This window comes from Bos indicus, chromosome 7 (genome assembly GCF_029378745.1).
Source record: "Bos indicus isolate NIAB-ARS_2022 breed Sahiwal x Tharparkar chromosome 7, NIAB-ARS_B.indTharparkar_mat_pri_1.0, whole genome shotgun sequence".
Taxonomy (NCBI): Eukaryota; Metazoa; Chordata; class Mammalia; order Artiodactyla; family Bovidae; genus Bos; species Bos indicus.
Window position 1 is genome coordinate 13,394,519 of NC_091766.1, and position 72,089 is coordinate 13,466,607.

General features: G+C 41.4%; 1 protein-coding gene and 4 pseudogenes across 1 annotated transcript; 2 read left to right on the forward strand and 3 right to left on the reverse strand.

The window, feature by feature from the left end:
- Nucleotides 1-9,804: 9,804 nt before the first annotated feature.
- LOC139183975 (olfactory receptor 7D4-like) lies at nucleotides 9,805-12,376 on the forward strand (annotated as a pseudogene).
- A 6,653-nt stretch (nucleotides 12,377-19,029) lies between these two features.
- LOC139183976 (high mobility group nucleosome-binding domain-containing protein 3 pseudogene) lies at nucleotides 19,030-23,391 on the reverse strand (annotated as a pseudogene).
- An 11,879-nt stretch (nucleotides 23,392-35,270) lies between these two features.
- LOC139184074 (olfactory receptor 7C1-like) lies at nucleotides 35,271-38,655 on the forward strand (annotated as a pseudogene).
- Nucleotides 38,656-53,884: 15,229 nt separating this feature from the next.
- Nucleotides 53,885-54,814, reverse strand: LOC139183895 (olfactory receptor 7E24-like; annotated as a pseudogene).
- A 14,709-nt stretch (nucleotides 54,815-69,523) lies between these two features.
- LOC109561191 (olfactory receptor 7E178-like) lies at nucleotides 69,524-70,450 on the reverse strand. Its single transcript, XM_019963586.2, has one exon. It carries the CDS (start codon nucleotides 70,448-70,450, stop codon nucleotides 69,524-69,526), a length of 927 nt encoding a protein of 308 aa, XP_019819145.2.
- Nucleotides 70,451-72,089: the final 1,639 nt, after the last annotated feature.

Below are 72,089 nucleotides of genomic sequence, written 5' to 3' on the forward strand. Positions count from 1 at the left end.
TTCAGCTTATTTCTTGCTGCTGCTAAGTCACTTTAGTCATGTCCGACTCTGTGCGACCCCATAGATGGCAGCCCACCAGGCTCCCCTGTCCCTGGGATTCTCCAGGCAAGAACACTGGAGTGGGTTGCCATTTCCTTCTCCAATGCACGAAAGTGAAAAGTGAAAGTGAAGTCACTCAGTCATGTCCGACTCTCAGAGACCCCATGGACTGCAGCCTACCAGGCTCCTCCGTCCATGGGATTTTCCAGGCGAGAGTACTGGAGTGGGTTGCCATTGCCTTCTCAGGGGATCTTCCCAAACCAGTGATAGAACCCACATCTCCTGCTTGGCAGGTGGATTCTGTATCATTGAATCATCTGGGAAGCCCATATATTCACCATTATTTTTAGTAAAACTGCTCAAGTTTTAATACTTGTGGAACTTTGGAATGTCCACTGATGGGAGGTGCAAGCCAGGGTGCTGGGCATCAGATCCCCAGTCTGTATCATACCAGGTGTGTGACCTTAGAGAATTCATCTGACCTCCTTGTACCTCAATTAAAGTAGAGGATAAAGTGGTACCTGCTGCCTAGAGCTGTGGTAAGGCTTAAATGAGGTACTATCAGGAAAGTGAATAAGAGTGCCTGATACTATTATATATTCAATAGCCATCGTTGTTGTCAGTCAAGAAGCAAGTTGTCCATTATTTAGAGACCAGAAGTGCTGAAATGCCAAGGGTACTGTGGTAGGGGGTTGGAACAGGGGAAAAAAGCATCTTACAGCATCCCTGAGGGGATACAGCCAAGAGGAAGCCTCAGGAGCTGTTTCCTGGCCACATAGAGGTGGCCCTGGAAGTGTAGCCTCCAAGCTTCCCTTTTCCTTCCATCTCTCCACTCACCACAGGGTGGTGAGGGAGGCAGAAGCACTCAGTGAGAAAGTGCTTCTCCTTTTGGGATCTATGGCCACCACTCTGCTTAGACCTGCCAAATACTCTCTATTAAGGCAGAACCTGAGAAGCAGGACTTTGAGGCATTCAACATGCTGGTGGTGATTTGGGATTTACACTGAGGAGTGCAAGAAAGCAAAGTGCCAAACTAAGAGAAGGTATGATATTCAACTAGTTAACAATGCGGCATGGACACAGGCTTACCCAAGATCTGAAGGCTGCAGGTAATAATCCTCTAGTTTCTGGATCATTGGGAATACATGGTGTACATCAGGCAGCTGCTATCTGCCAAAGATACGGAAGTGTTATGGTGCACAGGGACGCTGTGCTTTTCCACACCAGATGAATGTCACTCAGGTTTGTTTGTTTCTAATCCCTTATGGCAGGAAATGCCTAGTTAGAAAGAATAATCTAGAAATAAACTCACCAAAATGTTAACACTATTTACCAAATAGAAATGAGAGGAAAAGATGAGGTGGACACTTGACTTTTTTAAAAATGTGACTTGCAGGATCTTAGTTTCCCAAGCAGGGACTGTACATGATCCATGGCAGTTAATGGGCTTCCCAGGTGGCACTAGTGGTAAAGAACCCACCTCCCAGTGCAGAAGACATAAGAGATGTGTGTTCAATCCCTGGGTCTGGAAGATCCCCTGGAGAAGGAAATGGAAACCCACTTCAGTATTCTTGCCTGGAGAATCCCATGAATCCCATGAATGAACAGAGGAGCCTGCTGGGTCCTCTGGGCTGCAAAGAGTTGGACATGACTGAAGTGACTTAGTGCACAAGCTTGCATGACAGTTAAAGCACCGAGTCCTAGTCACTGGATTGCCAGGGAATTCCCTTGACTTTTACTTTAAAGTTTCTGTATTATTTGGAAAAAAAAAAGATTTTACCATATAGCATATAATATTTAATATTATATTGGTCAATGACAGCAAACTAATAAAAAGAGGTGAAGAGAAAACAATAAAAGCATTTCACTACTTGAAATCACTTTGGATTTGAACAGTTTATCACCTAGAACACACAAAAATTTGAAAGTTTGTTGAAACACATTTTTTGAACAGAGGAGGGTTTGGCTGAAGAGAAATGTTCTAAGCTTGGACCATTTTCTAAAAGAGGGAAAAGCATGAAGCAGTTATAAATCTGTAAATGGCTTCACTATGGTGATATGCATCTTCTGGTGATATGAAGCAAATGATAAAACATGTGAATCAATTCTTACATGAGAAAGTAATGACTGTTGAAAGCTTGTCTTAGCCCATGGAGAATGGAGTATTTTGAACTACTTTTATTTCCTTTCTTCATATCTTTATTAGACCCAATGGACTATAAGTCCATGGAATTCTCCAGGCCAGAATACTGAAGTGGGTAGCCTTTCTCTTCCCCGGGGGATCTTCCTGACCCAGGGATCAAACCCAGGTCTCCCGCATTGCAGGCAGATTTTTTTACCAGCTGAGCCACAAGGGAAGCCCAAGAATACTGGAGTGGGTAGCCTATCCTTTCTCCAGTGGATCTTCCTGACCCAGGAATTGAACCGGGGTCTCCTGCAATGCAGGCAGATTCTTTACCAATTGGGCTATCAGAGAAGCCCTTATTAGGCAAAACAGTGATTTATCTTTTTTTTTTTCTATTTCTAGCCACTATTTTTTTTTCTTTTTATTTTAATTGGAGGCTAATTACTTTACAATATTGTGGTGGTTTTTGCCATACATTCACATGAATCAGCCATGGATGTACATGTGTTCCCTATCCTGAACCCCCCTCCCACCTCCCTCTCCATCCCACCCCTCTGGGTTATCCCAGGCACCAGCCCAGAGCACTCTGCCTCATGCATCGAACCTGGAGTGGCGATCTATTTCACATATGTTAATATACACGTTTCAATGCTATTCTCTCAAATCATCCCACCCTCGCCTTCTCCCATAGAGTCCAACAGTCTGTTCTTTACATCTGTGTCTCTTTTGCTGTCTCGCATATAGGGTAGTGCCAAAGAATGCTCAAACTACTGCACAATTGCACTCATCTCACACGCTAGGAAAGTAAGTAATGCTTAAAATTCTCCAAGCCAGGCTTCAACAATACATGAACCGTGAACTTCCAGATGTTCGAGATGGTTTTAGAAAAGGCAGAGGAACCAGAGGTCAAATTGCCAACATCTGCTGGATCATCGAAAAAGCAAGAGAGAGTTTCAGAAAAACATCTATTTCTGCTTTATTGACTATGCCAAAACCTTGGACTGTGTGGATCACAATAAACTGTGGAAAAATCTGAAAGAGATGGGAATACCAGACCACCTGACCTGCCTCTTGAGAAACCTGTATGCAGGTCAGGAATCAACAGTTAGAACTAGACGTGGAAAAACAGACTGGTTCCAAATAGGAAAGGAGTACGTCAAGGCTGTATATTGTCATCCTGCTTATTTAACTTATATGCAGAGTACATCATGAGAAATGCTAGGCTGGAAAAAGCACAAGCTGAAATCAAGATTGGTGGGAGAAATATCAATAACCTCAGATATGCAGATGACACCACCCTTATGGCAAAAAGTGAAGAAGAACTAAAGAGCCTCTTGATGAAAGTGAAAGAGGAGAGTGAAAAAGTTGGCTTAAAGCTCAACATTCAGAAAATGAAGATCATGGCATCTGGTCCCATCACTTCATGGGAAATAGATGGGGAAACAGTGGAAACAGTGTCAGACTTTATTTTTCTGGGCTCCAAAATCACTGCAAATGGTGATTGCAGCCATGAAATTAAAAGATGCTTACTCCTTGGAAGGAAAGTTACGACCAAACTAGACAGCATATTAAAAAGCAGAGACATTACTTTGCCAACAAAGGTCCATCTAGTCAAGGCTATGGTTTTTCTAATGGTCATGTATGGATGTGAGAGTTGGACTGTGAAGAAAGCTGAGCACCGAAGAATTGATGCTTTTGAACTGTGGTGTTGGAGGAGACTTTTTTTTTTTTTTTTTTAAACTTTACAATATTGTATTAGTTTTGCCAAATATCGAAATGAATCCACCACAGGTATACATGTGTTCCCCATCCTGAACCCTCCTCCCTCCTCCCTCCTCCCTCCCCATACCATCCCTCTGGATTGTCCGAGTGCACCAGCCCCAAGCATCCAGTATCGTGCATTGAACCTGGACTGGCGACTCGTTTCATACATGATATTATACATATTTAGAGTCCCTTGGACTTCAAGGAGATCCAACCAGTCCATCCTAAAGATCAGTCCTGGGTGTTCATTGGAGGGACTGATGTTGAAGCTGAAACTCCAATACTTTGGCCACCTGATGTGAAGAGCTGACTTATTTGCAAAGACCCCAATGCTGGGAAAGATTGAGGGCAGGAGAAGGGGACGACAGAGGATGAGATGGTTGGATGGCATTACCGACTCGATGAACATGAGTTTGGGTGAACTCCGGGAGTTGGTGATGGACAGGGAGGCCTGGCGTGCTGCGGTTCATGGGGTCCCAAGGAGTTGGACACGACTGAGCGACTGAACTGATATAGGGTCATTGTTACCATCTTTCTAAATTCCATATATATGTGTTAGTATACTGTATTGGTGTTTTTCTTTCTGGCTTACTTCACTCTGTATAATAGGCTCCAGTTTCATCCACCTCATTAGAACTGATTAAAATGCATTCTTTTTAATAGCTGAGTAATATTCCATTGTGTATATGTACCACAGCTTTCTTATCAATTCCTCTGCTGGTGGACATCTAGGTTTCTTCCATGTCCTGGCTATTATAAACAGTGCTGCAATGAACTTTGGGGTACATGTGTCTCTTTCAATTCTGGTTTCCTTTTTTTTTTAATTAAGAATCAAACTTTAATATTTCAAGGACACCCCAAATGAGTTACTGGTGGGGTTACAGAAGCTTCCATTCAAGCCACCACAGAGAGAATATTAAAGTTGAAGCAATCATCTCTTTGGATACATAAAAGCTATATAGTAAAGCGTGTCACAAAGTGGAAAAAGGGAGGCATTCAGCAGAGCAAAAACAAGCAGCAGACTGATTGTCCTTACAAGAGGGCACGGAAACTCATTTTGGAGTTCACAGTGCCAGGAAATAGAGCTGATTCAGGCAAAAAAAAAAAATTTTTTTTTTCATCAATTCTTATTACAGCTAGCAAAGGCAAGCTCAAAGAAAATCAAGGTTCAGATTTCTCATGACTGTAGTTGGATTTGCAACAAAGAGAGCCTTTGGTCACTTCTCATATGTAGGCTGAAAAAGAAGCAGTGAGATTTTAGCCAGTGATTCTGACCCCAGGCTGACACCTCAGTGCCCAAGGTCTGAGCTCCTCAGGGAGGACGGCCTGGAATTGCTCCTGCACCAGCATCTCCACAAGCTTCTCCTTCATGTGAATATCAGGTCGCAGCCACTGTCCAGAAAGCTGCTGGAGATGTCTCAGGATACCCCTGGGCCCAGCTGCATCTTCATAGTGGAACTCCCGGAACCTCTGCCTGGAGGCTGCAGGGTTGAGAGGACTCCTTCGGGGCACGGTCTCTAGGTCATCTTCATCCAGGCTCTCTGGTGGAACCTGGACCTGGGGCGGTGCTATCAGGATGTCTTCTGGCTCCTCAGCCATCCTCTCATTTGGTGGTGACCTTATTTCATCATTCTGGACTTCTCCATCTCTTTGCATCTCTGGATACCCTTCAGTCTCCATCATAGAACTCTGCAAAAGGATTTTTCAGACGCCTGTGCAGGTGCCCCTTGGAAGGCCGGGTGAACAGGGGAAGGAGAGAAGCGAGACGCCAAGCCCCACCACTGGCTCCGGGAAAAAGGTCAGTTCTGGTTTCCTCTGTGTGTATGCCCAGCAGTGAGATTGCTGGGTCGTATGGCAGTCCCATTTCCAGCTTTTTGAGGAATCTTTACACTGTTGTCCATAGTGGCTGTACTAGTTTGCATTCCCACCAATAGTGTAAGAGGGTTCCTTTTTCTCTGCACCCTCTCCAGCATTTATTGTTTGTAGACTTTTTGATAGCACCCATTCTGCCTGGCATGAGATGGTACCTCATTGTGGTTTTGATTTGCATTTCTCTGATAATGAGTGATGTTGAGCATCCTTTCATGTGTTTGTTAGCCATTTGTATGTCTTCTTTGGAGAATTGTCTGTTTAGTCCTTTGGCCCATTTTTTTGATTGGGTTGTTTATTTTTATGGAATTGAGCTGCAGGAGCTGCTTGTATATTTTTGAGATTAATTCTTATTTGTCTTTATACCACAGAGTCTTGACAAAACCTCTCTTTTTTTCCCCTGATTTTTTTCTTTTTTAAAAAAACTTTTAATTTTTTTCTCATTTTTCTTTTTTAAAAAATATTATTATTATTATTTACTTTACAATATTGTATTGGATTTGCCATACATCAACATGCATCTGCCACGTGTGTACACGGGTTCGATCCCTGGGTTGGGAAGTTCCCTGGAGAAGGAAAAGGCAACACACTCCAGTACTCGCCTAGAAAATCCCATGGATGGAGGAGCCTGGTGTCCATGGGGTCGCAAAACTTTTAATTTTATATTGAGCTATTGGGCTTCCCAGGTGGCGTTAGTGCTAAAGAACCTGCCTGCCAATCCAGGAGACAAAAGAGATGCAGGTTTGATCCCTGGGTCAGGAAGATCCCCTGAAGTAGGAAATGGCATCCTATGCCAGTACCCTTCCCTGGGAAATCCTATGGACAGAGGATACTGGTGGGCTACAGTCTAGAGGGTTGCAAAGAGTCAGACATGACTGAAGCAACTTGATATGCATAGCCAATTAACAATGTTTGTAAAATTTCAGATAAACGGTGAAGGGACTCGGTTTAGTTCAGTTAAGTAGCTTAGCTGTATCTGACCATTTGTGACCCCATGGACTGTAGCACGCCAGGCTTCCCTGTCCATCACCAACTCCCAGAGCTTGCTCAAACTGATGTCCATCGGGTTGGTGATGCCATCCAATCGTCTCATCCTCTGTCATCCCCTTTTCCTCCTGCCTTCAATCTTTCCCAGCATCAGAGTCTTTTCCAATGAGTCAATTCTTTGCATCAGATGGCCAAAGGATTGGAGCTTCAGCTGCAGCATCAGTCCTTCAAATGAATATTCAGGACTGATTTCCTTTAGGATTGATTGGTTTGATCTCCTTGCAGTCCAAGGGATTCTCAAGAGTCTTCTCCAACACCACAGTTCAAAAGCATCAATTCTTCAGTGCTCAGCTTCTTTATAGTCCAACTCTCACATCAACACATGACTACTGGAAAAGCCATAGCTTTGACTAGATGGACCTTTGTTGGCAAAGTAATGTCTCTGCTTTTGAATATGCTGTCTGGGTTGGTCATAGCTTTTCTTCCAAGGAGCAAGCGTCTTAATTTCATGGCTGCTGTCACCATCTCCAGTGATTTGGGAGCCCTCTCAAAATAAAGTCTATCACTGTTTCCCCATCTATTTGCCATGAACTGATGGGACCGGATGCGACAATCTTAGTTTTTTGAATGTTGAGTTTTACGCCAATTTTTTTCATTCTCCTCTTTTACTTTCACCAAGAGACTCTTTAGTTCTTCTTTGCTTTCTGCCATGAGGGTGGAGTCATTTGCCTATTTGATATTTCTCCCTGCAATCTCGATTCCGCTTGTGCTTCATCCAGCTTGGCATTTTGCATGATATACTCTGCATGTAAGTTAAATAAGCAGGGTGACAATACACTGCCTTGATGTACTCCTTTTCCTATTTGGAAACAGTCTGTTGTTCCATGTCCGGTTCTAACTGTTGCTTCTTGATCTGCATACAGATTCCTCAGGAGGCAGGTCAGGTAGACTGGTATTCCCATCTCTTTTAGAATTTTCCACAGTTTATTGTGATCCACACAATCAAAGGCTTTAGCATAGTCAATGAAGCAGAAGTGGATTTTCTAGAATTCTCTTGCTTTTTCTATAATTCAACGGATGTTGACAACTTGATCTCTAGTTCCTCTGCCTTTTCTAAATCCAGCTTGAACATCTGGAAATTCATGCTGAAGCCTGGCTTGGAGAATTTTGAGCATTACTTTGCTAGCATGTGAGATGAGTACAATTCTGCCGTAGTTTGAACATTCTTTGGCATTGCCTTTCTTTGGAAAGGGCCTCAGCCATACATATACATGTATCCATTCTCCCCCAAACTCCCTCCCCTCCAGGTTGCCACATAACATTGAGCAGAGTTCCATGTGCTCTACCTTAGGTCCTTGCTGGCTATCCATTTTAAATACAGCAGTGTGTACATGTCCATCTCAAACTCCCTAACTATTCTTCCCCCTCAGCCTTCCACCCTAGCAACCACAAGTTCATTCTCTAAGTCTTTGAATCTCTTCCTGTTGACAAAGATCTCATTTTATTTCTGTTCACGAAGGTGGAGAAACCTGGGGGAGGTTCAAAGCTTCTGGGCCACTGTGAGTAGTTGTGTGAAGAGCTTGTCCATTAATAATGTTAGTTGGGTTTGAAATGTTAGTTGGGTTTGAAATATGTCAGTAGTAGCTTCATTAACAGAAACCCTATGTGGGAAAACAAAGGAGGTAATGTACCCTTTCTGATCTGTAATGATCAGATCAATTGTGTTTTTCTTTAGTCCTTTTGTTTTCCTCAAAGTAAGAGGGAGATCAGGGAAGAATACTGAATCTGGAGATGAGAGATGGGCTGCTAAATTAAAAACTCTGTCATTAGAAAGTGAAGTCAAGTGAAAGTGAATTCGCTCTCCGACTCTTTGCGACCCCATGGGCTGTAGCCTACTAGGCTCCTCTGTCCATGGGATTTTCCAGGCAAAAATACTGGAGTGGGTTGCTAGAGAAGTAGGTAAATCATAATAGTAATATCTTTTATTGGACACTTACCACGTGCCAGTCTTTTTACATTCATTATGGCATTGCATCGTTATAACCCTCTTAACTAAGAGCTCAGATGGATCATATAGCCCTTCAGTCACACAGCTAAGAAGACATAGATGTGCTCAGTTGTGTCCGACTCCTTGAGAGCCCATGGACATAGCCTACCAGGCTCCTCTGTCCATGGGATTCTCCAGGCAAGAATACTGGACTGAGTTGCCTTTTCCTTCTCCAGGGGATCTTCCCGACTCAGGGATCAAACCTGGCTCTCCTGCATTGCAAGCAGATTCTTAACCATATAAGCTACAGGAAAATTACAAAAACTCAAATCTATGTCTGTCTGCCTCATAAAACAGTCATCTTAACTGCAGTGTCAACCTTGTCTCCCTGGAGGAATATTTTAAAATAACTACCAATGAGGATGCTACGTCAATAGGAAGAGGGTGCATTTCCTATAGAAATACATGTGAATGTTCTCTTCAATACAAGTTTTATAAACACAGTTAAACCAACTTCCATAGAAAAGGGAAGATTATCAGAAAATCCATGCATATTTAAACAGAATGCAGGCCAAGAAGGTAACCAGAAGTGTTGAAGGGCTGGTCTCCAACCCAGAAAGCCTCAGAACCAATGTCATCATCTCTATCTCTTTCCTTTTTTTTTCTCCTTCCCATATTCTCTCATGCCAAGTGATCTGATGTCTCATTCTAAGTACTTGCCTTACTGCCTTCATCTCTGCAAACTATATTTCCTAACTTTTAAAGTTTATTGAGCCATGATTTCTTTAGGTTTCCACAGCATGTCAGGAACTCTTCTTTAAACTCGTTTACCCTGTCAACAGTCCTATGGAATAAATACCATTAATAATCCCCTTTTATGCCAGTGCACTGAGACAACCCAGAGGGATAGGATGGGAAGGGAGGTGGGAGGGGGGTTCAGGATGGGGGACATATGTACACCCATGGCTGGTTCATGTCAATGTGTGGCAAAACCCACCACAGTATTGTAAAGTAATTAACCTCCAATTAATTACTTCACACTCCCATGTACTTCTTCCTCTCCTACCTGTCCTTTGTTGACATCTGTTTTGTCTACACCACTGTCCCAAGGATGCTAGTGAATATTCAGACAGAGAGAAAAGACATCTCCTACACAGGCTGCTTCACTCAGGTGTATTTCTTTATGGTTTTTGCTGGAACGGACAATTTCCTCCTGACTGTGATGGCCTATGACTGGTTTGTGACCATCTGCCACCCCCTGCACTACATGATCATCAGGAACCCCCGCTTCTATCGTCTCCTGGTTCTCATGTGTTTATCATTTTATTCAGCTCCCTCTTTCATGTGCTACTGATGATGCAGCTGACTTTCTGTATTGGAACTGAAATTCCACATTTCTTCTGTGAACTGACTCAGACTCTCAAGGCAGTATGCTCAGACACCCTCTCAATAACATCTCTTTGTATGTGGCCACTGCCCTGCTGTTTATGTTTCCTCTGATTGGGATCCTCTCTTCTTACTCTCAGATTGTCTCTTCATTAATAAAGATGGCCTCCACTGAAGGCAAGTACAAAGCATTTCCCCCCTGTGGTTCTCACTGCACTGTGGTCTCCTTGTGCTATGGGACAGGCCTGGGGCTTTACCTTACTTCTGCTGTGACCCAGTCTTCCCAGAGAAGCTCCATTGCCTCAGTGAGGTACACTGTGATCACCCTGATGCAGAACCCCTTCATCTATAGCCTGAGGAACAAGGATGTGAAGGCAGCCCTGGCAAGGCTCCTGAGTCTAGGCACCCCTTGTCTGTGATGAGTCACTGACCTCAGAACTAAGTGGACATTGTGAACCCCAGAGACAAATGTTGTAGATTTAAATCTCCTGGTTCCTTTTCTCCCTTAAAAGACATGTTCATTTCTTCTATTCCTAAAGCACCTGTGACTTCACTTTTTTGGGATTGTCTTTTAAGGGTTTTTTTTTTTTTTTTTTTTTTTTTATGTAGGCCATTTTTTAAAGTCTTTATTGAATTTGTTACAACATTGCTTCTACTTTTATGTTTAGGGTTTTTGGCCACAAGGCATGTGGGATCTTAGCTCCCTGACCAGGTAACAAAGAAGCACGCCCTGCACTGGAAGGGCAAGTCTTACCACTGGGCTGCCAGAGAAGTCCCCACTTCTGTTTTTGTATTAGTTTCTCTACTGTTGTCAGTAAATTTTTTTGACATTTTCATTATATGCTGTCCATAAAATTTCATGGTTTTACATGCTTTCTTATAGCCATTCTAACAGTTTCTAACTTCAGATTTAGAGCACTTTATCAAGTGCTGACCTGGTAGTCCCCAAATTAGCCTCTCAAACCCTGGTCGTCTTCACATTCATTTGGTTGTGGGCTTGTTATCTCCAAAAGAATTGGGATAGAAATCATACAATAGATATAACAAAGAGTTTCTCATATCAGGATTGTGTTTGTTTCCTCACATGTGTGACTTTATATCTTCTTGAAGACACTTCTTTGAGATATTTTCTCTTTTTCACCCCACTTTTCAAAAGAAGTGGCTTCCCTGCTGGTTCAGACAGTAAAGAATCAGCCTGCATTGGCAGGAGACTTGGGTTCCATCCCTGGGTCAGGAAGATCCCTTGGAGAAGGAAATGGCAACCTACTCCAGTATTCTTGCCTTGGGAATCCCTTGGACAGAGGAGCCTGGCAGGCTACAGTCCATGGGGTTGCAAAGAGTGAGATATGACTTAGGATGAAGCAACAACAACAACAATTTTCTGATTACAGGAAATAGGCTGCATTCAGCTTCCAAGATCTTCCCTGGATTCCAAGGGCAGGTTCAAACAGTTGTTAATTAGGAAAGGGAGGGGATGCAGAGACAAAAGAGGAACAGTCAAGAAGCAATAGTGCAATTCTTAAATCATCCAACATGTACATTACCATTGTAAAATAGGGGATTCCCTGGTGGCTCATATGGTAGAGAATCTGCCTGCAATGTGGGAGACCTGGGTTTGGTCCCTGGGTTGGGAAGATCCCCTGAAGGAGGGCAGGGCAACCCGCTCCAATATTCTTGCCTGGAGAACCTCCATGGACAGAGGATCCTAGTGGGCTACAACACATGGGGTCGTAAAGAGTTGGACACACCTGAGTGACTAAGCACAGCGCTGCACATGTAAATAGATGACCAGTGTGAGTTTGATGCATGAAGCAGGGCACCCAAAGCCAGTGTCTGATACAACTTAGAGGGATAGGGTGAGGAGGGAGTGGGAGCAGCCAGGATTTAGAATGGGTGGGAAATGCATGTATACTTATGGCCAATTCATGTTGATGTTTGGCAAAAACCATCACAATATTGCAAAGTAATTATCATCCAATTAAAATAAATGAATAAAAATTTTAAAATAACTGGAAGAAAAAAAAAAAAGACCCAATAGTACAGTGTTGGTGCAGGGATATAGGTGAAGATAGTAAATGACTTAGACCAGTGGTATCTGGGGAAAGAGTGCTCCAGGCTGAGGTTAAGGTTAATACAAAGCCCCTGCGGTAGGAGATTGCATGGGGGTGGGGGTGGGGGTTAGCTGGAGCAGAGTGAGTGAGGGGGAGCACAGTAGAACAGGAGGACAGGTATCAGGGCTGATCCTGTGAGCCTTTCTCTGCCGCTGAATGACTCACACTTTCATTTACTCTGAATGAGATGGGGAGTTGTTGCAGGGATTTGAGCAGACATGTAACATGATCTGACAAGATTTTAAAGATCATTCTGGCTGCTGGGTTGAGCATGGGCTGTAGGGTGTAAGTAAGGTAGCCTGTTTGGACTACCTGCAGGCAAGCCTGGTGAGATATAGGTACCTCAGGCCAAGGGGAGGATAGCAGTGTAAGTATTGGGAAGCAGTCAGTTGAGTTGTATTTTGAAGGCAGAACTAAAAGGATCTACTTCCAGGAAGGATACATGTGTGAGAGAAAGAGAAAAGACGAGAATGACTCCAGCATTGGGGCCTGAACAACTGAAAAAATAGAACTGAATTCATTAAGATGGGTTTCCCAGGTGGCGCAGTGATAAAGAATCCACCTGCAATGCAGGAGACAAGGGTTTGATCCCTGTGTCAGGAAGATCCCTTGGAGAAGAAGTGGCAACTCACTCCAGTATTCTTGCCTGGCAAATCCCATCAACGGGGGAGCTGGGATGATTATAGACCAGTCTGCAAAGAGTCAGACACGACTGAGCCACTGAGCACAACAGCACACATCCATTGAGTCATAGAGGGTGAGAATGGAGCAAATTTGAGAACGAAAGAGGATATAAGAGATTCAGAGACATCTCAAAAGTGAGATATTTCAAATGGATATATATTCTATGAGTCCACATATAAGAAGTACGAAGAGTAGTCAAATTCATAGAGACAAAATAGAATGGTGGTTTCCAGGGGATAGAGGAAGGGAGGAAATATGATTAGTGTTTACCAGGTCCAGAGTTTCAAGTTGGGAAAGGTGAAAAAGATTTGGAGATGGATAATGGCAATTATTGTCCAACAATATGAATATACTTAATGCCAAGTGTATAGAACTGTACACATAAAAATGATTATGATGGAGAGATGGATCCAAAAAAATATTGCTGTGATGTATTTCAAACAGTATTCTGCCTTTGTTTCCCTCTGGGCTTCCCTGATAGCTTAGTTGGTAAAGAATCTGCGTGCAATCCAGGAGACCCTGGTTCAATTCCTAGGTCTGAAAGATCCACTGGGGAAGGGATAGGCTAATCACTCCAGTATTCTTGGGCTTCCCTTGTGGCTTAGCTGGTACAGAATCTGCCTACAGCATGGGAGACCTGGGTTTGATGGGAAAGGCTACCCACTCCAGTACTCTGGCCTGGAGAATTTCATGGATTGTACAGCCCATGGGGTCAAAGAGTTGGACATGACTAAGTGACTTTCACTTCACTTCACTTCTACGTTTCCCTCTAACAGTTTTATAGTATTCAATCTTACATTTAGGTCTTTAATCTATTTTGAATTTATTTTTGTATATGGTGTTAAAGAATGTTCTACTTTCATTCTTTTACATGTATGTTATGTAAATGTAATCACAATAAAAGCATTAAGTAGCACAAAATAATGGAGAAAGATTGAGGCTGATAATATTTTCAACATCATTATAAAATAATAGAGCTTAGTTAGGATTTTTTGGATAAAAATTTTATTTTTATTTATTTTTTGACCACACCAGACAGTTTGCAAGATCTTAGTTCCCCAACTGGAGGTCAGACCTATGCCACCTGCAGTGAAAGTGTGGTCTTAACCACTGGACAATTAGGGAAGTTCCAAGATAAAAATTTTAATATTTTTCCTCAACAACATAGACGAGGGTTCTCAACCTCAATAACAGTGACATTTGCCCAGGAGAACCAACCCCAAGTCCAAGGAGCCATGGCTGCATGGGTGCAGGAGGGCCTAGAGGAGCTATCCCACATTGAAGGTCAGGAAGAGTGGCGGTGAGGAGATACCCCTCATCCAAGGTAAGGAGCAATGGCTGTGCTTTGCTGGAGCAGCCGTGAAGAGATACCCCACGCCTAAGGTAAGAGAAACCCAAGTAAGACGGTAGGTGTTGCAAGAGGGCATCAGAGGGCAAACACACTGAAACCATACTCACAGAAAACTAGTCAATCTAATCACACTAGGATCACAGCCTTGTCTAACTCAATGAAACTAAGCCATGCCCGTGGGGCAACCCAAGATGGGCGGGTCATGGTGGAGAGATCTGACAGAATGTGGTCCACTGGAGAAGGGAATGGCAAACTACTTCAGTATTCTTGCCTTGAGAACCCCATGAACAGTATGAAAAGGCAAAATGATAGGATACTGAAAGAGAAACTCCCCAGGTCAGTAGGTGCCCAATATGCTGCTGGAGATCAGTGGAGAAATAACTCCAGAAAGAATGAAGGGATGGAGCCAAAGCAAAAAGAATACCCAGCTGTGGATTTGACTGGTGATAGAAGCAAGGTCCGATGCTGTAAAGAGCAATATTGCATAGGAACCTGGAATGTCAGGTCCATGAGTCAAGGCAAATTGGAAGTGGTCAAACAAGAGATGGCAACAGTGAATGTCAACATTCTAGGAATCAGCAAAATGAAATGGACTGGAATGGGTGAATTTAACTCAGATGACCATTAAATCTACTACTGTGGACAGGAATCCCTCAGAAGAAATGGAGTGGCCATCATGGTCAACAAAAGAGTCTGAAATGCAGTACTTGGATGCAATCTCAAAAATGACAGAATGATCTATGTTCATTTCCAAGGCAAACCATTCAATATCACACTAATCCAAGTCTATGCCCCAACCAGTAACACTGAAGAAGCTGAAGTTAAATGGTTCTATGAAGACCTACAAGACCTTTTAGAACTAACACCCAAAAAAGATGTCCTTTTCATTATAGGGGACTGGAATGCAGAAGTAGGAAGTCAAAAAACACCTGGAGTAACAGGCAAATTTGGCCTTGGAATATGGAATGAAGCAGGGCAAAGGCTAATAGAGTTTTGCCAAGAAAATGCACTGGTCATAACAAACACCCTCTTCCAACAACACAAGAGAAGACTCTATACATGGACATCACAAGATGGTCAACATCAAAATCAGATTGATTATATTCTTTGCAGCCAAAGATGGAGAAGCTCTATACAGTCAGCAAAAACAAGACCAGGAGCTGACCGTGGCTCAGACCATGAACTCCTTATTGCCAAATTCAGACTTAAGTTGAAGAAAGTAGGGAAAACCACTAGACCACTCAGGTATGACCTAAATCAAATCCCTTATGATTATACAGTGGAAGTGAGAAATAGATTTAAGGGCCTAGATCTGATAGATAGAGTGCCTGATGAACTATGGAATGAGGTTCGTGACATTGTACAGGAGACAGGGATCAAGACCATCCCCATGGAAAAGAAATGCAAAAAAGCAAGATGGCTGTCTGGGGAGGCCTTACAAATAGCTGTGATAAGAAGAGAAGTGAGGAAAGGAAAGATATAAACATCCGAATGCAGAGTTCCAAAGAATAGCAAGAAGAGATAAGAAAGCCTTCTTCAGCGATCAACGCAGGAAAATAGAGGAAAACAACAGAATGGGAAAGACTAGAGATCTCTTCAAGAAAATCAGAGATACTAAGGGAACATTTCATGCAAAGATGGGCTCGATAAAGGACAGAAATGGTATGGACCTAACAGAAGCAGAAGATATTAAGAAGAGGTGGCAAGAATACACAGAAGAACTGTACAAAAAAGATCTTCACGAGCCAGATAATCACGATGGTGTGATCACTGACCTAGAGCCAGACATCCTGGAATGTGAAGTCAAGTGGGCCTTGGAAAGCATCACTATGAACAAAGCTAGTGGAGGTGATGGAATTCCAGTTGAGCTATTTCAAATCCTGAAAGATGATGCTGTGAAAGTGCTGCACTCAATATGCCAGCAAATTTGGAAAACTCAGCAGTGGCCACAGGACTGGAAAAGGGCAGTTTTCATTCCAATCCCGAAGAAAGGCAATGCCAAAGAATGCTTAAACTACCGCACAATTGCACTCATCTCACACGCTACCAAAGTAATGCTCAAAATTCTCCAAGCCAGGCTTCAGCAATATGTGAACTGTGAACTTCCTGATGTTCAAGCTGGTTTTAGAAAAGGCAGAGGAACCAGAGGTCAAATTGCCAACATCTGCTGGATCATGGAAAAAGCAAGAGAGTTCCAGAAAAACATCTCTTTCTGCTTTATTGACTATGCCAAAGCCTTTGACTGTGTGGATCACAATAAACTGTGGAAAATTCCGAAAGAGATGGGAATACCAGACCACCTGATCTGCCTCTTGAGAAATTTGTATGCAGGTCAGGAAGCAACGGTTAGAACTGGACATGGAACAACAGACTGGTTCCAAATAGGAAAAGGGTACATCAAAGCTGTATATTGTCACCCTGCTTATTTAACTTATATGCAGAGTACATCATGAGAAATGCTGGACTGGAAGAAACACAAGCTGGAATCAAGATTGCTGGGAGAAATATCAATAACCTCAGATATGCAGATGAGACCACCCTTATGGCAGAAAGTGAAGAGGAACTCAAAAGCCTCTTGATGAAAGTGAAAGTGGAGAGTGAAAAAGTTGGCTTAAAGCTCAACATTCAGAAAACGAAGATCATGGCATCCGGTCCCATCACTTCATGGGAAATAGATGGGGAAACAGTGGAAACAGTCTCAGACTTTGTTTTTGTTGGGCTGCAAAATCACTGCAGATGGTGACTGCAGCCATGAAATTAAATGACGCTTACTCCTTGGAAGGAAAGTTCTGACCAACCTAGATAGCATATTCAAAAGCAGAGACATTACTTTGCCAACAAAGGTTCATCTAGTCAAGGCTATGGTTTTTCCTGTGGTCATGTATGGATGTGAGAGTTGGACTGTGAAGAAGGCTGAATGCGGAAGAATTGAAGCTTTTGAACTGTGGTGTTGGAGAAGACTCTTGAGAGTCCCTTGGACTGCAAGGAGATCCAACCAGTCCATTCTGAAGGAGATCAGCTCTGGAATTTCTTTGGAAGGAATGATGCTAAAGCTGAAACTCCAGTACTTTGGCCACCTCGTGCAAAGAGTTGACTCATTGGAAAAGACTCTGATGCTGGGACGGATTGAGGGCAAGAGGAGAGGGGAAGACAGAGGATGAGATGGCTGGATGGCATCACTGACTCGATGGACGTGAGTCTGGGTGAACTCTGGGAGTTGGTGATGGAGAGGGAGGCCTGGCGTGCTGCGATTCATGGGGTCGCAAAGAGTCGGACATGACTGAGCGACTGATCTGATCTGATCTGATTAATATTTGTCATAGAGTCTATCTTGTATATTGTCTGATGTTTATCAGGATCCCTGGTCTCTACTCGTGAGATACCAGCACTGAGTTGTGATAAGCAGAAACTGGTTATTCCAGTGTTCTCAACCAGACTGATTTTGCCAGTTGTTCCAGAGAGGGCAAATTCAGTCTGGTTGAGAACACTGGAATAAAATAAAATTCTGTGGGTACCAGAATTGATGGTGTATGCTTTCAAAGAGATGGGATCATAGAAAAAGCAACATTTTGGGGAGGATAAAATGTCAGGTTATCTTGGGAAGGTTGAGTTGATGGCCTTCAGAACACCCCACTATTATCTGAGAGGTAAGTGGTATTGGTTTGGATATCATTAATCTGCATAAGTGACAGTATAAGTTAATTAATCATACAGACAGACGAAGTTCCTGCTGAGAGATTCAGGAGTTATTAATAGAAAAAGAAGCCCATGCTTGAATGAATCCTACACATGATGCTTCAGTTCTCAGTTGTAGAGCCTCATTTGGATATCTGATCTCATTTGACCCGTTATAACATCCAATCATTCACATTCCCATTTCTTTCAAGGGAAATAAAACACTCACAGACCCATACTCCCCTTTGGGTATCGCTCCAAACTTCTAAAGAATTTGGTCAGTATCTGTTACTTCCATTTTCATAACATTCACTCTCTTCTCAACCAACTCATCAGGAGTATTTCTACCTCCATCACAACTGCCTTCCCTAAGGTCTGCAGTGACCTCACATGCCAAATAAGTTGTTTTTTTCTTTTTTTTTTAATTTAAATTTATTTATTTTAACTGGAGGCCAATCACTTTACAATATTGTATTGGTTTTGCCATACATCAACATGAATCCACCATGGATGTATGCGTGTTCCCAATCCTGAACCCCCCTCCCACCTCCCTCCCCATACCATCCCTCTGGGTCATCCCATTACACCAGCCCCAAGCATCCGGTATCCTGCATCAAACCTAGACTGGTGATTCATTTCTTATATGATATTATACATGTTTCAATGCTATTCTCCCAAATCATCCCACCCTCTCCCTCTCCCACAGAGTCCAAAAGACTGTTCTATACATCTGTGTCTCTTTTGCTGTCTTGCATACAGGGTTATCATTACTATCTTTCTAAATTCCATATATATGCATTAGTATACTGTATTGGTGTTTTTCTTTTTGGCTTACTTCACTCTGTATAATAGGCTCCAGTTTCATCCATCTCATTAGAACTGATTCAAATGTATTCTTTTTAATGGCTGAGTAAATACGTTTTAAGGGATATTTTCCTTTTGTCAAAATGCTTGATGTCTCAGTAGCAATATCACTAATGGCTGCATTCCCTTTCTTGAAATAGGAAACTTTCTAAAGCATTTTGTTTCTGTTACAATGGGATTCCCAGATTCAAGTCCACTGGGCAACTTGCAGCATTAACGCATCCCTGAGGGAGAAACTTCTAACTTTGAAATCAAATCCTATAAAGGGGAAGAAAGAATTAGGGCAGAATCTTACAGAGCCCTGGGAGACTTCTTCATGAAGAAAGCTTTTTAATCTCCAGGGGAATAATCTGGACTGTAAATGTTTGAGCATAGCCAGATAAATTAAGAATAATTGGAACAAAGAAATTTGCCTCTCTTTACTACGATCTTCAGGGAAACAGCAGTGGCAGAAAGTTTCTTTTCTATTATTCTCCTTCTACCCCAAGGGAGCTTAATTGTTTAAAGAGTAGAGTGACAACAGGCCAATTTATTTAATGAGACAGCCTGAGAATTCAGCTACCAAAGTTCTCGAAACTTTTGAAATAAGCTTTCTGTGTCCCCAAGGCAAAGCATCTTGGGCTTCCCAGACATATGGTGTGAATTCCCTTCTTGGATGATCTCCCTGTACTTTCTGGAAGAAAATGTGTGCTATAGGAAAACAATCAAGACAACTAGGGGTTTCCATGATGTCATCTGAAAGAGGCAGCGTACCAAAGTAAAGGTTGGGGGTGGTATAGAGGAGGGAGATGTAAGCAATGGAGGGAAAACTTATTAGACAGAGTCCTAGGGACACAAAGAAGAGTAGTGTTTCTCATAGTTTTGTCTCCAGACCAGCAGCATCAGCATCACCTGGGAGCTTGTTAGACATGCACATTTTTCCTTCATCTTAGATCTATTGATGCTAAGTCAGAAACTCCAGAGTCAGCCCTAGTTACTTGTGTTTAACAGGCCACCCAAGTGGATCCTATGGGTGACTAAAATTTGAAAACAACTGCCTTAAGGGATTTGTTGAAGTGAGTGATGAAGGACCCTCACAAAGCTGCATCTTCAGAGATTTGAAAGATCTTCACCTCCAACATCTGATCAACAAATGATGATACATTTGTTGTCACTTTAAAATGTTTATCTCCCTTTCTTGTTTTCATTTTATGCATTTGTTTGAATTCTCAAAATAATATTAAATACTGTGGTTTATAGCAGTTGATTTTTGCTAATTGCCATTTCTTAAAGCTTCCACATGGCACCCCACTCTAGTACTCTTGCCTGGAAAATCCCATGGCAAAACCCCATGGAGCCTAGAAGGCTGCAGTCCATGGGGTCGCTGAGGGTCAGACATGACTGAGCGACTTCACTTTCACTTTTCACTTTCATGCATTGGAGAAGGACATGGCAACCCACTCCAGTGTTCATGCCTGAAGAATCCCAGGGACAGCGGAGCCTGGTGGGCTGCCGTCTGTTGGGTTGCACAGAGTCGGACACGACTGAAGCGACTTAGCAGCAGCAGCAGCAAAGCTTCCACATGCCATGGAATGTTACCTCTCATTTGAAGATCAAAATTTATTATTTTAAAGATATATCTTTATTTTTCTAGCTTGAGATCCTGCAACCTTCCCTTCCACATATTCATGTACACATTGTCCTTTGCAGCAACGGCTGTTAAAAATGAACAAATACATTTTTAAAAATTAATTTTTATTGGAGTATAGTTGCTTTGCAATGTGTTAGTTTTCACTATATAGCAAAGTGAATCAGATATAGAATCTGACATATATATATACATATATATATATGTATACATATATCATCTTTTTTTAATTCCCTTCCCATTTGAAAAAGTGAAAGTGTTAGTCCCTCAGTTGTGTCTGATTCTTTGTGACCTCATGGACTGTAACCTCTGTCCATGCACTTCTTCAGTCAAGAACACTGGCTTAGGTAGCCGTTTCCTTCTCCAGGGGATCTTCCTGACCCAGGGATAAAACTTGGGTCTTCTGCATAGGCAGTTTCAGATTCTCTAAATAGGCAGATTCTCTACTGTCTGAGTCACTAGGGAAGCCCTGACTCTAGTTAGATCTCCAGAATTTATTCATCTTCTATCTGGAAGTTTGGATCCTTTGACCAGTATCTCCCCATTTGCCCCACCCTTAGTCCCTGGAGAAACTGCTTGCATGAAATAAAAATTAAATTGGGTAGAGTCAACAGAGATAAGGAAAGAGATTTATACCTGTGCCATTGAATGTAGGAGCATGTGAGAATACATAGCTGGGATCTTTGATTCTTGATTCTAAAAATATTATGGAAAATTGTAATTCTTACTGGCCCTATTTTAAAACTAAGAAACTGACATTTCAATAGACTGAGCAACAAACTCTTTAGAGACAGTAGATATTAATAGTTTCAACTACAATTCATACTTAGAATTACAAGTTGATTCAAGAGAAGGGTTATGGACTTCACTTTCACGTGTGCTTAGACGCTTTAGTCATGTCCAACTCTTTGTGATCCTATGGACTGTAGCCCACCAGACTCCTCTGTCCATGGAATTCCCCAGGCATGAATACTGGAGTGTGTTGCTATTTCCTCCTCCAGGGGATCTTTGACCCAGGGATTGAAGTGAGACCTCCCTCACTGCTGAGCCACCAGGGAGAGGAATATAAAAGAATTTGCAAACCATGTCTTAAAACTGCCACAAATTGTGTCAAATATGGGTTTACTGAAGGAGCTACATGGAGAATAGCAGAGTTCCTGCAAAGCTCTTAAATCAGTAAGACATGGAAAGAGACAGAGAGAAAGAAGGTGGTAAACTGTTCACCTCTTTTGCAAGGCACTCACCCAGTTCCACTCTCCTTATTTGCAATCCATGAAGCAGATGGTGTTCCATGTTTCTGTGCATTATGGCACTTGAGGCTCCCCTGAACATGCATTCCATCCCTTCCAAGTGTGACTGCAACTGTCTCCAAGACCACGGGGCCTGATTTTATTCTTGTCCCAACTGGCATCAAGTTACTCCAATTGAAGGTCCTGCCATTTTGAAGGCATTGACTTAGAGAAAGATACAATCTCCATGACTCAAGATATTCAGTTCCCTTATGGTTGTCAGGAGGAGGGCATGGCAGTATTCTTGCCTGGAGAATCCTATGGACAGAGGAACCTGGTGGACTGCTGTCCATAGAGTGGCAAAGAGTCAGACACAACTGAAACCAGTCATGCATGGTTGCCAGAGAAGAAGGGAAGGGATACTTTGGGAGTTTGGTATAGACATGTACACAGTGCTATATTTAAAAGGGTTACCAACAAGGACTTACTGTATAGTACATGGAACTCTGCTCAATGTTATGTGGCATCCTAGGAGAGTTTGGGGGGAGAATGAATACATGTATGTGTATGGCTAAATCCCTTCTCTGTTCACCTTTCAGGATCCCAACATTTGTAATTGGCTACACCCCAGTACTAAATTAAAAAAAAAAAAAGATATTTAGTTACCCCTTCTCTCTGCCAAGTCCTAAGAGATTAAACTCTTGGAGAGAGATAGGAAATGGATGGCCCATCAGTCTCATAAGTTAGATAAGCAGGGTGACAATATACAGCCTTGATGTACTCCTTTTTCTATTTGGAACCAGTCTGTTGTTCCATGTGCAGTTCTAGCTGTTATTCTTAACTTACATACAGATCTCTCAGTAGTAGATATAACAGTGTTCAGGGTAGCCATCCTGTTACTGAACCAAACCAGGGTTCTCTTGCCTGCATCCAGAAAAGCCAATCTACTAACTTCAGGTTCAGGTAAAGGAAAGTGCAGACTTTATTTGCAAGGCCAAACAAAGAGTATAGGCAGCTAATGCTCAAATGGCTCAGACCTCCCTGATGGCTTTCCAGGAAATGTTTCTAAAGACAGGGTGAGGAAGAGGATTGTGGAGTGCATGATCAGCTGGTGCACAATTCTCTGATTGGTTGGTGATGGAGTAATCGAGGGTCAGTATCATCAACCTTCTGGTTCCAACCAGTCTTCTGGGCTCTTTGTGCTTGTAGTCAGCATGCATTTAAATTCTACCATCTGGTGGGGATTCAAATATGTTCAAAACAACTCAAGCATATGGCTCAGGTTATAGCCAGCATTGGGTTGCCCAGGTGGCTCAGTGGTCAATAATCTGCCTGCCAATGCAGGAGACTCAGGTTCAATCCCTGGGTCAGGAAGATCGCCTGAAGAAGGAAATGGCAACCTACTCCAGTATTATTGCCTGGGAAATCCCATGGGCAGAGGAGCCTGATGGGCTACAGTCCATGGGGTTGCAAAAGACTCAGACATGACTTAGCAACTAAACAACAACAATCAGCCCCTATATTACTCTTCGTTCCAGGTTCTTTCTTTGCAGATTTTTTTTCTTGGTTTAGGTTCAGGGTTTGAAGAAGCAGGTTTTGCTGAAAACCTGGCAAACTGTCTGGTAGGCCCCTATTCAGTTACTTTGGATCCATCCTTCCCCTATGTATTCTCTGGGGATTTTCTCTTTGGCATAATAACTATGTTCCTATGCTCATGCAGCTAAAAAGTAAAGCAGTGGGCTGGAACTGATGGCATTGCTGCTAAATAATGTTGCCCCCACAGCTGCTCAGGCCCCTTGAAATCCTTTTAAAGGTATATTTTCAGGATTCATCAATTCTGTGTATGTATATGCCCCAAAGTATTGAAGGCAGGAATTCAAACAGATTCTTGCACACCAATGTTCAGAGCAGCATTAATCACAGGAGCCAAAAGATAAAAACAAGCCATGTGTCCATCAATAATGTAAGAATAAACAAAATGGGATATATACACACAATGGAATATTATTCAATCTTAAAACAGAATGAAATTTCGATAGGTGTTGCAGCATGGTTGAATTTCGAAAACATTTTACTAAGTGAAATGTTTACCATTAAGTATTTTAATGTCAGACATAAAAGGATAAATGTTATATGATTTCATTTACATGATATATCTAGAATAGGCAAATTCATAGAGACAAAAGGTAGAAAGGAGGTTTTCAGGGTCTGATCAGAGAGAAGAATGGGGAGTTGCTGTTTAATGGATTTAAAGCTTCTGTTTGGATGATGAAAATGTTATGGAAATAGATGGAGGTAATGGTTGCACAACATTGTGAATGTACTCAATGCCACAAAACTTTTATACATAAAAGTGGTTAAAATGATGAATTTCATTATATATACACATATACAATATAAAATATACAACATGAATATTGTATATATTGTATGTTGTTGTTCAGTCACTAAGTGGTGTCTGACTGCAACCCCATGAACTGCAGCATTCCAGGCTTCCCTATCCTTCACTATCTCTCAGGGTTTCCTCAAACTCATATCCATTGAATTTGTGATGCCATCCAACCATCTCATCCTCTGTTGGCCTCTTCTCCTGCCCTTACTCTTTCCCAGCATCAGGGTCTTTTCCAATGAGTTGGCTGTTCCCTTCAGGTGGCCAAAGTATTGAAGCTTCAGCATAAGTTCTTCCAGTGAATATTCAGGATTGATTTCTTTTTGGATGGACTGATTTGATCTCCTTGTTGTCCAACGGACTCTCAAGAGTCTTCTCCAGCACCACACTCCAGCACTACAGTTCAAAAGCATCAATTTTTCAGCTCTCAGTCTTCTTTATGGTCCAAATCTCACATCTGTACATGACTACTGGAAAAACCATAGCTTTGACTGTATGGACATTTGCTGGCTAAGTGATGTCTCCTCTTTTTAATACACTGTCTAGGTTTGTCATTGCTTTCCTACCAAGAAGCAAGTGTATTTTAATTTCATGTCTGCAGTCACTATCCACAGTCATTTTGGAGCCCAAGAAAATAAAATCTGCAACTGTTTCCACTTTCCCCCCATCTATTTGCCATAAAGTGATGGGACTGGATGCCATGATCCCAGTTTTTTGAATATTGAGTTTTGAGCCAGCTTTTTTACTCTTCTCTTTCACCATCATCAAGAGGCTCTTTAGTTCTTGTTCACTTTCTACCACAAAAGTGGTATCATCTGCATATCTGAGGTTGTTGATATTTCTCCTGGCAATCTTGATCCAGCTTGTGAGCCTATATGCAATAAACATAAAATAAAGTAAAACTGTTGTTGCTCAGTCACTAAATAGTGTTTGACTCTTTGCGACACCATAGACTGTAGCACGCCAGGCTTTCCTTTCCTTCACTATCTCCTGGCGTTTACTCAAACTTATGTCCACTGATTCAGTGATACCATCCAACCATCTCATCCTCTGTCATCCTCTTCTCCTCCTGCCCTCAATCTTTCCCAGCATCAGGATCTTTTCCAATGAGTCAGTTCTTCCCATCAGGTGGCCAAATTATTGGAGCTCCAGCTTCAACATCAGTCCTTCCAGGGAATATTCAGGGTTGATTTCCTTTAGGATTGACTGATTTGATATCCTTCCTGTCCAAGGGACTCTCAAGAGTCTTATCCAGCACCACAGTTCAAAAGCATCAATTCTTTGGCACTCAGCCTTCTTTGCCATTCAACTCTCACATGTATTGTAATTTTCTTTCAAAAGTAACCCCTCAGTTAGGACTTCTCTGGTGGTTCAATGATTAAGAATCTACTTTGCAATTCAGGGAATACAGGATGTATCCCTGGAAGGGGAACTATGATGCATGTGTCATGTGGGTGCAACTAAGCCCCCATGCCACAACTGCTGAGCCCTTGAGGTCCGGAGCCCTCTCACTACAACTAGAGCATCTGTAGGCTGCAACGAAGATCCTGTGTGCCACAGCTAAGACTCTATGCAAGCAAATAAATAAACATTTTTAAAAAGTAAATTCTCAAACTCTTCTCCTGGAGATGTTGAGTAGGTAAGTCTGGGATAAGATGGGAAGCTATATATTAACAAAAACCTCAGTCAATTGGATTATTTTTCACTGTCAACACTTCATTTCATTTTCTACCAGTCTCTTCTCTATACATACACATTTTTTACACACACACACACACACACACACAAACATACCCACAATTAGTATAATTTTGTGCCTATGTTTGTGTAAGTTTTCTTCTTTTCCATTAGTTTTATGGTAGTTTGGATAATACTCAAATTATTTGACTGTGTGGATCACAATAAACTGTGGAAAATTCTGAAAGAGATGGAAATACCAGACCACTCGACCTGCCTCTTGAGAAATCTGTATGTGGGTCAGGAAGCAACAGTTAGAACTGGATATGGAACAACAGACTGGTCCCAAATAGAAAAGGAGTACATCAAGGCTGTATATTGTCACCCTGCTTATTTAACTTATATGCAGAGTACATCATGAGAAACGCTGGGCTGGATGAAGCATAAGCTGGAATCAAGATTGCCAGGAGAAATATCAATAACCTCAGATATGCAGATGACACCACCCTTATGGCAGAAAGTGAAGAACTAAAGAGCCTCTTGATGAAGGTGAAAGAGGAGAGTGAAAAAGTTGGTGTAAAGCTCAACATTCAGAAAACGAAGATCATAGCATCTGGTCCCATCACTTCATGGCAAATACATGGGGAAACAGTGGAAACAGTGTCAGACTTTATTTTTCTGGGCTCCAAAGTCACTGCAGATGGTGATTGCAGCCATGAAATTAAAAGACACTTACTCCTTGGATGGAAAATTATGACTAACCTAGACAGCATATTAGAAAGCAGAGATGTGACTTTGCCAACAAAGGTCCATGTAGTCAAGGCTATGGTTTTTCCTGTGGTCATGTATGGATGTGAGAGTTGGACTATAAAGAAAGCTGAGCACTGAAGAATTGATGCTTTTGAACTGTGGTGTTGGAGAAGACTCTTGAGAGTCCCTTGGACAGCAAGGAGATCCATCCTAAAGAATATCAGTCCTGGGTGTTCATTGAAAGGACTGATGTTGAAGCTGAAACTCCAATACTTTGGCCAACTGATGTGAAGAGCTGACACATTGGAAAAGACTCTGATGCTGGGAAAGATTGAGGGTAGGGGGAGAAGGGGACGACAGAGGATGATATGGTTGGATGGCATCACCGACTCAATGGACATGAGTTTGAGTGGACTCCGGGAGTTGGTGATGGACAGGGAGGCCTGGCGTGCTGGAGGTTCATGGGGTCACAAAGTGTCAGACACGACTGAGTGACTGAACTGAACTGAACCCCAGGACAGTGGTTCTCAAAAGATTGTCGTGGGGACTGGCAAAATTTGGAAACTTAAGAAAAATCTAAACTACTAGAGCTAAGCCCCAAACGTTGTTGTTGTTTAGTCACTAAGTTGTGTCCAACTCTCATGTAACTCCATGGACTTTAGCCCACCAGGCTTCTCTGTCCATGGGATTTCCCAGGAAACAGTACTGGAGTGGATTGGCATTTCCTTCTCCAGTGGCTCTTCCTGATCCAGGGACTGAACTCGAGTCTCCTGTGTTGGCAGGTGGATACTTTATCACTAAGTACCACCCAAAAAACTCAACCCCAAATCTACTGAGGCAGAAATTTCAGGTAGGACTCAGCAGTGTGTGATGTAACACATTCTCAAGATAATGTTGATGCAGGCTTAAGTTTGAGAACTGCCCTAGTGAATCCTGGGGCCCTTTGGTACTCTGCAATCTTTCTAATGTGGAAACGACAAATCCAAAATGCTGACACTTGTCTCAAAGAGGAGATTGAAGGGAGACCAGAGTGATTCTTCACAGAGTAAACAGACCCCAAATAGAGGAATCACAGGTAGACCCTCTGTAAGTCTCACAGGGACAAGGAACTGGGCAGGTCAGAGATCCTTTCCTGTGTGCTCTTTGTCCTTAAGGAGTCAGACTGAACAGGGAATTGAAGATCCATTGATCAATTTGTCTAACAAGCTTCAGAAGGCATTCAGTCTCTAGGGGCACAAAAGCTGTAACACATCAACTTATAGTCACCAAGGCCTCCATGTGCGAGACCAAAGACACTCAGTGCCTTCTCCAGGAGAAATCAACAGACTCCAAACCATGTGTCTGGGCCTATATCCTTGTTTTCTGGTGGGACAGACCTTCTTCCTTCATCACCCACACTCCATGAGAGAACAGGGTTCAGGGAAGCTGGCCCCTGTGGTGATCCCATATTGGCAAGCCTGCATATCCCAGTAAGTGTTGTGGGAAGTAGAAAAAACAGGTGATTGAGTGAAAAAGGCATCGACTTATTAAGCACAAGGCAAAGAAAACCCTATGATGTCTATGGAGAAAAAGCTCTAAAGGATAATTGCTTGGGAAGGTGAATGGCTACACTACTTGTGTGAAGTTGCCACAACAGAGTGAGATTTCACCTCAGTTATTTATATATATGGAGTTTATATATATTTATATACAGTTATATATACAACCTGCCAGGTTCCTCTGTCCATGGGATTCTCTAGGCAAGAATACTAGAGTGGATTCCACGCCCTCCTCCAGGGGATCTTCCCAACCCAGGGATCGAACCCACATTTCATTGGCATGCAGGTTGTTTACCACTAGCATTACCTGGGAAAGTACTATCCTCCCTGGTGTTCATAAATACTTATAAGAAGAGAAAAATTGCACCAGGATGTTTGTGTATGATCCTGAAAGGATGAGGGTCACCCATGAGGTGATGCTGAGAAGATGGAGAGAGGGGGCATTTGTCTAGTGTCTGCCTACTCCCTGACTCTTTCCTTTCCAGTTTCTTAGGCCCTGTAACCAGAGGTAAAGGAATGAGGGTCTTTATCCTCTTACCTGCCATTGCTCAGATGGCTTAGTGGTCAAGAATCCACCTGTAATGCAGGAAACACAGGAGATGAGGGATCGATCCCTGAGTTGGCAAGATCCCCTGGAGGAGGAAACAGCAAGCCACTTCAGTATTCTTGCTGGGAAAACATCCCATTTGCAGAGAAGCCTGGAAGGCTACAGTCCATGGGGTCACAAATAGTCAAAAGACTAAGCTCGCACACACACCCCATTGCTCTGTCCTGGAAGGAGGTCTTCAAGTGTTTGAGGGGAGAGCACAAAAAAGGAAGGATGTCCTCATTCAGAGATTAAAGGTATTTAGCAGAAGTGAAAGAAATTGAAGTTGAAGAAATTCCAGAAAGGGAAATCAGAAGATGATGAGTATCTTTACTTATCATCACAGAAAAATAACTGTGTGATAATTCATCCTTTGTGAAATTTCTTGCAAATGTGGAATTTCCCTATTTAGTCTCTCAGTTACCTTAAGTTTGTACCTTTAGATAATTAGGACAGGAAGTCAGAGACACGTATGATGGCATTTCAGAGAAGGACTAGAAGAGCAATTACTGATACTTTCCTGGGTAAAGACCCCAGGTGACAGAATGGACAAACCACAAGGTCCTACTGTATAGCACAGAGAACTATATTCAACATCCTGTGATAAACCATAATGGAGAAGGATATAGAAAACAATGTATATGTGTAAATGAATCATTTCACTCTTCAGCAGAGATTACACATTTTAAATCAACTCTACTTCAATAAAAAATTAAAACTGAAAAGAAGAAAGATCCTAAGTGAAAGAATTAGTAAATATCATGGCCAGAGCAAATAGGCTAAATTGTTGGAACTAGGGAAGGTTCAACATTGGGAGTGAGCATGTTGCCCGTTTAATTTATTTTTAGCTACGTGGGTCTTTGTTGCTGTGCAGGCTTTTTTCTCTGATTGCAAAGAGCAGCGGGTATTCTCTAGTTGTGGTGCCTGGGTTTCTTAATGTGGTGGCTTCTTCTGTTGCGGAACATGAGCTCTAGGTGCTCAGTAGTTGCTATTTCCAGGTTCTACAGTGTGGGCTCTGTAGTTGTGGTGCATGGGCTTAGTTGCTCCACTGCATGTGGAATCTTCCCAGACCAGGGATAGAACTCTTGTCTCTTGCATTGGCAGGCAGATTGATTACAACTGAGCCGCAGGGAAGTCTGGACTTGGTTATTTAATGTGCAGAAAGTTGATATTCCTTTTCTGCCTCTCTTTCTATCTCTCTTCTATTAATATTAACATCTTATTTCTTTTATCTTCTTTCCACATAGTAACTTCCTTGAGGACAAGAGTTGCTGAAGGTTTGGGAGTCATAGACACCCAGAGATTTTGGAGAAATACTGGTTTGTACACTCATCTACTTATTAATTCACTCATTGTAGTCATTTGAAGGGTTTCTGTGTGCCAAGAACTCTGCGATAGATCTGCGATCCCCACCCAGGGATCGAACCCTGGTCTCTTACATATACTGTGTTGGCAGGCAGGTTCTTTATCACCAGTGCCACCTGGGAAGCCCACAACAGATCAGTAGGAGACAAAATTACTTTCCTCTCTTTCAAGGCAGTTGATCCATTAACTTACACAGCACACTCCAGGGAATACCTAGAATCTCAGACATTCTCATATACCCTCTACTACTTTGCTGAATAAAGCAAATTGGAACGCAAGAGAACAATCTACATTTATTAAAAATCATGGGAATCTTTTACAAACTATCATACTTCAAATATGAGTCATGGAAATTGGACTGCCTTTCAAGTGATCAGAAGCCCTTATAGACAATTACAAACTGCCCATCTTCCCCAAAGTCAGATAGAATGAAGATACTCATGTGCAGTTAAACAATTTGCATATGATATGGTCATTTTTATCTTTCCAAAGACACTATCTGCCTTGAGTTATTTTAAATTATTGACTGACAATGGACATATAACACTCTATTATTTTCAGATGTATACCAGATGATTCAATATTTGAAGACATTCAATACTCAATATTTCAAAATGGTTGCAACAAGCCAGTTAAGACCAAGTCACAAGATCACAAATTCAAGAAAAAGATTACAAAGTTTTTTCTTGTGATGAGAACTTTTAAATTCTACTCTCTTAGCAGCTTTCAAATATGCAAATAGTCCCCATGTTATACAGTAGAACCCCATGGCTTATTTACTTCATAACTGGAGGTTTGCGCATTTGGACCCCCCTTCACCCATTTGACCCATCCTTCATCCTCCTAAGGAAACTTAGGGGACTTGGATTTTAATACCAAAGGAGACTGACAGTGATGACAGCCAATGGTAGTCTTTCTCCTTTGTAATTAGGTGCATTACAGAATAGCAAGTGTGCAGAAAGACTTGTAAAAGGCAAACAGAACACTGACAGTCATTGTATTGTTCAGTCACTGTTGTGTCAGACTCTTGTGATCACATGGACTGCAGAATGCCAGGCTTCCTTGTCCTTCAGTATCAATCATTGTATGATCTTATGTTATCCCTAATTGCTGGCTATAGGATCTATTACTTTGGGTAAAAGACCCTCAGGACCAGGGGTGGTGAGAATCAGAGGGCAGGTGGACTCTAGATGAGTGTCCTCATCTTCTTAGCTCCATTCTAAGCATCACTGTAATGTGGGTGCCACATATGACTCATCCTTTCAGGTTCATGTGTAAATATCTTGGTGCAATTTCTTTCCTCCCAATATTTAATGAGCACCATACTCCAGTACTCTTGCCTGGCAAATCCCATGGACAGAGGAGCCTGGTAGGCTGCAGTCCATGGGGTTGCTAGGAGTCAGACATGACTGAGTGACTTCACTTTCCCTTTTCACTTTCATGCATTGGAGAAGGAAATGACAACTCATTCCAGTGTTCTTGCCTGGCGAATCCCAGGGATGGGGGAGCCTGGTGGGCTGCCACCTATGGAGTTTCACAGAGTTGGACATGACTGAAGCGACTTAGCAGCAGCAGCATCAGCAGCATAGAGAACAAAATTTTATTTGTGACCATTCTAGTATCTAATGGTACTGAAATGGTTTAAGACTTGATGGACACATTTTCCTTGGACATTTAAACCAGTCCCTTAACTTCCCAGGTGAAGGGTGTTTCATCATGTGACAAATGTCCAGGAAGCATATAGCCCTGTTTCTACGAGATAATGATAGTCTTGGTATTTGTTGTTGTTTGGACAATCAGTCATGTCCAGCTCTTTGTGACCCCATGGACTGCAGCATGCCAGGCTTCCTTGTCCTTCACCATCTCCTGGAATTTTCTCAAACTCATGTCCATTGAGTCAATAATGCTATCTAACAATTTCATCCTTTACCGCTCCTTTCTCCTCCTGCCCTCAATGTCCTTGTCATACCAGGCATTAAACATTTGTAGGTGAAACTTGCTCAGTCGTGTCTGACTCTGCAACACCATGGACAATACAGCCCATGGAATTCTCCAGGACAGAAAACTAGAGTGGTAGGTTTTCCCTTCTCCAGAGTGTCTTCCCAACCCAGGGATCGAATCCAGGTCTCCCTCATTGCAGGCAGATTCTTTACCAGCTGAGCCACAATGTAAGCTCAAGAATACTGGAGTGGGTAGCCTATCCCTTCTCCAGCGGATCTTTTTGACCTAGGAATTGAATCAGGGTCTCCTGCATTGCAGGTGGATTCTTTACCAACTGAACTATCAGGGAAGCCCCTAAACATTTGTAAATGTGTTTTATTATTTAGTGAAAATATTTTCTTCATTTTTACATAGGAAATAAACCTTAATTCTACTCATCCCACAGTACTCTGTCTAGATAGTTGAGATATTCTCTCAAATTTTCTCACCTCTGAGGCATGGTTAACTGACTCATTTCTGGTCCCAGACAAGGTAAACAATCTAGAACAAGTTACTGTATTTCACTGGGCCTCATGTTCCACTTTTTCTTTAGAGCAAGAATGAACCATTTATCTCTAAGTTTCAAAGTTGCTTTTAACTTTTAATTTTTTTTTTTTTTTTAGAAAGTGTATTTGTTTGTTTTTCTCTACACTAGGTATTTGGTGCTTCATGGAGCTTTCTTTAGTAGCAGTGAGTGGAATTCTCACTGCGGTGGCTTCTCTGTGGAGCATGAGCTCTAGGGCATGAGGGCTTCAGCAGTTGTGACATATGGGCTTAGTTGTGCTGCAACATGTGGGATCTTCTTGGACCAGAGATCAAGCCCATGTTCCCTGCATTGGCAGGTGAATTCTTATCAACTGGACCACCAGGGAAGTCCTGCGCTAACTTTTTAGATTTGATGATCCTAAACAAGAGAAGCGAAAAGCAAAGGAGAAAAGGAAAGATATAAGCATCTGAATGCAGAGTTCCAAAGAACAGCAAGGAGAGATAAGAAAGCCTGCCTCAGCAATCAATGCAAAGAAATAGAGGAAAACAATAGAATGGTAAAGACTAGAGATATGTTCAAGAAAATTAGAGATACCAAGGGAATATTTCATGCAAAGATGGGCTTGATAATGAACAGAAATGGTATGGACCTAACAAAACCAGAAGATATTACAAAGAGGTGGCAAGAGTACACAGAAGAACTGTACAAAAAAGATCTTCAAGACCAGATAATCGTGATGGTGTGATCACTGACCTAGAGCCAGACATCCTGGAATGTGAAGTCAATGGGCTTTAGAAAGCATCACTACGAACAAAGCTAGTGGAGGTGATGGAATTCCAGTTGAGCTATTTCAAATCCTGAAATGTGATGCTGTGAAAGTGCTGCACTCAATATGGCAGCAAATTTGGAAAACTCAGCAGTGGCCACAGGACTGGAAAAGGTCAGTTTTCATTCCAATCCCAAAGAAAGGCAATGCCAAAGAATGCTCAAACTACCACACAATTGCACTCATCTCACATGCCAGTAAAGTAATGTTCAAAATTCTTCAAGCCAGGCGTCAGCAATACGTGAACCATGAACTTCCAGATGTTCAAGCTGGTTTTAGAAAAGGCAGAGGAACCAGAGATCAAATTGCTAATATCCGCTGGATCATTGAAAAAGCAAGAGAGTTCCAGAAAAGCATCTATTTCTGCTTTATTGACTATGCCAAAGCCTTTGACTGTGTGGATCACAATAAACTGTGGAAAATTCTGAAAGAGATGGGAATACCAGACTACCTGACCTGCCTCTTGAGAAACCTATATGCAGGTCAGGAAGCAAGAGTTAGAACTGGACATGGAACAACAGACTGGTTCCAAGTAGGAAAGGAGTACGTCAAGGCTGTATATTGTCACCCTGCTTATTTAACTTCTATGCAGAGTACATCATGAGAAATGCTGGGCTGGAAGAAGCACGAGCTGGAATCAAGATTGGTGGGAGAAATATCAATAACCTCAGATATGCAGATGACACCACCCTTATGGCACAAAGTGAAGAGGAACTAAAAAGCCTCTTGATGAAAGTGAAAGAGAAGAGTGAAAAAGTTGGCTTAAAGCTCAACATTTAGAAAACTAAGGTCACAGCATCTGGTCCCATCACTTCATGGGAAATAGATGGGGAAACAGTGGAAACAGTCTCAGACTTTTTTGGGAGCTGCAAAATCACTGCAGATGGTGATTGCAGCCATGAAATTAAATGACGCTTACTCCTTGAAAGGAAAGTTATGACCAACCTAGATAGCATATTCAAAAGCAGAGACATTACTTTGCCAACAAAGGTCCATCTAGTCAAGCCTATGGTTTTTCTGGCAGTCATTTATGGATGTGAAAATTGGACTGTGAAGGAAGCTGAGCACCAAAGAACTGATGCTTTTGAACTGTAGTGTTGGAAAAGACTTTTGAGAGTCCCTTGGACAGCAAGAAGATCCAACCAGTGCATTCTAAAGGAGATCAGTCCTAGCTGTTCTTTGGAAGGAATGATGCTAAAGCTGAAACTCCAATACTTTGGCCAGCTTATGTGAAGAGTTGACTCATTGGAAAAGACTCTGATGCTGGGAGGGATTGGGGGCAGGAGGAGAAGGGGACGACAGAGGATAAGATGGCTGGATGGCATCACCGAATCCTTGGAGATTAGTTTGGGTGAACTCCGGGAGTTGGTGATGGACAGGGAGGCCTGACATGCTGCAGTTCATGGGGTCACAAAGAGTCGGACACGACTGAGCAACTGAACTGAACTGAACTGAAGCCAGAGATAGAAGCTTCCCTGGTGACTCAGTAGTAAAGAATCTGCCTGCAATGCAGCAGACACGTTTTTGATCCCTGCATCAGGAAGAGACTCTGGAGAAGGAAATGGCCACCCATTCCATTATTTTGCCTGGAAAGTCCCATGGACAGAGGAGCCTGGTGGGCTGTAGTCCATGCAGTTGCAAAGAATCAGATACACCTTAGTGACTAACCCAACAACAAGCCAGAGTGAAGAGGATGGATGTGTATCCCAAAGGTCAGTGGACAGTGGTTGAAATGCTGTATAGACAAATAGCAATATAGGATTCTGAAGCTTTGTCATGTTAATGCTTTTATACCCAATCTATCACTTTAAGAAATTAAAGGAGTAGAAAGACTCTATGGGCTTCCATGGTGGCTCAGACAGTAAAGAATCTGCTTGAAATGCAGGAAACCTGAGTTCGATCCCTGGGTTAGGAAGATCCCCTGGAGAAGGGATAGACTACCCACTCCAGTATTCTTGCCTGGAGAATTCCATGGACACAGGAGCCTAGTGGGCTCCTCTAACACACAGAGAGAGACTCTAGAGTCAGTCCAGTGGTTATTTCATGTTTCTCCCCCCTTTCTTCAATCATCTAGCAGATGCATCAGCAACATGAAAGCAGGAAATCAAACACGTGTTTTAGAATTTTTACTCCTGGGATTTTCCCAAGACTCAGAGCACCAGCACATCTTATTTGAGCTGTTTCTATCTATGTTTGTGGTCACTGTCCTTGGGAACCTGCTCATCATCCTGGCCATCAGCTCAGACTCCCACCTCCACACCCCCATGTACTTCTTCATCTCCAACCTGGCCTTTACCAATGTCTGTTTCACTTCCACCACAGTTCCAAAGATGCTGGTGAACATCCAGACACAGAGCAAATCTATCAGCTACGCAGGCTGCGTCACCCAGATGTATTTTTTCACGGTTTTTGTAGTTATGGACACTTTTCTCCTGACTGTGATGGCCTATGACCGCTTTGTGGCCATCTGTCACCCCCTGCACTACACAGTCATCATGAACCCTTGCCTCTGTGGTCTGCTGGTTCTTGGTCTTGGTTCATCAGCTTGTTATACTCCTTGACCCAGAGTCTGCTGATGTTACGGCTGTCCTTCTGTGCCAACTGGGTCATTCCACACTTTTATTGTGAATTTTCTCAGTTCCTCACACTTGCCTGCTCAGACACGCTCATCAGTTACATCCTGCTGTACGTGGTGACTGGCTTTCTTGGCATTGTTCCCTTCTCAGGGATCCTTTTCTCCTACACCCGCATTGTCTCCTCCATTCTGAGAATCCCATCAGCTCATGGGAAATATAAGGCATTTCCCACCTGTTCATCTCACCTGTCCGTGGTTTCTTTGTTCTATGGGACAGGCCTTGGTGTGTATCTCAGTTTTGATTCATTTTCCTGGAGAGGCATGATTGCCTCGGTGATGTACACTGTGGTCACCCCCATGCTGAACCCTTTCATCTACAGCCTGAGGAACAGGGACATCAAGAGGGCTCTACAAAAAGTCCTTGGAAGAACACTCTGTGTTCAGTGATGGGAACACTGATCCAAGGGTTTTGAGCTGACAGTGATAGCAGTAGTTGGCTAAAGAAATCCTGCCTCTTTCTTGTATGTGTGATTTGAATAAACATGTATTTTATTTAAGCAAAGCATATACATTTTAATGCAAATATCTTGCATTCAGCTCATTAAACAATTTCAGAATTGTCTTAGGAACACATTTCATGAACTTAGACTATCAACTATTATTTAATAATTTTACATATGTAGAGAGAGTGTTTTTTAATGACCACTGATTGAATTTTAGAATGTAGACCTATGCTTAATTACTCAACAGGTTGCATTTACTCAGTATACTATATTGGCATTCAAGTGTTTGAAATCCTGCCTCTTTAAAAAAATTTTTATTGAAGTATAGTTGATTTACAGTGTTGTGTTAATTTCAGGTGCACAGCAAAGTGAATCAGTTATACATGTACCCAGATCTATTCTTTTTCAGATTCTTTTCCTGTATAGGTTACCACAGAATATTTTTAAAAAATTATTGGAGTATAGTTGATTCACAATGTTGTGTTAGTTTCTGCTATATAGTTAAGTGAATCAGTTATATGTATATATCCATACTTTCTCAGATTCTTTTTCCACATAGGTGATTACAGAATATTGAGTAGGGTTCCTAGTGCTATTCAGTAGGTCCTTATTAGTTGTCTATTTTATACATAGTAATGTATATATGTTCATTCCAATCTCCCAATTTATCACTACCCCCACCCCTCATGCTTCCCTTTGGTAATCATGAGGTTGATTTTGAGGTCTGTGAGTCTTTCTGTTTTGTGAGTTTGTTTGTATCATTTTTTATTGGATTGCACATGTAAGTGATACTATATATTTGTATGACTTACTTCACTTAGTTTGATAATCTCTAGGTCCATCTATGTTACTGAAAATGGCATTAGTTTGTTCTTTTTCATAACGGAGTAATATTCCATTGTATATATGTACACATCTTCAATCATTCCTCTCTTGATGGACATTTGGGTTGCTTCCTTGTCCCAGTTTTGGTGAATAAACAGTTTTGTTGCAATAAACATTGAAGAGCATGTATCTTTTTGAATTATGGTTTTCTCTGGATATATGCCAAGGAGTGGGATTGTGGGATCATATATTCTATATGAACTTCTATATTTAGTTTTTTAAGGAATCCCCATAGTGGCTGTACCAATTTACATTCCCACCACCAGTATAAGAGGGTACCCTTTTCTCCACACTCTCTCCAACAAGAAATTTTGCCTTTTAGTCACATCAAGTTTTGTTCTTATCCATCCTCCACAAGGGATTTTTGTCAAAATTGCCTAGTGAGTACTTTGTCTTCACCTCTTACAGTGTTGTCTCTATTAACCTCAGTTCTACTCTCTGTATCCCTCCTTTTACTAATCCATCACTGTAAATGGATTGGATTTCCAGTCTTGCAGGCTGATATCAGCCACTTCAAGTACAGACTCAGAATAGTTGAATGGGAGTTATGAAATAGTGCCTGTTCTTAATACCATTGCTAGTTCTTACCAAATTCATTTATTCAACAGTACTTACTGAGAAGTTCTCAGTGTGCCAGGCTGATGCAAATATCTGGAACACAGAAGTGAAGGGAGGAAAAAAAGACAAAAATCTTTGCCCTCATAGAGCTTAAATCCTGGATTTCAGCATTTATCAGATTACGTTCTATGTCCAAACAGAAAATACACTGACAAATAAATTATTTATTTGATTTTCAGCATGGTTGAACTTTTCTGCATATACTTAGTATGCTTCCAAAATAAGGTTTGAACATGTATCACTAGGACAGAAAAACTGCAAAGCCAAGAAGATTAGAACAGGTCAGGTGCTAATAAATTGTTGGGTCTAGCTGCCTCACTCTAGGTGAATTTACTGAGGTTGAAACACAAGATCCAGATGGTGACCAAATCTGAATGAAAGGGGACATATATCCAGGTATTGTGCCAGGACAGAGTGCTGGATTAGAGTTCAGGAGAGTAAGAATTGATCACAGAATTGCCACCCTGGAGATATATGATGCTGAGCAGCTTCACGGGGTACAGAATATGTTCAAACTACTAGATGTCTTGATGGATGTTTATTTTCCCATATTCTTCACCATAAAGAAATTGAATGGGACTTTCCTTGGTGGTCCAGTGACTGAGAGTCTACCTGCCAGTTCAGGGCACTGAGGTTTGATCCCTGGCCCAGTAGGATTTCACTTGCCATGGGGCAAGGAAGACTGTGTGCCACAACTACTGAGCCTGTGCTCTAGAGCCCATAAGCCACAACTACTGAAGCCCATCCATGCTAGAGCCTGTGCTCCACAGCAGGAGAAGTCACCACAAGGAGAAGCCCACACTTATCACTACCCTCACAACTAGAGAGTAGCCCACGCTTGCCACAGCTAGAGACACTGCACATGCAATAAGGGAGACCCAGCACAACCAAAAGGAAATATAAATAAATATGTGTTAAAAACCAAAATTGGATGATGTGTTGTCTTTCAATGGTGTGTTTGCCAAGGCACTGCAGGCAGGAAAGGCAAACGCAAGCACATAAATATTCAACTTGGTAAAGAAGAATCGTTGCTCACACCAGGACTGGAGTCCAGTGGAATCAACTGGCCACCAAGTTATGTCCTTGAAGAGTGTTACCATGGGGAACACATGTATACCTGTGGCGGATTCATTTTGATATTTGGCAAAACTAATACAATTTGTAAAGTTTAAAAATAAAATAAAATTTTAAAAAAAAGAAAAAAAAAAAAAAAAAAGAATGGGCTTCCAAAAGGGGGGGTCATCTCCTATTTAATCCATTTAATTTCTAAGCTTTGAGATTGAAAACAGTCTTGGGTCTGGCAACTGGGAAAAGAAACATGATTTTCTTTTTTTTTAATTTTTTATTTATTTAATTTTATTTTTTAACTTTACAATATTGTACTGGCTTTGCATTACGTCAACATGAATCCGCTACAGGTATACATGTGTTCCCCATCCTGAACCCTCTTCCCTCCTCCTTCCCCGTACCATCCCTCTGGGTCGTCCCAGTGCACCAGCCCCAAGCATCCAGCATCGTGCATCGAACCTGGACTGGTGACTCATTTCATGATTTCCAATTGTGGGAACTGACTATTTTTTAAGAATTTATTTATTTTTAAGTAGAGGATAAATGCTTTACAATGTTGTGTTGGTTTCTGGCATACATCAGCACGAAGCAGCCATAAGTATACATATGTTCCCTCCCTCTTGAGTCTACCTCCCACCACCTACCCCATCTCATCCCTTTAGGCAGTCACAGAGTACCTGGTTGAGCTCTCTGTGTTATACAGCAGCTTCCCACTGGCCATTTGTTTTACATATGGCAATGTGTCTGTTTCTTTCTTTTTCTTTTTTTTTTACTTTACAATATTGTATTGGTTTTGCCATACATCAACATGAATCTGCCACGGGTGTACATGTGTTCCCCATCCTGAACCCCCCTTCCACCTCCCTCCCCGTACCATCCCTCTGGGACATCCCAGTGCACCAGCCCCAAGCATCCTGTATTCTGCATCGAACCTGGACTGGTGATTCATTTCTTATATGATATTATACATGTTTCAATGCCATTCTCCCAAATCATCCCACCCTCTCCCTCTCCCACAGAGTTCAAAAGACTGTTCTATACATCTGTGTCTCTTTTGCTGTCTCACATACCGGGTTATTGCTACCATCTTTCTAAATTCCATATATATGTGTTAGTATTCTGAAAGAGATGGGAATACCAGACCACCTGACCTGCCTCTTGAGAAATCTGTATGCAGGTCAGGAAGCAACAGTTAGAACTGGACACAGAACAACAGACTGGTTCCAAATAGGAAAAGGAGTACATCAAGGCTGTATATTGTCACCCTGCTTATTTAACTTATATGCGGAGCACATCATGAGAAATGCTGGACTGGGACTTGAGCGACTGAACTGAACTGATACTGTATTGGTGTTTTTCTTATGCGTTCAGTTCAGTTCAGTTCAGTCGCTCAGTCTGGCCGACTCTTCGCGACCCCATGAATCGCAACATGCCAGGCCTCCCTGTCCATCACCAACTCCCGGAGTTCACTCAGACTCACGTCCATCGAGTCAGTGATGCCATCCAGCCATCTCATCCTCTGTCATCCCCTTCTCCTCCTGCCCCCAACCCCTCCCAGCATCAGAGTCTTTTCCAATGAGTCAACTCTTTGCATGAGGTGGCCAAAGTACTGGAGTTTCAGCTTCAGCATCATTCCTTCCAAAGAAATCCCAGGGCTGATCTCCTTCAGAATGGACTGGTTAGATCTCCTTGGAGTCCAAGGGACTCTCAAGAGTCTTCTCCAACACCACAGTCAAAAGCATCAATTCTTCAGTGCTCAACATTCTTCACAGTCCAACTCTCACATCCATACATGACCACTGGAAAAACCATAGCCTTGACTAGACGGACCTTTGTTGGCAATAATGTCTCTGCCTTTGAACATGCTATCTAGGTTGGTCATAACTTTTCTTCCAAGGAGTAAGCGTCTTTTAATTTCATGGCTGTAGTCACCATCTGCAGTGATTTTGGAGGCCCCCCAAAAAAGTCTGAGACTGTTTCCACTGTTTCCCCATCTATTTCCCATGAAGTGATGGGACCAGATGCCATGATCTTAATTTTCTGAATGTTGAGCTTTAAGCCAACTTTTTCACTCTCTTCTTTCACTTTCACCAAGAGGCTTTTTAGTTCGTCTTCACTTTGTGCCATAAGGGTGGTGTCATCTGCATATCTGAGGTTATTGATATTTCGCCCAGCAGTCTTGATTCCAGCTTGTGCTTCTTCCAGTCCAGAGTTTCTCATGATGTACTCTGCATGTAAGTTAAATAAGCAGGGTGATAATATACAGCCTTATGTACTCCTTTTCCTATTTGGAGCCAGTCTGTTGTTCCGTGTCCAGTTCAAACTGTTGCTTCCTGACCTGCATACAGATATCTCAAGAGGCAGGTCAGGTGGTCTGGTATTCCCATCTCTTTCAGAATTTTCCATAGTTTATTGTGATCCACACGGTCAAAGGCTTTGGCATAGTCAATAAAGCAGAAATAGATGTTTTTCTGGAACTCTCTTGCTTTTTCCATGGCAATTTTCTTGGCAATTTTTTCTCTGGTTCCTCTGCCTTTTCTAAAACCAGCTTGAACATCAGGAAGTTCACAGTTCACATATTGCTGAAGCTTGGCTTTGAGAATTTTGAGCATTACTTTACTAGCGTGTGAGATGAGTGCAATTGTGCAGTAGTTTGAGCATTCTTTGGCATTGCCTTTCTTTGGGATTGGAATGAAAACTGCCCTTTTCCAGTCCTGTGGCCACTGCTGAGTTTTCCAAATTTGCTGGCATATTGAGTGCAGCACTTTCACAGTATCACATTTCAGGATTTGGAATAGCTCAACTGGAATTCCATCACCTCCACTAGCTTTGTTCATAGTGATGTTTTCTAAGGCCCACTTGACTTCACATTCCAGGATGTCTGGCTCTAGGTCAGTGATCACACCATCGTTATTATCTGGGTCTTGAAGATCTTTTTTGTACAGTTCTTCTGTGTATTCTTGCCATCTCTTCTTAATATCTTCTGCTTCTGTTAGGTCCTTACCATTTCTGTCCTTTATCGAGCCCATCTTTGTATGAAATGTCCTCTTGGTATCTCTAATTTTCTTGAAGAGATCTCTACTCTTTCACATTCTGTTGTTTTCTCTATTTCTTTGCATTGATGACTGAGGAAGGTTTTCTTATCTCTTCTTGCTATTCTTTGGAACTCTGCTTTCAGATGCTTATATCTTTCCTTTTCTCCTTTGCTTTTTGCTTCTGTTCTTTTCACAGCTATTTGTAAGACCTATTGGTGTTTTTCTTTCTGGCTTACCTCACTCTGTATAATAGGCTCCAGTTTCATCCACCTCATTAGAACTGATTCAAATGTATTCTTTTTTGGCTGAGTAATACTTCATTGTGCATATGTATCACAGGTTTCTTATCCATTCATCTGCTGATGAACATCTAGGTTGCTTCCATGTCCTGGCTATTATAAACAGTGCTGTGATGAATATTGGGGTACACGTGTCTCTTTCAATTCTGGTTTCCTCAGTGTGTATGCCCAGCAGTGGGATTGCTGGGTCATAAGGCAGTTCTATTTCCAGTTTTTAAAGGAACCTCCACACTGTTCTCCATAGTGGCTGTACTGGTTTGCATTCCCACCAGTGGTGTAAGAAGGTTCCCTTTTCTCCACACCCTCTCCAGAATTTATTGCTTGTAGACTTTTGGATAGCAGCCATTCTGACTGGCATGAAATGGTACCTCATTGTGGTTTTGATTTGCATTTCTCTGATAATGAGTGATGTTGAGCATCTTTTCATGTGTTTGTTAGCCATCTGTATGTTTTCTTTGGAGAAATGTCTATTCAGTTCTTTGGCCCAATTTTTGATTGGGTCGTTTATTTTTCTGGAATTGAGCTGTAGGAGTTGCTTGTATATTTTTGAGATTAGTTCTTTGTCGGTTGCTTCATTTGCTATTATTTTCTCCCATTCTGAAGGCTGTCTTTTCACCTTGCTTATAGTTTCTTTTGTTGTACAGAAGCTTTTAATTTTAATTAGGTCCCATTTGTTTATTTTTGCTTTTATTTCCAATATTCTGGGAGGGGGGTCGTAGAGGATCCTGCTGTGATATATGTCGAAAAGTGTATTGCCTATGTTCTCCTCTAAGAGTTTTATAGTTTCTGGTCTTCCATTTAGATCTTTAATCCATTTTGAGTTTAGTTTTGTGTATGGTGTTAGAAAGTTTTCTAATTTCATTCTTTTACAAATGGTTGAGCAGTTTTCCCAGCACCACTTGTTAAAGAGATTGTCTTTTCTCCTTTGTATATTCTTGTCTCCTTTGTCAAAGGTAAGGTGTACATAGGTGTGTGGGTTTATCTCTGGGCTTTCTCTTTTGTTCCGTTGATCTATATTTCTGTCTTTGTGCCAGTACCATGCTGTCTTGATGACTGTGGCTTTGTAGTAGAGCCTGAAGTCAGGCAGGTTGATTCCTCCAGTTCCATTGCAGCTTCACAGCTGAATTCTATCAAAAATTTAGAGAAGAGCTAATACCTATCCTAGTCAAACTCTTCCAGAAAATTGCAGAGGAAGGTAAACTTCCAAACTCATTCTATGAGGCCACCATCACTCTAATACCAAAACCTGACAAAGATGCCACAAAAAAAGAAAACTACAGGTCAATATCACTGATGAACATAGATGCAAAAATCCTTAACAAAATTCTAGCAACCAGAACCCAGTTCAGTTCAGTTCAGTCACTCAGTCGTGTCTGATTCTTTGCGACCCCATGAATCACAGCACGCCAGGCCTTCCTGTCCATCACCAACTCCTGGAGTTCACCTAGACTCACGTCCATCGAGTTAGTGATGCCATTCAGCCATCTCATCCTCTGTCATCCCCTTTTCTTCCTGCCCCCAATCCCTCCCAGCATCAGAGTCTTTTCTAATGAGTCAACTCTTTGCGTTAGGGGGCCAGTGTACTGGAATTTCAGCTTTAGCATCATTCCTTCCAAAGAACACCCAGGGCTGATCTCCTTCAGAATGGACTGATTGAATCTCCTTGCAGTCCAAGGGACTCTCAAGAGTCTTCTCCAACACCACAGTTCAAAAGCATCAATTCTTCAGTGCTCAGCCTTCTTCACAGTCCAACTCTCACATGCATACATGACCACAGGAAAAACCATGGCCTTGACTAGCTGGACCTTTGTTGGCAAAGTAATGTCTCTGCTTTTGAATATGCTTATATCTTTCCTTTCTCCTTTGCTTTTCACTTCTCTTCTTTTCACAACTATTTGTAAGGCCTCCCCAGACAGCCATTTTGCTTTTTTGCATTTCTTTTCCATGGTGATGGTCTTGATTCCTGTCTCCTGTACAATGTCATGAACCTCATTCCATTGTTCACCAGGCACTCTATCTATCAGATCTAGGCCCCTAAATCTATTTCTCACTTCCACTGTATAGTCATAAGGGATTTGATTTAAGTCATACCTGAATGGTCTAGTCGTTTTCCCTACTTTCTTCAATTTAAGTCTGAATTTGGCAATAAAGGGTTCAGGATCTGAGCCACAGTCAGCTCCTGGTCTTTTTTTTTTTTTTTTTTTTTTTGCTGATTGTGTAGAGCTTTTCCATCTTTGGCTGCAAAGAATATAATCAATCTGATTTCGGTGTTGAACATCTGGTGATGTCCATGGATAGAGTCTTCTCTTGTTTTGTTGAAAGAGGGTGTTTGTTATGACCAGTGCATTCTGTTGGCAAAACTCTATTAGTCTTTGCCTTGCTTCATTCTGTATTCCAAGGCCAATTTTCCTGTTAATCAGAACCCAACAACACATTAATATGATCATACAGCATGACCAAATGGGCTTTATCCCAGGGATACAAGGATTCTTCAATATCTGCAAATGAATCAATGAAATACACCACATTAACAAATTGAAAATTAAAAGCCATATGATTATCTCAATAGATGCAGAGAAAGCCTTTGACAAATTTCAACATCCAGTTATGATAAAAACTCACCAGAAAGCAGGAATAGAATGAACATACCTCAACATACTAAAAGCTATATATGACAAACCCACAGCAAACATTATCCTCAATGGAGAAAAATTGAAAGCATTTCCCCTAAAGTCAGGAACAAGACAAGGGTGTCCACTCTCACCACTACTATTCAACATAGTTTTGGAAGTTTTAGCCACAGAAATCAGAGCAGAAAAAGAAATAAAAGGAATCAAAATTGGAAAAGAAGAAGTAAAACTCTCACTGTTTGCAGATGACATGATCCACTACACAGAAAACCCTAAAGACACCACCAGAAAATTACTAGACCTAATCAATGAATATAGTAAATTTTCAGGATATAAAATCAACACACATAAATCCCTTGCATTCCTATACACTAATAATGAGAAAATAGAAAGAGAAATTAAGGAAAGAATTCCATTCATCATTGCAATGAAAAGAATAAAATACTTAGGAATATATCTACCTAAAGACACTAAAGACCTATATATAGAAAACTATAAAACACTGGTGAAAGAAATCAAAGAGGACACTAATAGATGGAGAAATATACCATGTTCATGGATCAGAAGAATCAATATAGTTAAGAGTATACTACCCAAAGCAATCTATAGATTCAATGCAATCCCTATCAAGCTACCAAGGGTATTTTTCACAGAGTTAGTACTCCTGCCTGGAAAATCCCATGGACGGAGGAGCCTGGTAGGCTGCAGTCCATGGGGTCACTACGAGTCGGATACAACTGAGCGACTTCACTTTCACTTTTCACTTTCATGCATTGGAGAAGGAAATGGCAACCCACTCCAGGGTTCTTGCCTGGAAAATCCCAGGGATGGGGGAGCCTGGTGGGCTGCCGTCTATGGGGTTGCACAGAGTTGGACACGACTGAAGTGACTTAGCAGTAGCAGAGCAAATAATTTCACAGTTTGTATGGAAATACAAAAAACCTCGAATATCCAAAGCAATCTTGAGAGGGAAGAATGTGTCTGTTTCAATGATGCTCTCAATTCATCCCACCCTCTCCTTTTCCTTCTGGTTCGATAAATCTGTTCTCTATGTCTGAGTCTGGATTCCTCCCCTGAAAATAGGTTCATCAGTACCATTTTCCTACTATATATATATATATAATACAAAACTTGTTTTTCTCTTTCTGACTTACTTCACTCTGTATAACAAGTTTTAGATTCATCTACCTCATGACAACTGACTGAAATTTGTTCATCTTTATGACTGAGTAATATTCCACTCTATATATGTACCACAACTTCTTTATCCATTCATCTGCCAATGGACATCTAGGTTGCTTCCATGTCCTAGCTATTATAAACAGTGCTGCATTGAACATTGGGGTACATGCATCTTTTTCAATTTTGTTTTTTTAATTGGAGTATAGATGCTTTACACTCTTGTGTTAGTCTGCTGAACAACGAAGTGGATCAGCTTTTGTATACATATATCTCCTTCTGCCTTTTGCTGACTTGCTCTTAATTTTTTTGGTTAGCTAAATCTAACAATGCTCCTGATGTGTGCTTACCTGTAACTGTACCATTCCAGATTTATTGCCTTGCCTCTCACTGTTAACACCGACATTTGAGTTTATAATTTTACTTGTAAGCATAATTTAAAACTCCTGCTCAGTGTGGAGGTTAGCTTCCCACACCACAATCAAAACCCCAAGAATTGCAAAGTTGTAACAACAATGGAAATGTTGGATATTCATTGACTAAGACTACTTTGAGTTTCCCCTTCAGCTTAAATGAGTTTCTACCAATCTGTCCTCGCTCTCTTTTCTTAGAGTACTTACATTAGAAAACTTTTAAATTCTTTTTCTATTCCTTTTCTTTTTGGCCACACCATGGGCATGTGGGAATCTTAGTTCTCTGACCAGGGACTGAACCCGTGCCCCTTGCAGTGGAAGCACAGAGCCTTAACCACTGAACCACCAGGCAAGTCCACTCTGCTTCTTTTATTAGTAAATGTAGATAAATCTTCTCCAAGTCTCTCATCCTTTTTAGAACCAAAGAATGATTTTCACAAAGCCTTCTCTTTGAAATCTAATCATCAAGAAAATTAGTTCCCCTGTCTCCCTGCTTCTGTGGGAATGTAAGAGCCTAAATTAAAAAAAGCAGCAACCAAAGCAGTAGCATTGACATATATACACTATCATGTGTGAAACAGAAAGCTAGTGGGAAGCTGATATACGATGCAGGGAGCCCAGCCTGGCACTGTGTGATGACCTACAGCTGTAGGATGGGAGGTGGGGAGGGAGGGTCAAGAAGGAGGGGATATATGTACAGCTATGGCTGACTCCCTTTGTTGTCCAGCAGAAACCAACACCACATTGTAAAGCAATTATCCTCCAGTTAAAAAGAAAAGCGTGCATGTGTGCTAAGTCACTTCAGTCATGTCTGACTCTTTGCGACCCTATGGACTCTAGCCTGCCAGGCTCCTCTGTCCCTGGGGATTCTCATGGGGAATCTCTAGACAAGAAGTGTTGCCATTTCCTTCTCCAGGGGAACTTCCTGACCCAGGGATCAAGCCCCCGTCTTCTTTATTGGCAGGTGGCTTCTTCACCACTACCAACACCCGGGAGGTCCCAAAAAGGAAAGCAGCAATTAGCAAACACAAATGGCCTATCCTATCAACCCACCTTCCTTCCCTAACATCTTCCAGTGCTTTTCCGTTAGCTTGCCCCAGCTTGAAAAATCCTCCCATTTTTTGTTTCAGGAGAGATGAGACAGAGAGAAATAAATGCATGATTCAGAGGCTGAAAAGAATGTGGTCTGGTTGATGAACTAGAAGAAAACCAAGATGTCTAAACAACTGTGTTCTCAAGTTTATCAACCCAACATCTGGGGAGGGAAGCTGGAAATGGAGTTCAATCATATGGGCAAAAATTCAACTAGTAACATTTATGGAATTGGCCTCAATAAAAATTCTAGAGACTGAAGCTCAGGTGAGCCACCTAGTTTAGTTCAGTTCAGTTCAGTCGCTCAGTCTTGTCCGACTCTTTGCAACCGCATGAATCGCAGCACACCAGGCCTCCCTGTCCATCACCAACTCCTGGACTTCACTCAAATTCATGTCCATTGAGTCAGTGATGCCGTCCAGCCATCTCATCCTCTGTCGTCCCCTTCTCCTCCTGCCCCCAATCCCTCCCAGCATCAGAGTCTTTTCCAATGAGTCAACTCTTCACGTGAGGTGGCCAAAGTACTGGAGTTTCAGCTTTAGCATCATTCCTTTCAAAGAACACCCAGGGCTGATCTCCTTTAGAATGGACTGGTTAGATCTCCTTGCAGTCCAAAGACTCTCAAGAGTCTTCTCCAACACCACAGTTCAAAAGCATCAATTCTTTGGCGCTCAGCCTTCTTCACAGTCCTACTCTCACATCCATACATGGCCATGGGAAAAACCATAGTCTTAACTACACAGACCTTTGTTGGCAAAGTAATGTCTCTGCTTTTGAATATGCTATCTAGATTGGTCATAACTTTCCTTCCAAGGAGTAAGTGTCTTTTAATTTCATGGCTGCAGTCACCATCTGCAGTGATTTTGGAGCACCAAAAAATAAAGTCTGACACTGTTTCCACTGTTTCCCCATCTATTTGACATGAAGTGATGGGACCGGATGCCATGATCTTCATTTTCTGAATGTTGAGCTTTAAGCCAACTTTTTCACTCTCCTCTTTCACTTTCATCAAGAGACTTTTTAGTTCTTCTTCGCTTTCTGCCATAAGGGTGGTGTCATCTGCATATCTGAGGTTATTGATATTTCTCCCGGCAATCTTGATTCCAGCTTGTGCTTCTTCCAGCCCAGCATTTCTCATGATGTACTCTGCATAGAAGTTAAATAAGCAGGGTGACAATATACAGCCTTGACATACTCCTTTTCCTATTTGGAACCAGCCTGTTGTTAGCAATATATATATATTAGTATTATTGTCATATATTGTAGCTAGGAGGAGGTAATGGATCTGGACTCCATGGAAAGAGGAAACCAAGAAACTTCACCTATGGGACTTTCCAGATCTTGTCTATGTTGTATCTTTCATCTGATTTAATTTGTGTCCTTTACTATTAAAAAAGATATAATCATAGAGTGTTAGTCACTCAGTCATGTCCAACTGGTTGTGACCCCATGGACTGTAGCCCACCAGCCTCCTCTGTCTATGGACTTCTCCAGGCAAAAATACTGGAGTGGGTTGCCATTCCCTTCTCCAGGAGATCTTCCTTATCTAGAGATTGATCTCAGGTTTCCTACATTGCAGAAGGATTCTATACCATCTGAGCCAATAACTTTCCTGAGTTCTGTAAGTTTCTCGTGTACTATTAAACCAGAGGGATTCTCCTTAATTTGAACATTCTAGAAAATTACTGAATATGAGAAAGTCCTCGAATTTGTAGCTGGCTGACCTTAAGTGTGGGTCCCCCGGGAACCTGGGAACTTGTGCTGGTGTCTGAAATGAGGACAGGCTTGTGAGGACTGTTTTCTCAGCCATCACAGTTTGGCAAACTGTTTGTAGCCAATTTCTTTCTTAAGTTGAAGAAAGTAAGGAAAACCACTAGACCATTCAGGTATGACCTAAATCAAATCCCTTATGATTATACAATGGAAGTGAGAAATAGATTTAAGGGACTAGATCTGATAGATAGAGTGCCTGATGAACAATGGATGGAGGTTCGTGACATTGTACAGGAGACAGGAATCGAGACCATCCCCATGGAAAAGAAATGTAAAAAAGCAAAATGGCTGTCTGAGGAGGCCTCACAAATAGCTGTGGAAATAAGAGAAGTGAAAAGCAAAGGAGAAAAGGAAAGATATTCCCATTTGAATGCAGAGTTCCAAAGAATAGTAAGGAGAGATAGGAAAGCCTTCCTCAGTGATCAGTGCAAAGAAATAGAGGAAAACAATAGAATGGGAAAGACTAGAGATCTCTTCAAGAAAATTAGAGATACCAAGGGAACATTTCATGCAAAGATGGGCTCGATAAAGGACAGAAATGGTATGGACCTAACAGAAGCAGTAGATACTAAGAAGAGGTGGCAAGAATACACAGAAGAACTATACAAAAAAGATCTTCATGACCCAGATAATCACAATGGTATGATCACTAACCTAGAGCCAGACATCCTGGAATGTGAAGTCAAGTGGGCCTTAGAAAGCATCCCTACGAACAAAGCTAGTGGAGGTGATGGATTTCATCCCATTCCCAAAGAAAGGCATTGCCAAAGAATGCTCAAACTACCACACAATTGCACTCATCTCACATGCTAGTAAAATAATGCTCAAAATTCTCCAAGCCAGGCTTCAGCAATACGTGAACTGTGAACTTCCTGTTGTTCAAGCTGGTTTTAGAAAAGGCAGAGGAACCAGAGATCAAATTGCCAACATCTGCTGGATCATGAAAAAAGGAAGAGAGTTCCAGAAAAACATCTATTTCTGCTTTATTGACTATGCCAAAGCCTTTGACTGTGTGGATCACAATAAACTGTGGAAAATTCTTCAAGAGATGGGAATATCAGACCACCTGATCTGCCTCTTAAGAAATTTGTATGCAAGTCAGGGAGCAACAGTTAGAACTGGATATGGAACAACAGACTGGTCCTAAATAGGAAAAGGAGTACGTCAAGGCTGTATATTGTCACCCTGCTTATTTAGCTTATATGCAGAGTACATCATGAGAAATGCTGGGCTGGAGGAAGCACAAGCTGGAATCAAGATTGCTGGGAGAAATATCAATAACCTCAGATATGCAGATGACACCACCCTATGGCAGAAAGTAATGAGGAACTAAAGAGCCTTTTGATGAAAGTAAAAGAGGAAAATGAAAAAGTTGGCTTAAAGCTCAACATTCAGAAAACGAAGATTATGGCATCCGGTCCCATCACTTCATGGGAAGTAGATGGGGAAACAGTGGCTGACTTTATTTTTGGGGGCTCCAAAATCACACAGATGTTGACTGCAGCCATGAAATTAAAAGACACTTGCTCCTTGGAAGGAAAGTTCTGACCATCCTAGATAGCATATTAAAAAGCAGAGACAATACTTTGTCAACAAAGGCCCGTCGGGTCAAGGCTATGTTTTTTCCAGTAGTCACGTATGGATGTGAGAGTAGGACTGTGAAAAAAGCTGAGTGCTGAAGAATTGATGCTTTTGAACTGTGGTGTTGGAGAAGACTCTTGAGAGTCCCTTGGACTGCAAGGAGATCCAACCAGTCCATCCTAAAGGAAGTCAGTCCTGGGCGTTCATTGGAAGGACTGATGTTGAAGTTGAAACTCCAATACTTTGGCCACCTCATGTGAAGAGTTGACTCATTGGAAAAGACCCTGATGCTGGGAAGGATTGGTGGCAGGAGGAGAAGGGGATGACAGAGGATGAGATGCCTGGATGGTATCACCGACCATATGGACATGAGTTTGGGTAAATGCTGGAAGTTGGTGATGGACAGGAGACCTGGCATGCAGCAGTTCATGGGGTCATAAAGAGTTGAACACGAGTGAGTGACTGAACTGAACTCAACTTGTAGCCAGAAAAGACATTGGAAAAAATAGTCAAGTTCAAACTCATCACAGGCCTTTGAAAACCCCCAGGGAGTTCTGGAGCTAACCTTAGAGTTGGCTGGAACTGGGGCAAAAGAGAGAAATGTTTACACACCCTCATCATATAGTCATTGAATTGGGCTGCCTAGTGATGCTCTGTAGCTGAGGCTGATCCCTCTCGGAGTTGATTGCTGACAGCTGAGTAACACCCAACATTGGAGTAATATGTCTGTCATGCCTGACAGGATAACATAACAACATAAAATTTACCCTCTTAGCCATTTTATCTTTTTTTTTTTTAATTGAAGAATAATTGCTTTACAGAATTTTGTTGTTTTCTGTCAAACCTCAACATGAATCAGCCACAGGTATACATATATCCCCTCCCTTTTGAACCTCCCTCCCATCTGCCTCCCAACCCACCCCTCTAGGTTGATACAGAGTTTAAGTTTCCTGAGCCATACAGTAAATTCCCATTGACTGTCTATTTTACATATAGTAATATAAGTTTCCATGTTACTCTTTCCATACATCTTACCCTCTCTTCCCCTCTCCCCATCTCCATAAGTCTATTCTCTATGTCTGTTTCTCCATTGCTTCCTTGTAAATAAATTTTTCAGCACAATTTTTCTAGATTCTGTATATGTGCATTAGAATATGATATGTATCTTTCTCTTTCTGACTTACTTCACACTCTGTAGAATAGGTTGTAGGTTCATCCACCTCATCAGAACTGACTCAAATGTGTTTGTTTTTATGGCTGAGTAATATTCCATTGTGTACCACAACTTCTTTATCCATTCATCTGCTGATGGGCATCTAGGTTGCTTCTATGTTATAGCTATTATAAATAGTGCTGCAATGAACAATGGGATACATGTGTCTTTTTCAATTTTGGTTTCCTCAGAGTATATGCCTAGGAGTGGGATTGCTGGGTCATATGGTGGTTTTATCCCTAGTTTTTTAAGGATTCTCCATTCTGTCTTCTATAATGGCTGTATCAATTAATATTCCCACCAACAGTGCAAGAGTATTCCTTTTCCTCCACACCCTCTCCAGAATTTATTATTTGTAGAAACAATAAATGATGATGGCCATTCTGATTGGTATGAGGTGATATCTCATTGTGGTTGTAATTTGCATTTCTCTAATGAGCAATGTTGAACATCTTTTCATGTATTTGTTAGCCATCTGTATGTCTTCTTTGGAGAAATGTCTGTTTAGGTCTTTTTCCCACTTTTTGATTGGGTTGTTTGTTTTCCTTGTATTGAGTTATATGAACTGCTTGTATATTTTGGAAATTAATCCTTTGTCAGTTGTTGCATTTGCTATTATTTTCTTACCCTCTTAGACATCTTAAGTGTCCAATTCAGGAACATTTGTGGCTCAGTGGTAAAGAATCTGCTTGTAAGACAGGAGATGCAAGAGACATGGGTTTGATCCCTGGATCAGGAATATCCCCTGAAGGAGGAAAAGGCAACCCACTCCCATAATCTTGCCCAGGAAATCCCAGGGAGAGAGGAGCCAGGTGGACTACAGTCCATGGGGTTGCAAAGAGTCAGACATGACTGAACAACTGAGCATGCACGCACACACCACTATCCATCTCCAGAACTTTTTATCTTCCCCAAGTGAAACTCTATTTCTGCTAAACTAATTCCCCATTCTTCTTTCCAAAGCCTCTGGTAACTATCATCCTACCCATTGTCTCTATGACTTTGATTACTTTAGGTGTCAAATCATTCAATTTTTGTCTCTTTGTGTCTTGCTATTTAATATGATTGGGAAGAAGTTAGATGGAATGGGAAGGAGAATTATCAGCAAGACTGGGAACTGACTTTGCTTTGGTAGGTACCCTCTCATCTACTCCTTGGGAAGCATACACCCCACTTTTCCCAGGAAAAACCCAGTTGATAAGTGTTTATTCAAACTTAGTATTCATAGTGTCCTATTTCAGTTTCAAAATACTCCAGTTTAGAAATCAAATATCCACTCTATTTACTCAAAAATCACTAAGGAGCAAAAATATACTAGGTGTCTTGGTCATTAAGGTAGGGTTTAGATCCACCTAACACATAGGGAATAATCATAGGAAAGTTATAGAAACAATGCAAAACAAGAAAAAGAGAGAGCTGTATTTATTTTGTGATGATAGAAACAAGATTGCTTGTGACCAAGAGTCTTGAGTAATACATAAGGAAAGAGAGACGGCTATACTGATGTTATATGCAAAGTCCCATAAGGGTTAAAATTCACATGGGGCATCCAGCTAATCTCCCAATTCCATTAGAGCTATGCTACAAAGAGGAAAAATTGTGTAAACATAAAGTAGAGAGCCAGAAAGGTACATTTTCAGTAAGTGACTTCAGATTCAGAATCACTTATTGCAATCACTTATTGTTTGATTTTGTTGTATTTTGTACTCCCATGAACCGAAAAACAGGGGTTGGGATTAGGCTATTCTGCTGATAATCCTCCAGGGGGCACTCTTGATGTCCTTGTTCCTTAGACTGTAGGTGAAAGTGTTCAGCATAGGGGTGACCACAGTGTACATCACTGAGGCCACTGCACTCTTCCTGGGAGATTGTGAGATGGCTGAGCTGAGTTACACCCCAAGGCCTGTTCCATAAAACAAACAAACAACTGACAGGTGAGAACCACAGGTAGATAAGACTTTGTACAGAGGAGACTCTCAGAATGGAGGAAACAATTTGAGAATAAGAGTAAAGGATTCCTGAAAGTGGAATCCCACCGACAATGGTACTGTTGAAATAAATTAATATGATATTGATGGAGTTTTCAGAACAGGCAAGATTGAGGAGTTTAGAAGGGTCACCGAAGAAATGAGGCATTTCCACTTCTGCACAGAGGTAAGCTGTGACATCATCAAGTAGTGAAGCTGGGAGTTCAAAAGTCTGATGGAAAATGACACCAGGACCAAGAAGCCACAGAGGCGGGGATTCATGATGAACAGGTAGTATAGGGGGTGACAGATGGCCACCAACTGGTCATAGGCCATCACTGTCAGGAGGAGACTCTCCAAACATGCAAAGAGAGAAAAGACGGTCACCCCAGCTAGGCAGCCTGCATAGGTGATGGATTTTCTGTGTGTCTGGAGGTTCACTAGCATCTTGGGGACAGTGGTGGTGTTGAAACTGATGTCAGCCAAGGACAGGTTGGAGAGGAAGAAGTAAATGGGTGTGTGGAGGTGGGGGTCAAAGGTGACAGCCAGAATGATGAGTACCTTCCCAAACACAGTGACCAAGTACATGGACAGGAAGAGCCCAAAGAGAAGGGGCTGCAGGTCTGGATAACCTGAGAGGCCCAGGAGGAGGAATTCTGAGACATCTGTTAGATTCTGTGGTTCCATGTAGAGGGGACACCTTTGAAAAATAAGAGAGTATTGAATAAACAGAACAATTGAAGGGGCATACAGATAAGTGTCCATACTTTGGATTTAATAATTCACAAATATTAAAAAAATTTTTATTATGATGCAGTTCTGAAAATTCTTGCAATCCTCTGTATATTACACTAGTGAGAATTTCCAAAAGATATATGCATTCAACAGTATTGCTTCCATTTAAAAAATTGATATTTGGCAAAACTAATACAATTATGTAAAGTTTAAAAATAAAATAAAATTTAAAAAATTGAAACATTAAATTTTTCTATAACTATCTCTACAAGTTATGCTAATGGAAAAATCAGACAAAATCAACCACATGGTCTGATTTTCAAGGTGTAAAACTAGAAAGATCCTTGAAGGCTGACTAGGAATAGTCTTTTCATGATAGAGTCACATGAAATTTAGCACCTTATATAGGGAATGATGGAGAAGGCAATGGCACCCCACTCCAGTACTGTTGCCTGGAAAATCCCATGGATGGAGGAGCCTGGTAGGCTGCAGTCCATGGGGTCGCTAAGAGTTGGACACAACTGAGCAACTTCACTTTCACTTTCCACTTTCATGCATTGGAGAAGGAAATGGCAACCCACTCCAGTGTTCTTGCCTAGAGAATCCCATGGACGGAGAAGCCTGGTGGGCTGCGTCCATGGGGTCACACAGAGTAGGACCCGACCAAAGTGACTAGCAGCAGCAGCATAGGGAATGATGGGGCTTCCTTGGTGGCTCAGGTGGTAAAGAATCTGCCTGCCAATGCAGGAGATGCAGGAGACTGGGATTTGATTACTGGGTCAGGAAGATCCTCTGGAGGAGGAAATGGCAACCCACTCTAGTATTCTTGCCTGAAAAATTCCATGGACAGAGGAGCCTTGTGGGCTATGGTCCATGGGGTCGTTAAGAGTCCGACAGGACTGAGCAACTGAGCACAAGGAATGATATTATTATAACTATTATCACTCAGATTTACAAAATGGGCTGGAAAATTCATTACTATCCATAGACAAGCCCATCATCCATAATATTCATACAGTAAAGATCCCTTGCAAGCAGTTTGGTCCATTCTGCCTATTTACCTATAAACTCACCACATCTCAAAAGAAGGACTTCATGGTTTTACTTCTATTTGATCATCTGGGACTAACATAGGTTTTAAAAGGAAATAATCTGGTGAGACAGAGCCTTGGGGTGGGAATTAGGAGGCCTTTGTCTGCGTTCCACATGTTTCACCCACTTAATGTGCAGTGTGTAAATCTCCCCACTTCTCTGCACTTGTATCCCTCACACTGAAGTAGGGCCAACAACACCCATTTGTAGGATGTGTGTGGTGTGGAGGAAGGGGAAATTTCCTCTTCTACCCCTCTAGAGTTCTTGTGGCTGGAATAATAACAAAATTGATGCAAGACAACAGGAGAAAAAGAAACAAATTTGAATTCTTACACACAGAGGTCTTATTAAAATAAGACCTAAGAAGTGGCCAAAGCAGGCAGCTATTATCTCTTTTAGGCAAAGAAACAGTAAGTTGATGAGGAATTGACAGGAGAAAGACACGTAGGCTTTTGGTATTTCATGAATGAAGAATATCAACAGATTTAGGCTTAGGGTGGTAAATAAAAGGAAAAATAAGATTTGTTTACATTGGCTTCGCAAAGAGTTGGACATGACTGAGTGACTGAACTGAACTTAATTGAACACTGGCTTCTAATCTCCAAATTCCCTATAATTGATCATAAGGGGGGGTCTTTCCATTCCTGATGCAGGAGTGCCCATTTCAAGTATAGATGTGAGAGTTGGACCATAAAAAAGGCTGAGCGCCAAAGATTTGATGCATTCGAACTGTGGTGTTGGAGAAGACTCTTGAGAGTCCCTTGGACAGCAAGGAGATCAAGCCAGTCAGTTCTAAAGGAAATTAACCCTGAATTTTCACTGGAAGGACTGATGCTGAAGCCAAAGCTCCAATACTTTGGCCACCTGATGCGAAGAACTGACTCATTGGGAAAGATCCTGATTCTGGAAAAGATTGAAGGCAGCGGGAGAAGGGGACGACAGAGGCTGAGGTGGTTGGATGACATCAGTGACTCGATAGACATGAGTTTGAGCAAACTCCAAGAAATAGTCAAGGACAAAGAAGGCTGGTGTGCTGCAGTCCTTGGGGTTAAAAAGAGTCAGACACAACTGAGCGATCAAACAACAACAAATGCAGGCTTCTAGGCTCTGAATTCCCTATCTTTGATCATAAGGAGGTCCTTCCCACTTCTGATGCAGGAGTGCCCCTTTCTTGTCAGAGATTTATTCCCTGCTTTTCCAGGAGACAAAGGAATTTCCTCTTGCACTGGCTGATTCTCAAGTAACTTCTGTAGAAACTAATCAATAAACCATTGCAGCACATTTTGGGACCAATTTCCTTAATCCTCAGTAGTGGCACATAAGAGTGGTCAGTACTTAAGAAATATTCAGTTACAGTTATTTAATTTTTTTAAAAGTTTTTTTATGTGGGCCATTTTTAAGGTTTTTTCTTTTGTTGTTACAGTATTGTTTCTGCTCTAGTTTTTTGGCCATGAAACGTGGAATCTTAGCTCCCCAACCAGGGATTGAACCCAAACCTCATGCATTGGAAGGTAAAGTCTTAAGCACTGGGCCACCAAGGAAGTCCCCAGTCATGGCTTTTACATCAGAAGTTGAATCATTATTGGGCTATTTATCTTATTGATGAAATGAAATCCTAATAAAGTTTTAATGATCTTACATTCTATTATATGAGAGAGAGAGAGAGAAGCCTGTCATGTCCCAGGGAATTCATCTACAGAATGAATGGAATCCTAATATGTGTCTCAGTCCACCCAATAAAATTAGCTTTCCTTGTTCTTTAACTGATTCTGCTTTAAAAAAAAAACTTTTATGTTGTCACAGCCAGTGCTCTGTGATAACCTATAGGGATGTGATAGGGAGGGAAGAGGGAGGGGGTTCCAAAGGGAGCGGATACATGTATACCTATGGCCAACTCATGTTGATATATGGCAGAAACCATCACAACATTGAAAAGTAATTACCCTCCAATTAAAAATAATAATAAAGTTAAAAAAATTTTATGATTCACTACTTGTTTAAATAATGGTGTTGTACACAAAAAAGAATTCTACTTTTTGAATGTTTTTCTTTTTGCCAGCTTTCTAAATGTTCTATGGACATCTAATAACAATGTATGAGATACAAAATTTAAATATATTTGTGTAGGATATGATTAATATAAATTAATTAAATATAAATTTATTATATTTTAATTATTAATGACATAACTCAAGATGCCCCTATTCTTACTTTTTCTGCATTTGATAAAATATTGTCAGAGAAATGTTAATATATCATACTATGATTATGTATTTTTTCTTTCCCTTATATTTCTTCTGATTTTTGCTTTATGTTTCTTTATTGTTAAGGTATCTAATGGTATATGATGTCTATCTTTGTGAATTGTACCTTTAACCATTAAAAATATTCATCTTTGTTTCAGACATAGAGGACAGACTTATGGTCATGGGGAGAGGGGAGGAGTGGGTGAGATGTATGGAGAGTAACATGGAAACTTTATTACCATATGTAAAATAGACAGCTAATGGGAATTTGTGTTTTGTCTCAGGGAACTAAAACAGGGGCTCTGTATCAACCTAGAGGGGTGAGATGGGGAGGGAGATGAGAGAGATGCTCAAACAGGAGGGGACATATGTATACCTATGGCTGATTCATGTTGATGTTTGACAGAAAAACAACAAAATTCTGTAAAGCAATTATCCTTCAATTAAAAAATAAATAAATTAAAAAAAATTTTAATTCATCTTTGTTTCATTTAAAATAAATGATTTTTTAAAGAAGAATAATTGAGTGTTGTAGATTTTATTAAATGGAAAATGATAGATCCCTTAGAAAGTGACACAGAAGCATACAAGTACTGGTTTATGTTTTGTCTAGTCCTGTAAGACATTGTGCTGCTGTCCATGGGGTCACAAAGAGTTGGACACAACTTAGCAACTGTACAACAACAACAGGAAGCTGTAGGAAGGAATGAAGGGACAGACAGAAATGACCCAGCATATGGAAGCCTTAGCCTTATTGCCTACGTTGTGTTTCTGAGAACTTTTTAACAGAGATTTTTGTTCTTGTAGCCTATTCTGTGCCAAGCAAAGAGAGGCGCTGAGAAATCGGAGATGAATAAGACTCAGTTTTCCCTGGAGGCATTCAGAATCTATTTGCATAAGGACAAGAACTATCGTATAAAATGTTCTTTCAGGATCTGGGAAAAATCAAACCTCAGATCACAGAATATTTTGATTGAGTAATTGGTACTTAAACTCAAGGGTAATAATAATAAAGCAATACCTAAAATTTACTCTGTCATTATTGTAATGCAAATGCATCCAGGGAACATTTAATCACATGCTTTTTACTTCTTTTGTTTCATTCTTACTTAGGCAGTTGTATCAATTGGATATCAATTTTGATGACCAGTTTCAGGCTCAAAGATATTAAGAGCTTGTCCAGTGTGGTTCAGATAATAAATAGAGCATAAGATTCAAAGTTAAATTGTGGGTTTCTGAAGCCCATGCACTGAACTTATGCACTCCGTTTACGTACACTTCAGAGAGTTGAAGCAGAGATTGAGAAGTCTCTTCCAAACTTCCTAACATATACCTTTATACTGTTTCTTGTTTTCTAATCAGCACCCTAACACTATACTCTCTTAGAGATCCAGAGGTTATAAATTATAAGAATGAAGGAGCAGGTTGACAGTGAAGCAAAATTTGAGATCAAAGACAAGAGAGAGAAGTGCCTTGAATTGTCAAAACTGATACTTTCTGGGATCCCCAGACAGTTAAGAATCAGCCTGCAATGTAGGAGATATGGGTTTGATCCCTGGGTTGGGAAGATCCCCTGGAGAAGGGAATGGCTACCCGCTCAAGTATTCTTGCGTGGAGAGATCCATGGACCGAGAAACCTAGCAGGCTACCGTTCATGGGGTTGCAGAGTCAGACGCGACTGAGTGATGAACGCTTTTACTTTTTCACTTTCACTTTCAACTCAGTCTTCTTTCCTATCACTGATGTAGCAGGTGCCACTCATACTGTCCATTGTGTCTACTGTGAACAACCAAAAGGAAGAGTACAGTGATCAGGGGGTCTCTGTGTGCTGTGCTGTGCTTAGTTGCTCAGTCATGTCCAGCTCTATGTGACCCTATGGACTGTAGCCCACCAGGCTCCTCTGTCCGCAGGGATTCTCCAGGCAAGAATACTAGAGTGGGTTGCCATGCCCTCCTCCAGGGTTTCTTCCCAACCCAGGGATTGAACCCAGGTCTCCTGCATTGCAGGCAGATTCTTTATCAATTGAGCCACCAGGGGAGCCCAGGGGGTCTCTGCCTGGGAAGAAAAGGAAGAGAGTTTGCTTTTTGGTGTTTTCCTTTTTTATAGCTTAATAAAACTTCTTCGATATGTCGCAAATCCTAAACATTTGTGAATGGTTGATTTATCATCAAATCCAACCCTCTTATGTACAGTTGAACAATTTAGGACCAAAGCAGTTCTCAAATGCTAAGTTGGCCTTTGTATGCCAACTAAAGAGCTTTATTTTTTTTTTTTTTTGAATTTTGAATTCTTATGTAAAATTTTTTAATTGGAATATAGTTGATTTACAATGTTGTGTTAGTTTCAGGTGTACAATCAAGTGAACCAGTTATTCACATACATACATCTGCTCTTTTTTAGATTCTTTTCCCTGTAATGATAGTATATTGAGAAGATGTGCTATACAGTAGGTCCTTACTAGTCATCTATTTTATATAACAGTGTGTATATGTCAATCTCAATCTCCAGATTTATCCCTCCCACCCTTACCCCCTGGTAACCACAAGTTTCTTTTCTACATCTGTGACTCTATTTCTGTTTTGTAAATAAATGCGTGTGTACTGTTTTTTAAAAAGTCCACATATAAGTGATATCATATATTTGTCTTTCTCTGTCTGACTTACTTCACTCAGTACGACAGTTTCCAGCTCTAGCAATCTAAATATCCATCGACAAATGAGTGGATAAAGAAGGTTTGGTAGATATATACAATGAAATATTACTCAGCAATTTTAGAAAAGAATGATATAATGTCATTTGCAGTCACATCGATGGAACTAGAAATTACTATGAACTTTTCAATAAACTCTTATGTAGGTGTTACATTTTCCCCAAATTCACCCTTGCATGAAGTTTGGATTGGCAGGAGAGAATACGGTCTAGGTGCCCTATGAAAGGAGATTCAATGTTTACATTAAAATCTGACTATACTCCCTTTTTATCCCAGGGCTTGATAAAAATTGCAGTAAAATACTGTGATCTTATCCTCAGTTGTAAAATAATGATAATGCACACTGCTGTCTTTTGAGGCTGGTAATGCGACAGAGGATGAGATGACTGGATGGCATCACTGACTCGGTGGACGTGAGTTTGAGTGAACTCCGGGAGCTGGTGATGGACAGGAGGCTTGGCGTGCTGCGATTCATGGGGTCGCAAAGAGTCAGACACGACTGACAAACTGAACTGAACTGAACTGAACTGAATGCATACAAAAGGAAAGAAACAAGCTACTTAAAAACTAAGCTAAAAAACAAAAAACAAAAAAAATCTAAGTTTCAGTTCAGTTCAGTTGCTCAGTCATGTCCAACTCTTTGTGACCCCATGAATCGCAGCACACCAGACCTCCCTGTCCATCACCAACTTCCAGAGTTTACTCAAACTCATGTCCATCAAGTCAGTGATGCCATCCAGCCATCTCATCCTCTGTCATCCCCTTCTCCTCCTGCCCTCAATCCCTCCCAGCATCAGGGTCTTTTCAAATGAGTCAACTCTTAGCATGAGGTGGCCAAAGTATTGGAGTTTCAGCTTCAGCATCAGTCCTTCCAATGAACACCCAGGACTGATGTCTTTTAGGATGTACTGGTTGGATCTCCTTGCAGTCCAAGGGACTCTCAAGAGTCTTCTCCAACACCACGGTTCAAAAGCATCAATTCCTTGGTGCTCAGCTTTCTTCACAGTCCAACTCTCACATCCATACATGACCACTGGAAAAATCATAGCCTTGACCAGATGGACCTTTGTTGGCAAAGTAATGTCTCTGCTTTCGAATATGCTATCTAGGTTGGTCATAACTTTCTTTCCAAGGAGTAAGCGTCCTTTAATTTCATGGCTGCAGTCACCATCTGCAGTGATTTTGGAGCCCAGAAAAATAAAGTCAGACACTGTTTCCACTGTTTCCCCATCTATTTACCATGAAGTGATGGGACCAGATGCCATGATCTTCGTTTTCTGAATGTTGAGATTTAAGCCAACTTTTTCACTCTCCTCTTTCACTTTCATCAAGAGGCTTTTTAGTTCCTCTTCACTTTGTGCCATAAGGGTGGTGTCATCTGCATATCTGAGGTTATTGATATTTCTCCCACCAATCTTGATTCCAGCTTGTGCTTCTTCCAGTCCAGCATTTCTCATGATGTACTCTGCATAGAAGTTAAATAAGCAGGGTGACAATATACAGCCTTGACGTACTCCTTTTCCTATTTGGAGCCAGTCTGTTTTTCCATGCCCAGTTCTAACTGTTGCTTCCTGACCTGCATATAGGTTTCTCAAGAGACAGGTCAGGTGGTCTGGTATTCCCATCTCTTGAAGAATTTTCCACAGTTTATTGGGATCCACACAGTCAAAGGCTTTGGCATAGTCAGTAAAGCAGAAATAGATGTCTTTCTGGAACTCTCTAGCTTTTTCCATGATCCAGTGGATGTTGGCAATTTGATCTCTGTTTCCTCTGCCTTTTCTAAAACCAGATTGAACATCTGGAAGTTCATGGTTCACGTATTGCTGAAGCCTGGCTTGGAGAATTTTGAGCATTACCTTACTAGTGTGTGAGATGAGTGCAATTGTGCAGTAATTTGAGCATTCTTTGGCATTGCCTTTCTTTGGGATTGGAATGAAAACTGACCTTTTCCAGTCCTGTGGCCACTGCTGAGTTTTCCAAATTTGCTGGCATATTGAGTGCAGCACTTTCACAGCATTATCTTTCAGGATTTGAAATAGCTCAACTGGAATTTCATCACCTCCACTAGCTTTGTTCGTAGTGATGCTTTCTAAGGCCCACTTGACTTCACATTCCAGGATGTCTGGCTCTAGGTCAGTGATCACACCATCATGATTATCTGGGTCGTGAAGATCTTTTTTGTACAGTTCTTCTGTGTATTCTTTCCACCTCTTCTTAATATCTTCTGCTTCTGTTAGGTCCATACCATTTCTGTTCATTATCAAGCCCATCTTTGCATGAAATGTTCCCTTGGTATCTCTAATTTTCTTGAAGAGATCTCTAGTCTTTCCCATTCTGTTGTTTTCTTCTATTTCTTTGCATTGATCGCTGAGGAAGGCTTTCTTATCTCTCCTTGTTATTCTTTGGAACTCTGCATTCAAATGGGAATATCTTTCATTTTCTACTTTGCTTTTTGCTTCTCTTCTTTTCACAGCTATTTGTGAGGCCTCCTCAGACAGCTATTCTGCTTTTTTGCATTTCTTTTCCATGGGGATGGTCTTGATCCCTATTTCCTGTACAATGTCATGAACCTCTGTCCATAGTTCATCAGGCACTGTGTCTATCAGATCTAGTCCCTTAAATCTATTTCTCACTTCCACTGTATAATCATAGGGGATTTGATGTAAGTCATACCTGAATGGTCTAGTGTTTTTCCCTACTTTCTTCAATTTAAGTCTGAATTTGGCAATAAGGAGTTCATGATCTGAGCTACAGTCAGCTCCCAGTCTTGTTTTTGCTGACTGTATATAGCTTCTCCATCTTTGGGTGCAAAGGATACAATCAATCTGATTTCAGTGTTGACCATCTGGTGATGTCCATGTGTAGAGTCTTCTCTTGTGTTATTGGAAGAGGTGCATTTGCTATGACCAGTGCATTCTCTTGGCAAAACTCTATTAGCCTTTGCCCTGCTTCATTCCGTCTTCCAAGGCCAAATCTGCCTGTTACTCCAAGTGTTTCTTGACTTCCTACTTTTGCATTCCAGTCCCCTATAATGAAAAGGACATCTTTTTGGGGTGTTAGTTCTAAAAGGTCTTGTAGGTGTTCATAGAACCATTAAACTTCAGCTTCTTCAGCATTACTGGTTGGGGCATAGACTTGGATTACTATGATATTGAATGGTTTGCCTTGGAAACGGAGAGAGATCATTCTGTCATTTTTGAGATTGCATCCAAGTACTGCATTTCAGACTCTTTTAGGCCATGATGGCTACTCCATTTCTTCTAAGGGATTCCTGCCCACAGTAGTAGATAGAATGATCATCTGAGTTAAATTCACCCATTCCAGTCCATTTTAGTTCGCTGATTCCTAAAATGTTGTCGTTCACTCTTACCATCTCCTATTTGGCCACTTCCAATTTGCCTTGATTCATGGACCTAACATTCCAGGTTCCTATGTAACATTGCTCTTTACAGCATTGGACCTTGCTTCTATCACCAGTCACACCCACAACGGGGTATTATTTTTTCTTTGGCTTATTCCCTTCATTCTTTCTGGAGTTATTTCTCCACTGATCTCCAGTAGCTAATTGGGCACTTACTGACCTGGGGAGTTCCTCTTTCAGTATCCTATCATTTTGCCTTTTCATACTGTTCATGGGGTTCTCAAGGCAAGAATACTGAAGTGGTTTGCCATTCCCTTCTCCAGTGGACCACATTCTGTCAGACTTCTCCACCATGACCCATCCGTCTTGGTTGGCCCTACATGGCGTGGCTTAGTTTCATTAAGTTAGACAAGGCTGTGGTCCGTGTGATCAGATTGGCTATTGGTATATCAATTCCTACATAAGACTTTGTGATTCTATGTTTACAGTCATCATTTTCATCACCATCACTTTCATGATCATTTGGAGCACTTAGGAGATGATTTAGAGGGACCTATGTCGTGATTAGGTAGACCAGATGCCCATGGAAGACAGACCCAGTGTGCAGGGGAAATAGAAATTTAAATTAGAGTTCTAGGATGCCCAAAAGGTGCAACAACATCAACTTCATAAGCCTCTGAGCTGATCTTTGCATTTTGGTGCCCTCCCACTGACTATCTCAACTGCCCCACTGCCTTGATGATAAGAAAACAAGTTTCCTCCAATCCCTTCTACCTTCAGTGTCTTCCTCTGCATTGGCACTCACTGGGCTGTGCTGTGTCTCTGCTGGAGCAGGGATGAAGGATGCAGATTGCTTTCCCCTCCCCTACCTGCTCTTGGATGAGGAATGAAGCTTCGGGCTGGCGGCAAGATGTACTTAAGTATGGGCCTCCTGGTGCAGACAACAACTCCAGGAGGGTGAGACACACAGGTATCAACCCCACTGGACTTGAGCTGGCTAACTGAAGAGCTGAGAATCACAGGCTTATTTACAGTGATGCAGCCTTGAGACCTCAATGCGGGTAGCACATAATTTGCCAGATTTGTCCAAGGTGTCTCAGTCTCTGAGGATTTTATAATTTCGTGGAGGAAGAAAAGGAGAAAAGTGAGAGATTTAGACTTGTCCTCTTCTTGGGGGAGTTTGACTTCTACTCATAGTCTCTGACTTTCACAATGTTTATCTCATCATAATATTCAGGCAACTTTTTTTTTTTTTTCAATTAGAGAAAACAGTATGACTTTTTAATCTGCAGATCCACTTAATCAGTTATGTGATTTGGAGAGATTTACATCTTCTAAAACATGATTTTTTTCTATTTCCTTAATTAAGACTCCTGTCTTGGGAAACCTTATTTTTCATTCTATGGTTCTGGTTTAGGGTTTTGGGATATCATATTTGGAGATTTATGGGTTTTTCTTTTTTCTATTTTGAATGAGAGTTCCAACTCTAGTTCTAACATTACAGAATTTTAAATTTTAAGTTCTAGTTAATTTAATATTCTAGCTCTAATTTTTCTGTTCAGTTGTTGTATATTGTATGTTATTGCATGCATACTCAGTCATGTATGGTTTTTTATGACCCCATGGACTGTAGCCCACCAGGCTCCTCTGTCCATGGGATTTCCCAGGCAAGAATACTGGAGTAGGTTGCCATTTCCTCCTTCAGGGGATCTTCCTGACCAGGGATTGGACCTAGTTCTCCTGTGGCTCCTGCATTAAAGGCAGATTCTTTACTCACTGAGCCACTGTGACATATTACACAACTGTGAATTTTGACATATTATTTGGAAACTTGCTAGCTTGCTTGAACACTTCAAGGGGTCTCAGAGAGTCTACATTCAAAATATAGGTGAGGACTTCAGTCTTATCAAGGCTTAACTAGGATAGTATCTGATTCCAAGCTCACTTTTATGGCTCTTGGTAGGACTGAGTCCTTTGAGGGCCAGAGGACTCCCTTAGCTTTTTACCAAATAGGCTTCTGACAGCATGGCAGCTGGCTTCCATTAGAGCAAGGTGGTCATTTAGTGGGAGCAGGTTGGCAGGATGAAACAGAGCTGGTCTACACATTAAGGTTGGAAGGGACAATCCAATATTTTCCAAATTCAATTCATTGAAAGGAAGTCACTGTATCCAGTCTATACTCAAGGAGACAGATATACAAGGGCATGAATATAGGAGGAAGGGTTCATTATGAGCATCTTTGAAGCTACCCCCATATAGACCTCACACTTTTTCAGAAGCATTGACTCTAAGAAAAATTAAAACTATAGAGATGCTTCTGTGTTTGGTAGCCTTGTCTCCAACCCATCACAGTATCATCTTTTCAAGAAAAGTTCGCTGGAGAAGACCTGGCACAGGGAAGAGTATGCCCTGTTGTGGGTACTTCTGCAGATCCCACCATGCTGCTTCTGGCCATACAGTCAGGAGTCCAGAGGTAGCCTCCTTTAGGCATTGATTACTGAGGGCTGAGTACATCTAACATTGGAGCATATGTCCCTCATTTCTGACAGGACATATTATTATTATTATTTTTAAATCATTTTACAGTATACAGTTCAATGGCATCAGTACATTTACATTGCTTTGCAACCATCACCACCATCCATTTCTATAAATCCAGAACGTTTTCATCTTCCCCAACTGGAACTCTATGCCCATTAAACACTAACTCCCCCTCCTCCTCCCAAAGCCTCTGGCAACCACCATTCTACTCTCTCTCTATGAATTTGACTATTATATCTGTGGAATCATTCAAATTTTGTCACTTTGTGTCTGGTTATATAATATGACTGGGGCAAAGTTAGATGGAATGGGAAGGAGAGTTATTAGAAAAACTGGGAATCAATTTTACTCTGATAGGTTCTCTCCTATCTTGGGAAACACGCATCCCTGTTTTCCTAGGAAAATTCCAGTTGATAAATGTTTATTCAAACTTAATGTTAACTGTGTCCTGTTTCAATGTCAAAATACTCTGGCTTGGAAATGAAGTGAAATAGGCATCCCATTTGCTCAAAAATCCTTAAGGAGCAAAAATATATTAAATGCCTTGGTCATTAAGTTAGGGTTTGTATGCATGTATGCTAAGTCGCTTCAGTCATGTCTGACTCTTTACAGCACTATGAACTATAGCCCGCCAGGCTCCTCCATCCATGGGGATTCTCCAGGCAAGAATACTGGAGTGGGTTGCCATGCCCTCCTTCTGGAGATCTTCCTGACCAGGGATCGAACCCATGTCTCTTATGTCCTGCATTGGCAGGTGGGTTCTTTACCACTAGCACCACTTGGGAAGCAAGTTAGAGTTTAGATTCACCTAATACATAGGGGAAAATCATAGAAAAAGTACATAAGTAGTAAACTTCTCCCTCCCAAGAAAGAGGGAGCTATGATTATTTTGCAATGATAGAGACAAGACTACCCATTATGAAGAGTCTTGAGTAGTACATGATGAAAGTGAAAAGAATATACTGCTGTGTATGCAAAATCCTGGAAGGGATATGACTCATAGAGGTGTCCAAATAAGCTCTCAATTACATTAAACTTATTCTAAGAGGAGAAATCTGGAATCAAGATTGCCAGGAGAAATATCCATAACCTCAGATATGCAAGTGACACCACCCTTATGGCAGAGAGCAAGAGGAACTAAAGAGCCTCTTGATGAAAGTGAAAGAGGAGAGTGAAAAAGTTGGCGTAAAACTCAATATTCAGAAAATGAAGATCATTGCATCTGGTCCCATCACTTCATGGCCAGCAGATGGGGAAACAATGGAAACAGTGAGAAATTTTATTTGGGGGGGCTCCAAAATCACTTCAGATGATGACTGCAGCCATGAAATTAAAAGACACTTGCTCCTTGGAAGAAAAGCTATGACCAAGCTAGACAGCATATTAAAAAGCAGAGACATTACTTTGCCAAAAAATGTCCATCTGGTCAAATCTATGGTTTTCCAGTAGTCATGTATGTATGTGAGAGTTGGAGTATAAAGAAAGCTGAGCGCCGAAGAATTGATGTTTTTGAACTGTGGTGTTGGAGGAGACTCTTGAGCGTCCCTTGGACTGAAAAGAGATCCAACCAGTCCATCCTAAAGGAAATCAGTCCTGAATATTCATTGGAAGGACTGACGCTGAAGCTAAAACTCCAATACTTTGGCCACCTGATGTGAAGAACTGACTCATTGGAAAATACCCTGACGCTGGGAAAGATTGAAGGCAGGAGGAGAAGGGGATGACAGAGGATGAGATGGTTGGATGGCATCACCGTCTTGATGGACATGAGTTTGAGTAAGCTCCAGGAGTTGGTGATGGACAGGGAAGCCTAGTGTTCTGCCATCCATGGGTCACAAAGAGTCAGACATGACTGAGTTTCTGAACTGAACTGGAGGAAAAAAATGTGTAAACAGGAAGCAGATCCAGAAAGACATAGATATGCTGTGGGACTGAAGATCAGAATTTCTTCTTGCACATGATTGACCTTGCTGCCTTTTCTAGTCCTATGAATGGAAATAAATAGAACTGCCTTATGATCCAGCAATCCCACTGCTGGGCATACACACTGAGGAAACCAGAAGGGAAAGAGACACGTGTACCCCAATGTTCATCACAGCCCTGTTTATAATAGCCAGGACACGGAAGCAACCTAGATGCCCATCAGCAGATGAATGGATAAGAAAGCTATGGTACATATACACAATGGAGTATTACTCAGCCATTAAAAAGAATACATTTGAATCAGTTCTAATGAGGTGGGTGAAACTGGAACCTATTATATAGAGTGAAGTAAGCCAGAAAGAAAAACACCAATACAGTATACTAATGCATATATATGGAATTTAGAAAGATGGTAACAATAACCCTGTGTACGAGACAGCAAAAGAGACACTGATGTATAGATCAGTCTTATGGACTCTGTGGGAGAGGGAGAGTGTGGGGAGATTTTGGAGAATGACATTGAAACATGTATAATATCATGTATGAAACGAGTCGCCAGTCCAGGTTCGATGCACGATACTGGATGCTTGGGGCTGGTGCACTGGGACGATCCAGAGGGAGGGTATGGGGAGGGAGGAGGGAGGGGGGTTCAGGATGGGGAACACAGGTATACCTGTGGCGGATTCATTTCGATATTTGGCAAAACTAATACAATATTGTAAACTTTAAAAATAAAATAAAATGAAAAAAAGAAAATAAATAGAAAGAAGATAACGTGGATGTTGACCTTAGGCTATTCTGCTGATAATCCTCCAGAGGGCACTTTTGATGTCCTTATTCCTCAAGCTGTAGATGAAGGGGTTCAGCATAGGGGTGACCACAGTGTACATCACTGAGGCCACTGCGCCCTTCCTGGGGGAAGACGAGGCAGCTGAGCTGAGATACACACCAAGACCTGTTCCATAAAATAAGCAAACAACTACCAGGTGAGAGCCACAGGTGGAGAAGGCTTTATACCTCCCACCTAATGATGAGATTCTCAGAATGGAGGACATAATTTGAGTATATGAGTAAAGGATTCCTGAGAGTGGAATTCCACCAAAGATTGTACCAATGAAGTAGATTAATATGTTATTGGTGGAGGTGTCAGAACAGGCAAGGTTGAGGAGTTGAGAAAGGTCACAAAAGAAATGAGGGATTTCCACTTCTGGACAGAAGGTAAGCTGTGACATTACCAAATAGTGCAACAGGGAGGTCAAAAGGCTGATGGAAAATGACACCAGGACAAACAAGCCACAGAGGAGGGGGTTCATGATGACCAGATAGTGTAGGGGGTGACAAATGGCCACCAACCGGTCATAGGCCATCACTGTCAGAAGGAGACTCTCCAAACATACAAAAAGAGAAAAGAAGGTCACCTGAGATAGGCACCCTGCATAGGTGATGGATTTGCTGTGTGTCTGGAGATTCACTAGCATCTTAGGGATGGTGGTGGTGGTGAAACTGACATCAGTCAATGATAGGTTAGAAAGGAAGTACATGGGGGAGTGGAGGTGGGAATCAGAGGTGACAGCCAGGATGATGAGCAGGTTCCCAAGGATGGTGACCAGGTACATGGACAGGAAGAGCCCAAAGAGGAGGAGCTGAAGTTCTGGATCATCTGAGAGGCCCAGGAGGAGGAATTCTGAGACCCTTGTTAGATTATGTGGTTCCATGTTGATGAAACACCTTTTGAAAAAGAAGAGAATATTCAATAAACAAATCAATTGTAGAGGGACCCAGATAAATGTCTATGCTTTGGATTTAAGTGGGTCACAAATAAAATGTTTAGGCTTGAAGACCATACATCCCATGGTCTTCAGAAATACTTCTTAGCTGTGAACACATATTTTGTTATTGTTGTTCAGTTGCTAAATAATGTCCAACTCTCCCCATGGACTATAGCATGCCAGGCCCCTCTGTCCTCCACTATCTCCTGTAATTTGCTCAAAATCATGTCCATTGAGTCAATGATGCTATCTAACCATCTCATCCTCTGCTGCCTGCTTCTCCTGCTGCCCTCAATCTTTCCCAGTGTCAGGGTCTTTTCCAATAAGTTAGCTCTTTGCATTAAGAGACCAAAATACTGGAGCTTCAGCTTCAACATCAGTCCTTCCAATGGATATTCAGGGTTGATTTCCTTTAGGATGGACTGGTTTGATCACCTTGCAGTCCAAGGGACTCTCAAGAGTCTCCTCCAGCACCAAAATTCAAAAGCATCCAATCTTTGAAGGATCACAGCTGTGTTGTGGTGAAGGGGCTTGCAGAAGTCAATGAAACTATAAGCCATGCCGTGCAGGGCCACCCAAGATGGATGGGTCATGATGAAGAGTTCTGAGAAAATGTGGTCCATTGGAGAAGGAAGTGAAACCCATTCCAGTATGCTTTCTATGAGAACTCCATGGATAGTATGATAAAGCTGGAACACATCTTTACTGATGCTCAAAGTACTGACCAGTGTTTTTGTACACCTACTTTAAAAGTATGAGGCCAAAGAATTTGAGAGAAGTAATGACAATTTGAGATCAGAACTTAATGAACACAGCAACATATTTGTCCCCTGATTTTGAAGGAAGTGTATGAAATTGAAAGTATTCTTTTCTCTCTTTTAAAAAAAATCTGATTAAAGAACACTAAGAAACACTCAAATGTACTGTATCTAATCCAAATGCAGTACAAGAAGTTTCCTTGATGTGCATCTTAGTCCTAAAGATATAGAATCATGTTAATTGGATCCTAAATTAAAATGAAATGTTCAGAGATAGCATTTCTATGCAAATTATCTTTAATGGTTTTTCCATATTTACTTGGTTTTATGTCATCCATCTTCCATGGAGATAAGGCTGGGTTGTCTGGTCAAAGTTCCTTCACATATAACTCAAAAACAAATATTTGGCCTTGGTGGGCTTCATATTTTGATAAACATATTTTTGTTGAAAGCATAAAATCATACAGCATCACTGGTCTTTATTACTATATGATATGCCAATGATTAAAGAAAAATTCACTTTTAATAAATGCTTGTTTTTTTCATTTTTAAAGTGCTATACAGTCTCACAGAAAGGTCTGAAGTTGAATTTGCCTTTTGCTGTTTTTGTTTGCAGTGGCTAATTAAAGCGTCTTAAATGTGTCTCTAAATTGTTTTAGTTGAGTCTGAGTCTTTGTGACACCATGAATTGTAGTCTGCCAAATTCCTCTGTCCATGGGATTTTAAAGACAAGAGTACTGGCATGGGTTGCCATTTCCTTCACCAGGGGATCTTCCTGACTCAGGGATCAAACCTGCACAGCTTGTGTCTCCTGCATTGGCAGGCAG

Excerpts from the sequence above, each read along its gene's own strand:
- LOC109561191 (XM_019963586.2), bottom strand. The coding sequence starts at position 70,450 with ATGGAACCACATAATCTAACAAGGGTCTCAGAATTCCTCCTCCTGGGC.